Source organism: Sceloporus undulatus, chromosome 5 (assembly GCF_019175285.1).
Source record: "Sceloporus undulatus isolate JIND9_A2432 ecotype Alabama chromosome 5, SceUnd_v1.1, whole genome shotgun sequence".
Classification (NCBI taxonomy): Eukaryota; Metazoa; Chordata; class Lepidosauria; order Squamata; family Phrynosomatidae; genus Sceloporus; species Sceloporus undulatus.
The window spans coordinates 43,202,766-43,274,854 of NC_056526.1; the positions used below are offsets into that span (position 1 = coordinate 43,202,766).

General features: G+C 40.5%; 2 protein-coding genes and 2 non-coding genes across 8 annotated transcripts in view; 1 reads left to right on the plus strand and 3 right to left on the minus strand.

Annotated features, from left to right (window-relative positions):
- SLC25A3 (solute carrier family 25 member 3) overlaps window positions 1–559 on the minus strand; it is a 13,770-nt gene extending 13,211 nt beyond the window's left edge. The window contains exon 1 of one of the 2 annotated variants that reach the window (XM_042470171.1): window positions 271–559. In XM_042470171.1, the coding sequence (XP_042326105.1) occupies window positions 271–439 (169 nt within the window). In that variant the 5' untranslated portion in view covers window positions 440–559. The remainder of the gene's footprint in view (window positions 1–270) is intronic. The other variant, XM_042470170.1, reaches the window with a different exon arrangement.
- Window positions 560–10,905: 10,346 nt separating this feature from the next.
- On the minus strand, window positions 10,906–35,425 carry TMPO (thymopoietin). 4 transcript variants are annotated; one of them, XM_042468385.1, is made up of 9 exons: window positions 35,086–35,425; window positions 24,617–24,743; window positions 23,536–23,694; window positions 21,533–21,633; window positions 15,709–15,828; window positions 15,507–15,602; window positions 14,958–15,068; window positions 14,053–14,147; window positions 10,906–11,766 (listed from the first exon to the last, which is right to left on the minus strand). In XM_042468385.1, exons 1-9 carry the CDS (start codon window positions 35,335–35,337, stop codon window positions 11,472–11,474), a joined length of 1,356 nt encoding a protein of 451 aa, XP_042324319.1. In that variant the 5' UTR covers window positions 35,338–35,425; the 3' UTR covers window positions 10,906–11,471. The 4 variants fall into 4 exon arrangements, with proteins under 4 accessions (XP_042324319.1, XP_042324318.1, XP_042324320.1 ...); XM_042468384.1 differs by having other exon boundaries at window positions 14,958–15,071; XM_042468386.1 differs by lacking the exon at window positions 14,958–15,068.
- Window positions 35,426–49,994: 14,569 nt separating this feature from the next.
- Window positions 49,995–50,066, minus strand: TRNAW-CCA. The gene has a single exon. It is a non-coding gene; the product is annotated as a tRNA-Trp (tRNA).
- A 1,039-nt stretch (window positions 50,067–51,105) lies between these two features.
- Window positions 51,106–51,177, plus strand: TRNAD-GUC. Its single transcript has one exon. It is a non-coding gene; the product is annotated as a tRNA-Asp (tRNA).
- Window positions 51,178–72,089: the final 20,912 nt, after the last annotated feature.

The following is a 72,089-nucleotide window of genomic DNA, read 5'->3' on the forward strand; positions in this document are numbered from 1 at the left end:
TCACTAACCAGGCGAAGGTCAAGCTCCTTCTGGAGGCCCTAAAAGGACTCCCAGGTCGTCGGGGGCCATGAGCTCACACTTTGGAAGCGGCTGAGGGAGGGCTTCCTTGCTTTTGCTCAGGGTCAATGAAGGGAGGCGGGGAGCGGGATTTGGCCGGGGTTAAGCCTGGGGCAGCCTGGGTGACCTTCCTCGTCCTCCAAGCGGGGCCTAGCCACCGACCCCGCCTGAGTCGGAGTATCTGGGGTCTCTTCCTCCTTCCTTGATACTCACCCTCCGCGGAAGCCGCTGCCAGGCTCTTCCGGGTGCAAGAAACCTCCGCAAGCTCCGCCGGGCGCTGCTTCCTCAGGCTGAGGCCTTCCTCTTGCTGCTGCTGCTGCAGCTGCAGGTGAGGCGCGTGGAATGGGTTCAGACGCACCAGCGGCGCCACGGAAGAGAACATGGCGGCGGCGGCGGCGGGAAGCTTGGGCTGCAGGACTCGCCTTTCCCTAAAATGGCGGAACAGGCCTCTCCGCTCCTCCGCAGGCGCCTCCCTGCTCTCAAAGGCCGGGTTTCACCCTTCCTCAATGACTTTGTCCTTCTCTGACGCAAAGGGGCGGGGCGAACGGCCGCAAAGGCGCGCCCTGATTGGGCGGCGAGGGGGACCACGCGCTCGGCGTCGCTTTGACTGACGTCCCTCCCCAGCCAATCACGTCCTCCCGTTTCAAAGTGACGGTGTTGACGCAATCATCGCCTCAATCAGGGTGAAAGGCTACTACTACTAGTAGGCCTCGCCTCAGGTTTTAGGCCTTGGCGAAAGAGAGAGGACAAGGTGGCTTCGCCTTGGCCTGGCTGAGGCTGGCACAGGCCGGGTTAAACTCCAAAGGGCGGACAGTATTCCAAGTGAAGCCTGACCAAAGCAGAACAGAGTGGCACCGTTACTTCCCTTGATCTAGACACTACGACTGATACAGCCTAGAATCATATTGGCCTTTTTAGCTGCCGCATCACACTGTTGACTCGTGTTCAACTTGTGATCTACTAGGACTGCTAGATCCTTTGTCGTTTGACAAGGTCAGGTTAACCAGAGGTCCTAACCGCCAAGGGGGAGAAGGCACCAGGAAATAGAGGGTGTTCAAGAAAAATGGAGGACCACACCAAATAAAGGCTAAAAACACTCAGAGAAATGTACATTTGCGCTGCTTCCTCATGCTCCAATGGAAGACATTTTGAAATTCTTCCTGAACAGAAGGATGAAATGTAGGGTATGTCCTGGGAAAGGAGGATGTCCTGTCACCCTGTACAAGGTCTTTAGCCTTCTCTGCCTATGGCGGGTTACAGACCACCGCTTTGCGGCGGTCTGCTGCCGCCGCCGGTTGCTCCACAGGGGAGCCAGAGCCTCCACACGGCGCGGCTCCCGTGCGGACCCATAAAGAAGCTCCAAAATGGAGCTTCTTTTTGAGTCGCGTTTGTGACGTAGCGAGGCGCCAGGGGTGCACTCACTACGTCACAACACCCGCGACGCGTATGGACGCTCAGCATCCGATACGTCAAGATGGCAGCGCCCGTATGAACAGGGCGCTGCCATCTTGTACGTATTGAATATGTACTAGGGTTAGGGGTGTGTGGAAGCACCGCCCCTTCCTAACCCTAGTACGTGTTCTATATGTACTAAATGGTGGTCTGTAACCCGCCAAAGAGTGTTGGTGCCTTACAGAAACTACCAATCCCAAACTTCTGTAGGATAGAGCCCTGGCAGTAAAAGTGGAGTCCGCCTGCATTATTTCTACAGTGTAGTTATCGCCTACATCTAGAGTTTCACGTAAAATTTCCATTGCTTTTGAAGCTCACTACCTTCACCATCAGACACAGATAAGATCAGGCAGTGAGCTTCCAAAGATGGCTTAATGTATTTTGTGTTTTTGCAGTCAAGAAATAAGGCAACTAGGAATGGAAAGGGCTGCCATGAAAGAACTAGACAAGATTCTAAAGTATAAAGATGTACTACTAAACATTAAAGTTAGACTCGTCCAAACCACTGTATTCCCCATCATCATGTACAGATGTAAGAAGTGGACAGTGAAGAAAGCTGACAGGAGGAAAAGCAACACAGGGGCTGGACAGATGGGCAGAAAGGGGCAGCGAGATGCCACCTTTCTGCTCCAGCTGGAGACCGCGGCAACCAAACACTGCGGCTTCTGAGAGGCCTAAAAAGAACCCACTCCCTGGCGGTTTGTTTTTAGGCTGTGTGCAGGGTTCCACTGATGTCTTCACGCTGCATGGTGTGGTGCCGTTTGAGCGCTGTGCCGCACAGACGTCATCATGGCACGCCCTGTATGGACAGGCATGTGACATGATTGTGGCCAGGGTACGTGGTAGGGTTGCTGAGCGCATAAATGCTCAGCCCCTGCACACCCCTAGTTCGGACCCAGGCCGGCACAAAGCACCTGTATGTATCGGCCCTCATTCAAGATGTGCTGCTGGAGAAGACTGCTGAGGGTGGGGATGGCCAAAAGGACAAACAAATGGGTCCTAGAGCAGATGAAACCAGAAATCTCCTCGGAAGCCAAGATGACAAAACTGAGGCTGTCGTACTTTGGTCACATCAAGGGAAGGCACAACTCATTACAAAAGACAAAAATGCTAGGCCAGAGAAAGAGAGGCAGAACACATGCCAGATGGGTAGACTCAATTAGGGAAGCCACAGGCCTGAATTTACAGAACCTGAGCAGAGCAGTTGAGGACAGGGCGTCTTGGAGATGTCTCATCCACAGAGTTGCCATCAGTCGTGGTCGACTCAAGGGCAGCTGACAACAAATTAAGGCTAGGGGAGAGCCAGAGTAATTTACATGCTGGACTAAGACCTGTGTTTGAATGCCACTTCAGCCATGGGGACCCATTGGCTGACCGTATGAAGATCACACTTTCTCTGCTGATGAGAAAGGCAATGATGAACATCCTCTGCATAAATCTTGTCAAGAAAACCCTATGCTAGTGTGCCATAATATACATTCCAATTCCCAAGAAAGGGGACACCAGGGATTGTAGTAACCATCTATTGCAGTGAGCTCCCATGCAAGCAAAGTGATGCTCAAGATTCTACATGAAAGATTTTTACCATACATGGAGCGAGAAACGCCAGGCGTCCAAGCTGAGTTCAAAAAATAAAAAATAAGAGGGTCATATTGCAAACACATGTTGGATAAAGCATCACAATCTGTGCTTTATAAACTTCTGCAAAGCATTTGTCTATGTAGAACACGAGAAATGCTTTCTCTAAAAGAAATGAGAGTATACATTATCTATATAACTGATTCAATAAAGGACACCACAGTTCTGAGATTCCAAGACCTGAAAAGGGCAGTTGATGACCAGGGTTCTTGGAGGTCCGTCATTCATAGTGTTGCCATAGGTTGAAGTTAACTAAATCATTATGTAGAACGAAAAAAATTAGCATGTTTTCGTAGATTTAAGTCTACTTCCTCGGATGCATTCAAGGAAGTAGACTTAAGTATACAAAAACTAATGCTGCCAACTTCTTTAGTTAGTCTCAAAGGTACTACAAGATCTCTCTACGTACTGATTCTAACAGACTTGTGCAGTGTTTTGTCACCAGATATGGCTGGCCAGTAGAAGTGTTAAAAGAATAATCTACTCCCCATTCCTTTTCTGTATACTGAAAGCTCTCAACTTTATAACACTCAAGAGAAAACCTATGTTTATTCCCCCAAATTTTGTATGTAATAGATTACAAAAGTTTTTTTTAAAACTCTTCATTTTAATCTTTCAAGGAAAAAATCCTGGTTGCTTCCAGGCAGAGGAGTCCTAATGCTAAGAACAGACACTGTCCACCTATTCCAATTTCCTTAATTGTATGGGCTTCCACAGGAATTTTTTGGGAGAGCAAAGCTACATAGTATAAACCAATTGTAATCTGTACACATACCATGTCCCACTACAACACTCGTGTATTGTTTTTGCATGCATGCACATGGTTTGTTCTTTAGCACCACATTATGTGACGTTTAGGTGATACAGCACAAAAACCCTGGCTATACTAATGTAGAATACTATATTCTAGCTCACACATGTGAACACTAACAAAATTTATTTTTTGAGAGAGGGACAAAGTGGGGAGGAAAGCATAAGCAAACACGTTAGAACAGCCCTAACGAAGTACTGATTACTTTGACATCACCACCTTCATCATAACATGCATATGACATGTAAAGAAATGTCTCTAGAAACACTTGTCTTGTGATCACTGACAATAGCAGTGGAGTCTTCAGGAAGTTTCTTTGGCAGGATAAGAGAAACGGTCATACAGTGCTTTACGCATCTTTCAGCATACACTGAAAGCCGCACAGGTAGGGGTGGCACGTCCCATAGGGATGAATGGGGTGCGTGCCTGTGGTGCACGCACGCTGCCGTGCCATCACATGCACTAGCCCCATTCATTTAAATGGGGCTTGAGCATAGGTGGTATTTGCTTGATGCGGGGGAGTCCAGAACGGATCACCCGTGTAAAGCAAGGGCGCACTGTACTTGCTCAGGATTTGGAATTCTAGACACCTGAACTGTTTAAGTTATCAACTATTCTTGTAAGTACATTTTAACCTAAAACATTGTTTTCATTAGTTAAGTTTTAACGACACAGTATATTGTTTTGGAACTGCTCATTTTGTCTCTTGGAAAATAACTCCTTATAGTGTAAAAAACAGGACTACAACTTTTGGTCCATGTAGTAGCCAGCCTGTGAAGACTGGTACATCTAGTCTTGAGAAATCATAGTAAACTTAATACAGTATGTTGCTTCTGAACGAAGCCAATTGTCTGGACAATGGGAATAATACCGTCTATATTCTTCCCTCACAGATACCATTCTACAAGGCCTAACAACATGGTTTTTCTTTTCCTTTAAAAATAAACATTGGGAAATGAGATTCTGGGTCACTGGAGTGGGGAGCAAATGGTGCCTCCTGGAGATGCCCATGCTTAAGAGATGATGATGATGATTTGGTGTATAAAGAAAGCAAACAGAAAATACAAAACATACACTAGCAATGAGAGGGTTACAAACTGAAGCTATCTGGATTTGCTGTAAAATTACAGGCGAGTCAGGGTGATTGCACAATAAAATCCTTGTCTTTAAATGCCTACTAGTTCAGCACAGTCTTATCAGCTAATCAAAGTCTGAACAGAAAAAATGGAGTCGGGTGGTGGTTGAATGTGTGCTGCAGAGCCTGATTTCATATCAGATATTGCTCACAGCCTCAGTGTCACATCTACAGCATAGGTATACAGTCATCCCTCCATTTGTGTGGACTGCGAATCACATCCCTCACTTACTTGCAAGGGAGAAATAGGGTACTTAAAATGGGGCATGCACCACCATTCAAGCCAATAGGACTTGAATATCCGCAGATTTCCATTTTCACAGAAGGGTCCAGAATAGATCCCCCACGAAAACGGAGGGGTGACTATATTTATCATTACCTGAGGTGTACCTGGTATTGTGCAGTCTTTACCTACTGTCCAAAAGATTGTTTTTTTCCCTCTTGTTTTTTCCACTCCTTCCCTTCTCCCTGCAATCTTACGAGCAGCAGTACCTAAAATCACACTGCCTTGCCTTTTTCCTTCTCCTTTTTTAACCTCAGGAATTTTAGCAACAGGTTTAGTCCTCTTGGGTTTTCCTGACCCAGAAAGCTGTCTCCTTTTCTCAATTCTTTAAAAAAAATATTTACCACTGTCCAGATCTCTTCACTGAGAAACAACATACTAAACTTAATATGAGCTGTTCCAAAGTAATATTTGTTACTGCAGGGTTTTATTTTTTTTCCCTTTCCTATCCATCCATCCATTCTTATAGAAAGCCCCCTATCCTATAATAGAATTTTGGGCAACAATTGAATACCTGGTCAAATTTTAAAATGTATTTTTATTATGTCTCTATTCAGTAATATCCAAAGATATAGCCATGCTAATCTGTTTCAGGACAACAAGATATAAAGGCATCCTGTGGCACCATTGAAACCTATGATAGAAATTTCTATCATAAGGTTTTATGAACTAGAGATCACTTCATCAAATATTATTCAAATATCTTAATAGCTTTAAAGCATTATATTTATGTCTGTTGATGTCCAAATGAATTGAAATTTCAACTTAAAATTGAGCACTCGAGTTTGGATAATCAAAAACTCTCTGTAAAATTCTGAAATGTCTGGCAGAGTTTTGATCAATCATTACAGCTCCATCTTTTTTTGCTTTCTAGTGACATCAAACTGCTTGAAATTTCAACTTGAAATTTGCCACTGTCAAACTTTGAGGAGTCCAGCACAATGTCCCAATGAGTAAAGCTGCCATAGAAAGACATACATGGAGATAATAAAAGAATAACTGGATGTAAATTATATGCTATGTATCTGAAAGGCAGTTGTCGGAAACCTTGGGTTTAAATTTGAAAGGGATTATAGAAGTTTTAGTTCATCTTCTAGAATCTATATTCTACAGTCAAAAATCCTAATCCCTGTTTAAAGGACACTACAGTGCCATAAATAGACCAGTGTGCTTTTCTCCTTACAACCAATAGGTAGAAACTTAATGCAAATTTTGTATTGAGGTACTTTACATCTACTTCACACTCTTAATGACCTATCTTACTGCTGAAGTGGGATTACTGCTCATATATATGAACAATTTTAAACATTGAAATAATGTCACAGGTATTAAAACTATTTATTTGTACACTATTTTAAAACACACTTACTTTAGATAACTTACATGAACAATGTATTACCTTTAATGACTTGAAGGCACATACATATACATTCTACAACAGCTATTTGTTATGAATGGTATCCAATTTTTTTCAAATGACTCAGGGGTTACTTCTGTGAGTAAAGTTCCCCCCCCCAAAAAAAAACAACCCCACAATTGTCATTCAAAACCCTGTCACTCAACTTTTTCCCTTTATGTCAATTGAACAATCCACACTGGCATCTTTGCAACAATTATAATACAGTAACACTTGTATATATGGTAAAGAACTACCAGATAAACACAGAAAACGTATCTTTAGGCTTGAAACAGATCGTCCTGATTTATTTTTCAACACACTCTGGCTGCTGCCACACCGTGGAAATAAAGCAGTTTGACAGCACTTTACCATATATACTTGACTATAAGTCGACTTCATGTATAAGTCGAGGGCAACTTTTGAGGCTAAAATTATGGATTTTGCTATGACCCATGGATAAGTCGAGGGTAAAACTTAGGGGCATATAGCAAAGGATCTAAAGGATGAAGCAGAGCAAAACAATGTCAAAGAACATATAAAATTCCAGAAGATATAACTCTTTGTGCTTACTCTTAAGACTGGATGGATGAAAGAGTGGGGGGGGGCAGTGCTTCACATGTTATACTCTTGCTTTTCACTAGATTTTTTTTCTTTTAAATAAGAGTTAAGATACAATACTGACCCCATGGATAAGTCAAATCAGTTTTTTCGGATCAATTTTTTGACCTAAATTTCTAGACTTATACATGAGTATATACAGTAATTGACATGACTCAGTGCTGTGGAAACTGAGATTGGTAGTTTTGAGATATTTAGCCTTCCTTATCAGAGAACTCTGGTGCTCCACCAAACTATAAATCACAGGTCATGCCAGTTAAAGTGGTGTCAAACTGCTTTATTTCTTCAGTGTGGCAGCAGCCCCTGTGAGTTGTTTCTATCTGTGCAAATATTAAATGTCCAGTACAATGAACATATATTTCCAGTCCCTATAAAGTTGAAATGGACTATATTTAATATGTTTAGCCTCTTGTCTTCTAGTCTATCTCCAAGTGCTGAAATTGCTGAAACATAACAGCACCTTCTCTTCCATATCCAACTAGCACTATTTTTCTCTTACACTGCTGCTATAAAAAGTATGCCTGCTCTTTTCTGAATTCCACATTAACAAGAGGAAATAGCATATGGCCAGGGCAGAGCTTCTCAAGGTAGGGCCGCTCTCCTTTTCCTGGCAACAGTCAATGTAGTTCCTTCTATAGTTCATAAAGTAAACTAAGCTGAAGTGCCTAACTACATTTACTTTCATACTGACAGTAACTTCAATGGCTGCTGGAGCTAGACAGGGCATCTGACAAAGAAAGATGGCTGATGGGTGAAGGAAAGTTAACGAAAGTAAGAGAAATACAAATTGAGAAAGTCAGCAATTTGGTTTATGGGTCTACAGTTGGGATATTATCCAGCCTGAAGCCTCTTAACCAGCTTCCCTTTTATAGGACAGAAATTTGCTTTAAGGCACTGAAATGTAAGTCTCACAATTGATAGATAAGCAGTTAACATCACAGGATTACATTATACATTCTGCTTCTTTAAAGAATGTCAGATGGGCACCATACACATGAAAATAAAAAAGAAATAGATCACACTTCCAGCGTTTAACATGCTAAACTGAGCTGTGTACAAATGCAATTATGTGAAATTGTGTAACATCTTACGATCTCCATGTAAGCTTTTGTATAAAACATCTTAATTGCTAGTTCAGTGAGTGCTTGCCTAAGGGTCACATAAAATTATTTTATGTCAAGTGAAACTAAAAAAACAAATGGCAATTATTATTCTAAATTCAATGCTGAACTAGAAATTGACATCCTCCAGCTCTGTTCAGTATTGCTGAGAACTGCAGGCCAACATCTGGAGGGCCACACATTACCCATTTCTGCTAGAAGTTCATATCATTTCCAGATTCAGCTACAGTGTGTGCACCTTAACATGGAGACAACCTTTTATTTTATTTTAGTATTTAAACCTTCAACAAGGGAGACTATAGAAAGCTTCCAATCAGAATTTCCAAACTGAGTAAGGCTACGTCAGAATTTCCCTGCGTGTGAAAATATAAAAGAACCACTGTTGCTTTAGCAGCTTAACTTGTGCAAAAAAACATTTTAGTGCCATCTAGTGCCACTATTCTGTCTTGATTCACTGGCAATGCTAACAGACAGGTTGGGCATGGTAATTTAGACTACAGTACTCTGAAGTTTGTTGGATAGATTCAAATTCTGTTAGCATGTATTTACACTGTACTATCCCAAGACACTAAAGCCACTTTGGGTCCCATATTTAGAAAAGAGCAGGTCAAAAAGTCCAGTAATAAGCATGCTAATATATATAAAAATTATGTATAGTCTTGTCCAGTTAGGCTACTTAAATCCTACTTAAGTAAATTGAATTTTAGAAGCTTAGTTCTATATCAGAATGCATTCTTACAAACTGAATATACTGTATATACTCGACTATAAGTTGAAAAGGATATGTCAAAAAATTGGCCCTGAAATCCTGGATCAACTTATATACAGGTCAATACAATAATACTGCTTAGAAAGGTCTTGAAAGAAGCTTTGCCCCGACACCCCACTCTCAAAGCTCGGCAATAATTTCAAAAAGAGCTGCTGAGGCAGGGAGTGTGGGCGTGAAAGAGGTGATTTAACCTTCTCAATCTGATGTTAAAACTTTCTTTCGCTCCTCCCTTTCTGGAGCTCTCCTCCCTACCGAACCCCATTTCCCTTCCCTTCTCAATCCCATGTTAAAATATTCTCCTCCAGCACCAGGGGAAGTGGTGTTAAGTGTCTGGGAGAGGTCAGACAAGGAAGGGGGGAAGTGGTGTTTTCCCTTTTAGGTCTTTTGTTACATACCCCTAGGTTTTACTGTTGACTTATCCCCAGGTCACATCAAAATCTATGATTTTGGCCCCCAAACCTGCCTTTGCCTTATACATGAGGTTGACTTGTACACAAGTATATACAGTAACTAGGAGGTACCAGGGATGTAGCTAGGATTTTAGGAAGGGGGGGGGGGTCCAGACTACGTACCACCATTACAATGGGGCTTGGGTGCGGCGGCACAGCAGCACACTCCATTCATTTTTCTAATGGAAAGGGGGGAGGTCCGGACCCTAAGAATCCCCCCCTTGGCTACGTTCCTGGAGGTACCAGTATCCTTGCTGTAGCTCCTGACATTCCTCACCATTAGCTATGCTAGAGAGGGCTGCTGGGACTTGCAGACTGAAATCTGAAGGACAACATAATTTCTACCTGTGCTTTAAAATTTTAGATGTTGTTGCACTAGCAGACTTAGCAAGCATCTCAATAGTCACACTTCAGACTATGCTGCAAGTGTGCCTAACTTTACATAGCATCCAGTTATTATAGAGTTATAAGGCAGAATAATTTAAAAATATAATTATTGGTATTAATATCAGCTTTTGATGAGACTAGAATTTAAGGTTAAAAATAAGTTTATTGCAATTTTGTATAGAATATGCAGTGATATCAAGATCCTATATGTGCCGCAAAATAATACATTCATTTAATATGTGTAATAATCCACATTTAGTAAAAAAAATGAATTGAGGTTATTTGATTGGAAACTGTAACTGAGACAAATTATGGCAGATTAAAATGGCTACGTCCACAGCAGCACTTTTAAACCTCAGTGCCTCACATGAAATATAATAAATGCCCCTTTAATACCATAAGGAAATGTTTTAGAATATGAACACTGATGATGCTTCAAACAAAATACAACTGAAGAAAAAAAGAAATTTAAACATAACATTAAATTTATCTAAGTAAAAATAGAAGTTTTTTATGAGAACATAACCCTTTAATAATAAGAGCAGAAATGTAAGCTTCCAATTTATTATGATTTAACATTTTAATTATTCAGTAAAAAAGTAATTGAACTTGGTTGATGTAAGTTTAATTTCACACAATCTATTAATAAATAGTTTTGCCAAGGACAGCTATTGCCAGTTTCGGAGTTACAGACTTAAGCACTAAAATAGATACCTATGATTAAAAATAGAGGTTAAGCTTAAATGGAGTTAACTACATTAAAATTAAAACAGATAAGGAAAGGTATACAATAAGTTTACAATTTTATTTATTGTTACAGCATCCTACAGAAAAAAATGCTGGGTTTCCCATTAAAACTACAATACACTAAATATAGCTGCACAGTTTCAGTAAAATGCATACAAATGCATTTCCCTTTATTATCTTAGCTCTTCCCACCCCTAGGAACAATAGGCAAAGTAGAGAAAATTTCAGTACAGCATCTTTTCAGTATGAAGTAAAAACATTGAAACACATCTTCACATTTTACTATCACTTTGCCCCTTTTGAGAGCTTCCAGGTTGCAAAAACAAATATACAATCTCAAATGAATATAATGATGTCCACATTAAAAAAATAAATCCTACAAGAAGTTCCAAAGAAGTCTAAAAATATTACTTATGGCAGAAAGTGATCTCCTAATTCTGAAAAACATTAGTGATGCCACTTACTGTCTTATTTTACTTTTCATATTCTTGTGTTGTTATTATCTGTATGCAGTCTCTGAACAGATGAAGAATGAAGATATTTCTAAGTTAGAAACAAGAGACCACATTGTAGATGCCATATCAAAAAACAAACAAAAAAGCCACTCAATCTGTCTTTTGCTGTGGATTGTTAAGGAACTGGGAGAATGGGTTTCCTTGATTGGTTTCCATAGACTGATAGACGAAAAACAAGAAGACTGCAACAACAACGAAGAGCAGGATTTTTATCCACAAAGGAATGAAGCGTTTTTTAATTGTTGGATTCTCTCGTTTGACATCCGATGAAACTGACGAAACGCATTTGGGGATGTATTTTGATGAATATGTTTCATCCAGACGGAAATCACCATGCTCTATAGGTCGACCAGCAGCTCCTTTGATTGGTCTGCGGCAGCTAGCACTGTTAATTAAGAAGTAATATTTAATTTAAGGCTGATGTAATTTCATTTTAAAAAACTGTAGTGTAACTTTCATTTTAGCATTGATTTATTAGGAAACTATTACAGGATATTAAGCTGCAATTCTAAAACTACAGTAGTATTTACTTTCCTTGAATAAGTTTAACAAAGGTCAACACACTCTCCTTAAGGGGACAGCTTACATAAACCGTATATAGTCTGGGTAACTTTATATATATAAATGATAAAGACAGATCTCTTCCGGCGGGCCTTTCCAGACTAACCTCCAGCTGAATTAACCAAATTGATCCATTCACTCTTTCACCGCCTCTCCTGATGGTTTCTTGGAATGATTCGCCCTGTGTCGATTCTTAGTTATAAAATTTGTAACTAAGGACACTGTACTGGGGATATTGTATTGTATCTTGATGTTTATGTGTAATTTTAGCAGAAGGAGGGAGGGTTAAGGAGATTAGGGAAATTTTATTATTGTCTGTATATCTGTTTTAGTGAACTGTTGTTACCCGCCTAGATCCCAGAAAGGAGAGGCGGGATATAAATAAATATATTATTATTATTCATACCAAAAGCTTCATCTTTTTTAGATTTCCACTTCTTTTGGATTTATGGCATAGAGCTAAAACCCACCTCGACTCACATCTATGTCTACATCAGCTTTTGTTTGGGTATCAGTTAATCAGAACATCCAGAAATGAATACTATTTATCACTCACAGCTATTCTGGCTGTCAGCTATTACCTCATGTAGCAGTAGACCAGATTTGTGAAGAAAAAATTTGCAAAATTTGAGTCCCTAAAGCTTTATTGAAGGTAACAAGGAAATACCTGTACCTGTCTTGTTGCCTTAGAAGAGCCAGTTTTGTGTAGTAGTTTGGGTGATGGATTAAGAGTCTGAAAACCAAATTTCGATCCCCATCCCCTTGGAAACCCACTGGGTGACCTAGGGCACGTCATACCTCAGCCTCAGAGGAAGGCAATGGCAAAACCCCTCTGAACAAATCTTGCCAAGAAAACCCCGTGATAGGATCACCATGTGCAGCCAACTTCAGTGATTCTTATAAGTAGGTTGCAGACTATGGCGGGTTACAGACCGCCATAAAGTACGCGCTCCGTGCGTACTAGGGTTAGGAAGGGTCTTACCTTCTTCACGGCCCTTCTTCCTAGTACGTGCAGAGTGTGTCCTTAATGGCAGCGCCCATCCACATGGGCGACGCCATTTTGACGTCAGCGTCCAGACGTGTCGCGGCAGAAGTGACGCTGCGAGGGCGCGCTTCGCCCCTCATGGCGCCACGTCCGCGTTTTGAAAAGGAGCGCCATTTCGCAAATGGCGGCGGGAAAACGGCCGCTTGAGGGCGGTCTGTAACCCGCCTATAAAACATCAAGAGAATTTGGATATGCTTTACAATATGACATTCCCAACTCTAGGCTGCTACCATCTTGATAGGTTGACTCTCAATTTATTTTCATCCCCCCAAATTGAACTCATTATATATATCCTTGTCAGGAATTGTGCACAATGGTTCCTTAGCAATACTGTTTAAAAAAAAAAAACACTAAGTAAAGCAATGGAACTGGGGATCCTTCATCTTTTATTAAAAGTATAATAGCTTCTTTGGTAAGGTAAAAGGCTCTATGAAAGATTAGAACTTTTACTGTGAACTGTATTACTAAACTTGTCTGATCCCAACCATACTGTAAATCAGTTAACCTTAGTGCTATCTGTAGCATTCTCTTTTGCCTTATTTAGTTCAATACATTTGCTCAAGCAGATAATTATAGCAACTGAGCTAAGGAAATCAGTGCTATAAAGGTTTTTCAGTGAGATGTTTCTCAGCAATTACCCAATTCTGTAGTAAGGGAGCCTTAACAGTGATCAACCAGATCTCTATGAGAAGTCCACAAGCAGGATATAACTGCAACAGCAATCACCTGCCCATATTCTCCAGCAATAAGCATAGAGGATTACTGCCCCAATTGTGAGATCAATATAATTAATGACCATTATACTTCTTGCATTTAGACTCCGTGATCACCTAATATAATCTACTTCTAAAAATATAATTTAAATAGAAAACCAAGCTTTCCACATGAAGAGTACAGAAAAAGGAGAGATGTGTATTTGCCTCATAACAAATTCTTGACAGCCCTATAACACTGTTTTTTCACAACACTAATCACAACAGTGCCAAGTGCAAAAAGTGATGTTATAAAGCCATGAGATTGAACAGACTAAATTACTGCATGTTCCAAAGTATAAAGTATAATTACCTGATTCCTGTAGGTGTGGATGCTTCATATGGGAACATTTCTTTAAGAATATCCCTTTCTACTCTTTTTTCTTCTGTAGAGGTTTTCTCTGTCACCTATAAGAAGTCAGAATATAAGCATGATAATCTTTATAAACTACATGAGAAAACTGTATATATATATATGAGAGAGAGAGAGAGAGAGAGATTGGGCAACTGCGTCCATGTGTGATTTGAAAATGAATCTGGCACACCAGTGAAATTTAAGATTTTTTTCACTGAGTTTAGCTGTTGGGTAAAGTTTGGTTACACTGATCTGTTTGTTTATTTAATGAATATAGGTATCTTCACTACCATCCCTTTGTTCCTTTAACATGAAGTACAATGTTATGTAACAGACATTATCCTGAATATATGGGAAAAAAATTAAAAGCACTATCACAACATCTATTCTATCTGAATTGAATGTATGACTATTAAATATGAAATGCATACTATGTAATTTTATATTGATCTTCTACTTCCTCTTAGTGTGCAGTTTGAATGTTGCCACTACAGCACATTCACATTTGCAATGAGAATTCAAGTTCTTCTATTTGTGATCCAGGCAACAGTTGTCACACACAGCAGAAAAGTTTTTTAAGATACAGAAAAGAGCTACTATTCAATCGGTTCCAAAATCTACATCTGACATAGTAAGAGTTAAGTGCTAACTTCTTAAATACTTCAGTTATCCCCAAATCCTTTTTGTTTAGTACATGCAAAATCAACATCCAGAAACATAATGTGATCTGGAGTTAGGAAACAATTCTATCAGAAATTTGTTAGTATGCCACATCCAAGTTGAAAGCAATATGTAAGTAAAGTTTTATGAAGAATACACCCTCCTCCCCTTTCTGTACAACAGTCTAATGTGAATGCATTTACTTCAGCTGTCATCAATGGTTTCTTTGATGGTCTTCTGGGAAATTCTGAGTAGTCACTGACTGACAGTATAGGATCTGGATGCTTGACAATTCCAGGTACCCTACTGACAACCTGCTGAAATTCAAATTGTTCAGACTCAGAATTAATTAAAAAAAAGAGTAAAATCTTAATCAAGCCATGTATTTTATATATGAGAATCCAACCCTCTGAAATTTGAGTATAATGATTTTAAAACAAAAGTGATAAATTATAAACGGAGAGAAGACAACTATTGACCATTTACAGGCATTCCCCACTCTTAATGAAAAACATTTTCTGACATTTACAAGAGTTTAAAAGATGAAAAGAATAGTTTTCAGATGATCTAGCTTAATATTGTGTCTGGTGCTTTTTGCTTTCACCTAATAGACAATAAGCACAGCTTTAAAAAAGAAGGGGGGGGGGAGAGCCCATTTTTCCTTTTCTTAGGACATAAGGTTTATTCATAGGCTTTATTTTTCCAGGAGGAAGATTACAAAATACCACATTTTGCAAATTCACTGTATTTACTAGGGTCTTGTTGCTTGAAGCCATTACAGTATCAGCTATGGGAGTACTCTCTGATATTACTGCATCATGTACAGGCAACGGTACTGTAGTTTCAACCTGTTTGTTTAAAAACAAAAACATAAAAAAATAAGTGTACATTTATTACTAAGGGCCTGAGAATGAGAAAAATAAAAGTCTAGATTGCAAATTAGCCTTGCATCACCCTTTTTCTTGGTGTTCTTCTGGATACTCTTGCAGATTCCCTAGAAACTGCCTGCAGAAATCCACCTTTGGAAGATCCACTTCTCCAGAATGTCTCAGTCACTCCATCCTGAGAATAATTCTATTTAAGCATCAAACAAATTAGCACATATATGAATACTGTATACCTACACCAGATGATCCCCTACATAAGGCTACAGTATATTGCATGCAAACCACAGGGAAGCCTTTAAATACCACACATGGCTACTTCACTTCTTAAAACACTACATCAACACTACATCAGAACTAGCCAAGTAAAAGACAACTCCTCTATTCAACACTTAAATAATTTACCTATTGCTGTTAATGTTATCATTTTTGACATCTAATAATAATCTCAAATGTGAATTGCAACCTTAATTACATTGATGCTATACATCTGTAGAACTACTTTAAGTTTCCTTGTCTCTTTAGAACAGCTGATTAAAATACCAAATGCTTACAGACAGTAACAGAGTCTAGATATTACTGGCATGCTACTTCACAATAAGTACCGTATATACTCATGTATAAGCCAAGAGAAGGTTTTGGGGCCAAAATAATGGATTTTGATAGGACCTATAGATAAATTAGAGATACACTTAGGGGCATGTAACAAAGGAGATAAAAGGACAAAGCGAGGGCATCAGTGAAGCAACAGTCACCACAGACCTACACACTCTTTCCTTGCAGGAGCAGCACCTCTTATCAAAGCAGAGGGATACACACACACACACACACACAAACCTACAAGCAAACTTTCCTTGCTAGAGAGCAGCTCTTTTCAAAGCAGAGGGAAACATACACAAACAAATTTGCACTTTTTCCTTGCCAGAGCAGCAGCTTTTTTTGATCCCCCTGGCAAAGCAGAGGAATAGACAAACAAACATGCACACTCTCTATTTCAGGGGTAGGCAACCTTTTTGAGCCAGGGGCCGGGTTGCTGTCCCTCAGACAACTGGGGGGCTGAAGCCAAAAAATAAATAATTAAATATTTTTAAAAAATTAAATAAATAAATAAACCGGGACAAATATAGGACAAAATTTTCAAATAGAGGGCACTTTTTAAATAAAAAATAGAGGACACGCGAAAAAATTTGCTGATTTTTAAGAAAATATTAAGATAAATGCATGTTTCTGAGGCTTCTATTAACAATTGCCCCACCATGCCCCTTGCGCGAGACGCCAAAGGCCCTGGCGGCAATCGCCGGCAGGACCGGGCTCGGGCCGGTCCCAAGGCCTCGCCGGGCCGCAAGTTGCCTACCCCTGCTCTATTTGCTTGAGCAGCAGCTGCAGGAGTAAGGAGAATGGGGCATTGAGTGGCACTTCTTTTAGGACCTTTCCAAGAAGTATTACCATATTGACCCATATATAAGTAGACCCATGATTCTGGGGGTCAATTTTTGGCATAAATTTTTCAACTTACAGGTGAATATATATGGTACTTTTTATTGATGTCATTCACGAATATCTAAAATGTCAAGTACCTATATGCAGTTGGCTCTCCACATTTGCGGGGGTTACGGGTGCAGGATCTCCACAAAAGTGGGGAAAACACAAATATCCGCAGCACCCATCCTTTCTCAGCAGGACCCTCTTGAGGACAACAAGAGGAGATGAAGGCTACTGCTGTAGTCCCAGGTAATTCCCTTGCTGTGCTTGCCTCTTTCTTTGGTCCTCCCTCACTGCCTCTTTATCTATGACCACTATCCTTCTCTGTTTCTTCTTTTGCCACACCCCCTCCATCTGTTTCTCTTCCTGCCTGTCCTCCCTCTCTTTTTCTCTCATGGCCAGGGAACATGTGGAGGGAAAGAGCCCACTTTCTCTTTCTCTAGTTCGCTTTCATCCCTTTTGCCTCTCTGGACAAACTTGTGAATAATCAAACCTGTGAAAGTAAGAGCTGGGAATGAGGAGGGCTAACTGTACATACATACGTATTTGCTTTTCTTCCCTCCATCCTTTTTCTAAGATACTGAACAGAAGCTATTCTTTTTTTCTTTCTAAGCCTAAATTATCTTTTTAGGGTTCACAGTCTGATGACAAAACATGCTTTTTCAGAACAAAGAGAAAGTATTTCAGATATAGTGATGTCTTAAATTCTTTCTCAAAGCAAACCAGGAAGGATTTATAACCAAATTCTGCAAAACCAAAGAGATCCAATATGGAGGTGGACACATATTTGGATTTAGCACTGAAATTCATGATTAGCAAGTTGTTATTCACGTACAACACAATGCCAAGGATGTTTACTCATTAAATCTATCCAAGTGCACTAAGACCTATTTCATGTATTTAGGATTGCAGCCATAATTCCACGAAAAGCTGTTTGAGTGCAATGAAAAATAAAAAGGCTATAAAAGGGTAGAAGAACTTCTTTGCAAATGTTAAATATTTCTGATTAATAGCTTAATAGAACCATATTCTATTTTTAAAAATTGTAACAGATGCCAGGAAATAATGCAGTAGGCAAGCAAGAGGCAGATGTTTATTACAGAGTGAGGGTATTACTCATTATGAAACCCAAGGTCTGAAAATTCCAAGAAGAGGTGGGAGTCCAAACAGAACTGATACTGGTAGAGATCAATTCCACTCCCAGGATTGCAGTGTTATTATAAAATTTGGAAAGCTGCTATACAGTTCAGAATAGATTTGTTACGCAAAAGAGAGCTAAGCAGAAATTGTAGACTTTATTTGTAATTCAGAACAGCTTCAAGACAAATAATTTATATGGACAAATAACATATAAAATGCATTTCTTTAAAAACTATTGAGATTAACATTTTTCTGAGTATTTATAAAGTCCATAAGATGAATTTTAAAAATTAAGTATTACTTTGATTCTGAAGCTTACTTTTAGTCTATCATACTAAATACTTTAGGGGAAAAAGCCTTACATTTGACCAATAGTAGGATTCCTGTGTTTCAATTTCAAAAGCTTTAATAAAAATGACAGTTCTAATTTCAAAAGGATCTCACCTTAAGGCTCCTTAAGACACAGACATGAATGTGTAAAGATCCAGGCCTACACAAAATCAGTACACTGGCAGTTCAATCCTGAAAGTTTGTAATTAGAGGATCAAGCAGATGGCAGCTTGGAGCAGCCTCTAGCAGCTCCAGCCACAGGCACTCCCTGTATGGCACAGGACTGCGGCAACCAGACAGTGCAGTTCTGACACCAGCCGCATCAGCGGTCCCGAACAGGTTGCCAGCAAGAAGCATTTTCTTTGCACTCCTTTTGCCAGTGCCCCTGGGTTGCCATAGGCGGCTGTGGTGCAGCTTCGACCCCATACGTGGGTGTGCGTCATCTGTCTGCCAGCCCCCAGATCAGCCTGAAGACAGCACTTTAGTCTTGTGTGTTTTGAGCCAAGGCCTCCTCAATGAGATTTACCTCAAGATGTGTAGAAGGTCCCCTAAAGCATGTGACATTACTTCAAAGATCCCAAAATAATAAACAAGTCTACAGGTAAATCTAAAAATTCTCAATTTACTTTTCACTTCTTTCAAATTAAGTAATAAGCATGGCAAATATGCACCTCCAAGATTACTTTCTAGGAATATTTCATGAAATACTCATTTGCTTCTTATAACACAGGTTCTTGAAAGCTTAACCAAAACTATTTCCAAATGCTGGAATGTGTATCCTTTCCTTACTCTTGGACCCAGCCCTGAGAATGGAGGCACAGATTTCTGTAGTAGCCAGGAGTGCTTGTGCACACACACAAAGCTAGTGAGCCACATGTGCCCAATCCTGGAGATATGTGGTTTTAGGGACCATACAATCCCTTGCTTAAAACAGTTCTATTGACTACTGTTTCTTGGCACAATTCAAAGTGCTAGTTATGACCTATAAAGACCTCAAGGGCTTAAGTCTAGGTTATCTGACAGATCCTTTCTCCATATATAACCCTGCCCAGCCCCTATGATCATCAGCTGAGGCCCTTCCCTCTGTCCCACCATCTTCACAGAAACAATCAGTTGAGATGTGGGATCTGGTCTCACTGGCTGTCCCTATGATCTGGAATTCCCTTCCTAGGGAAGCTAGAATGGTCCTATGCTTGCAACTTCATTAACATAACCTTTTGTAAAACTTTTTTATTCTGACAGGTTTTTAAGAACTGGAGGTTTTTAAAGAAAGTGCTTTTTGAAGGGTGATATATTGTTTTTACTGTTTTAACTGTACTGTTTCATAAAATTGCTTTTATCATTTTAAATTGCATGTTTTAAAACAAAATTGGTAATTTAATTGCATCTCATGCTGATTTTTTGGATGGTTCTACTCTTTCAGTCCCAGCTTTTACAAAAAGGCAGGGTATAAAGTTAATAACAAGCATGATAGTAATGAAGATGCAAGCAGTCATGCCTATTTTTTTCTGTTAAGGAATCTATAGCACGTTACAGACTGCCTAAAAGCGGTGGTTTGCCGCCGCCGCCGATTGCTGGGTCCAGGAACCACAGCGGCCAAACCGCGCGGTTCCCGGGCGCAGCAAAAAAGCGCCAAAATGGCACTTCTTTTTGCACCCTGGAAGTGGCGATAGTCACGCACTCACAGCATCACTTTTGCCGTGTGACGTCCAGATGCTATGCGTCCGTGACATCAAAATGGCGGCCCCCATGTGGACAGGTGCCGCCATTTTGTACGGACTCAGTCCGTACTAGGGTTGAGAGGTGTCAGGAAGTGACGCCCCGTCATAATCCTAATACGCCCCTTCCTAACCCTATTACACACTTTAGGCGCATGTGTAACGCGTCTATGTAATTTTCATTTACTGCATGCATCTCTATGCTAGGCAGTATCCCAATCAAAGATGGTATTCCTCTAACTAGATATAAATTCACAGTGCTCTCAATACATACTGGCAATGCTGAAACATAGGGATGAACCAAAACAGGTAGGAAAGGAATTTCACACATAGTTTTCCCTTCAGTAAATTGTCCTGCTTCTTTAGGTTGTTGGGAAATCCCCCCCCCCCCCCAGAGTCCTGTACCTTTACTTGAAAACATATGCAGGCCCACTTTGTTGTCTTTATCTATTTTCCCTTAAAATAGCCCTTTATTTGTTGCACAGCCACATTGTGCTATATGACAATACATCTGAGAGTAAGTGAAACTGGTTCAGGGAGAGGGCACTGTTATTAGGGTATACGCACTCAAGCCGCGGGGTGTGCACGGGGGCGGCGCGTCCCATTCAATTGAATGGGCACGCGCGCCCGTTGCACATGAGCCATTGTTTATAATGGGGCTTGAGCATAGGCGGAATTTGCCTTACGCGGCGGGATCCGGAACGGATCCCCGTGTAAGGCAATGGCCCACTGTATTCTGAAAAAGTTTTGATTGCCTTCTGTAACAGTCATTACCACTGTTTGGAAGAAAGACTAGCAAAGCAAAGAATAAGCAAAGCTGAAAGCCAATACTGAAAGAGTGAGTATGGAAAAAAAATGAGTATGTCACCAAAATAGCACAATGAAAAATATTAGATTGGCATGAGTATAATTATTCTTACCTTTCAAAAAAATGGGCTTAATGTCAAGTATGTTATGGAAACAATCAATAGCCATGGTTTTATTTCGCAAAATACAGTTAAGATTTTGCTGAATAGTAAGGAAAAATGCTTCTTTCCATTTTCTATGCAATGTTGAATACACTGAATTACAAAGAATACAACTTAGTAGCAGGTGATAAATAATTATTATTGTCTTCTACAGGACCCTCAAATAAATATATGCCAGCATTTCAAGAAGGAAATCTTTCATAATATATACCACTTGTTGGTTAGAAAACAACAAAAACTTTATTTCTAATGGTACCTGGTTATGCTCAGCAGTTCTTCTCTGTTTCAGTGTTACTGAAGCCTTTGTTTTACCCTTCAGTGGTTCTCGCTTCTCAAGTTTGAATTCTGTTTTAGGATCTGTAATTAAGTTAATCCATTATTCTTTTACAGCTCAAAATTTCAGTAGTACAAAAAAAAAGCTACTACACCTATATATTTGTTTCAAGGGTTCAACTTAAAAAACACTAGTTAAAAATATACTAAAGGCTGATGTATGACTGCTAAGTGGATGACAATCAATGAAGTTTAAATTGCCAGATAAAACCTGATTCTGAGTAGGATCCAAAACTGGACTTCCAGTGATGGAAGAACAAAATCCAGAACCAAGAGGGCAGGGTGATTTCTGTTATTTCATACACCTATATGAGAAATGCCGTTTAATCTATTGGTTGTATAATACAGTATAAAATAAAGAGAGGTGTTTTTTGGGGGGAGGAGGAATGCTAGAGAGAATGCTGATTAAATGGGATGTTGGAGATGTGCATAAGGCTGGTCAAGGACAGTTAAACAGTTGGTAGTTAACTTATTATGGGGTGGTTTCAGTTAGGAGTTGGTATGGTTGGCCTGGGTGACAGGGCGCACAAGATTCAGCATTAAGAGTCAAGACACATTTAGGAATAAATGAGTGGTGTTTTAAGGATGAGAGTGTGTGTGCTATTTTTAGTGTAATAAATATTTAACGTGCTGTGTTGCTTAACTTCTGCAAATAAAGAATTGTTTTTATTTTCATACACTTTTGGCTTGAAGGAACACTGACTGAAAACCTGGATTCATACAAACTGCCTGCACTAGCAGCATAGAGTATAAAGGGGTTTATCCAGTGGGAATACAAGTTGCATAAATCCTCATAGGAACCTTAAGGGCAATTAGATAGTTCCCACCATAGGTGTCACAAAGGGGGACAGGAGCAAGTCCTTTCACTGGTGCAGAGGTGGGGATTAGGAAAAGCTCTCACTCTGGATCATTGCAGTAAGCAGTGGAAGTCTTCACATTTGGTAGATAGAAAACTCATATTTGGCCACAGTGGTGGGATTTCCTCAGGGGAAACCTGATAGTTGGTGGCAGTGTGATGGGATAAAGCTCAGATAACCTCACAATATTTCCTTCTAGCTGTAACCACTACGCACCGCAAAAACGTACTCTGCAGCATTGCAGAGGTAAGAGGAAGGGAAAATGCTGTAGCATGAAGCTGATGCTATAATACCAGCACCAGTACTACACTGGATTTAGGATTTTTTAAAAAAAAAAAGACCTCTGAACTCATATATCCACCTTTTTGTAGTTTAACTCCTGAAAATCTGACATATCTTCAATATAAGCTTTAAAATACTATCCATTTGATGTTTGTTTTTATCATAAACACACAACACTGTACTAAGCCATTAATAACTTATACTGTACATATATAAAAGCAATTAAGGAAAAAAATAATTGCAAGACAAGATTTCATTTTATGCTGCACCTGCACTGAATGTTAAACATTATAACCAGAAATAAAATAATTTTTCAAACTCTGTGTTCAGTTTTCCCCCCCTAAGGCTGTACCCACATTGCAGAAATAGTCCAGTTTGACCCCATTTTAACTTCGATAGTATGGAGCCATAGCAGTTAAAGTGGGGTCAAACCAGATTATTTCTGCAGTGTGGATGCAGCCTAAAATGGAGTGCTAAGGGTCATTATTTTGTTGTGCTGTTTATCCAGCCTGCATATATGCCATGCTAAGAAGATTAGTTCAAGCATTGTTTGAGATGACAGGTAAACAACTCAGTTCATACTTAAGATGTATGTGGTTGCATGGGTACTCCCTAGAGCAGAAAGAAAGTTAGACCTCCTTAGGTTACAGAATCTAACTCTCTTCAATCTATGCTGATCTTCCTTCTGACCTAAGTGTTATCTTACGTTTGTTAATGTCTTAAAAGTAATGACTTAAAAGGTCCCTAGTTGTCCAAACTTTTAATCCTTCTTGTATTATGTTTGTACCTTCTTCATTGTCACTGTATTGATCAGAGTCTTCATTTCCATTCTGCTTGCTGTTTTCTGCAGTGGAAGAAACTGTTGGAGTGGGTACAAAAGAACTTATATCTTGGCCTGGTTCTTTTAACTTCAGTAACTTCTTCTCATAGAGTTTCCTTGTAGTAGCTGCAGTAAAACAAGATGAATACATTAGACAAGAACTTCAAATTCCAATACACAGTGCTGGTAAAAATTCCACTGTACTACTCTATTTAGCCAATCACCAAGATTAGCAGAAAGCGGACTGCAAACATCTTAAGCTTCATTTTGAGGCTTATGTGCTTCAGTAGTTTTCAAGTTAAGAAATTCCCTACCTGGGAAGACATGATTTCTGACTAAAGCTAACTAGAATAAAAATTCCCAAATGTTTGTGAATCTCCCTTTAAAAACAACAACATCTTAACTGGGGGAGATGTTGTAGGATGGGGAACCAACTATAATAGTTGGAGAAGCTTCACACTGATCAGCATCACAAGTGCAGGAAACTTTCAGAGGGTAGCCAAACTAGAAACTAGTAAGAAAGGAAATACTCAAATAATAAAAAGAAAGCATTATTAAAACAGATGAATATATACATGTGGTCATATAAACTTATAACACAAGTGGTGGCTGTGGAGAGCAAAGGGCAGCAGAACCCGTTTTAACCCTAAGAACACTGTTTCAATTTACATCCAAAAAAAGTACTGTACATCCAAATAGAACTTTTTCTAATCACCAGCATGACTAATGTCAAATACTATAGGCTGGTTTCTCATTACTGAATCATATGGAAAGTCTTTTATATACCCGGATTGATTCAAGAAAGTGTCTTTTTGTCTGCATCCTATTAATTGGAGATAATTCCTTGCATCACTTTGTATAATTTAAGGTGAACAGTATTTGCCCATACTTTCTATAAACAAGAAGTAATGCACTTATGCAACTTGCCAGAAGTCAGGTTAATAATGGGCAATGTTTTAATCTTTTTCCTTCCATCTCTCTCTCTCTCTCTCTCTTCACTTTTTTTTATATACACATATTCATGCAATATTTCACAATATCAACCTACCAACAATAGGACCTGGATTCACACCATATTTCATAAGCTGATCTTTGAGTTCTTCATTACTGAGTTCAGTTACATCTATATCATCCTGCTCTTCTGGTCTTGGTTTGTCTGTTTTCTTTGTTACTTTCTGTGAAGGGACAAAATAACCCAAAATTTACCATTATTGTAGAATTATGTTGCTAAATCTGTAAATAAAAATTATTTCCAATATTTCATTAGCAAGTCAATAGCTGCTCCCAGGCAGTAGAACTCCCTTCTGTGGGATGTTTAGTTAGCTCCCAGACGCTCTTTCTGGCCACATACGAAGACATGTTTATGAAGGCAGGCCTTTCAATATTATTTATGGGGTCTGCACTAGTTAACAATACACAAAATTGTTTTTTTTTAAAAAATGACATTTATTTAAAATATTTGTAGACGACTTTTAAAGACAAAACCTTGCTATCCAGCTGATCCACCTTTGAAGATGGCCAAAGGTGAAGACTCCAGTTGTAAGCTTGCACAGTTGACAGGTTGGTACAGGTGAACAATTTCCTATAAGTTACCCATGGCCAAAAATTGTTTAAAGCGGTAAACTTTAAACTGTTTAAAGCTGTAAACAGACTTCAAAATGGGGTCCAAAATTAGTCATTAGCCCACTTGCTGGAGCAGATGCATCACACATCTGTCTGTTGTTCTCTCCCTCACAAGCCACAGCAATGGCAGTTAGTTAGAAGGATGGTGAAGATGGAGTGTAGAGATGTAATTGCTGGACCCAGGGTGCCTGCATGTTCCATCATTTCTCCCAGACTTCCTCACACCTCTTATTTTCCCAGATATGTTAAAGTAGAGGCTCTGAAGGGGACATTAGATCTTTATACGGTGAGGACTAGACCATGCCCACATCACACTGGTTTTCCACTAACACTACTATTTCCCCATGTATCCTAAATTGTTGTTATGCCTTGAGAGTCTTCCCAGTGGCTGCTCCTCTATTCCAAAATATTCTTCCATAGGAGGCTAGGCTGTCCCCCCCAACTTTCCTTCCATCCGCAGGAAACTATGTTTTTGCTCAAGTAACCTTTTAATATATAATCATTCTCAGTGAGGCTTCTTATTGGGGTGCATGCAATATTTATGTTTTTAACTTTTGTATTTCAAACATAATTTTATATTGTTTAAAACTTAACTGATAAGTTTTTAACCTACTTTATGAGAGCTGCCTTGGCTCCCATACTGAGAAAGGCAGCATATGAAATAAATAAGTAAATAAATAAATTCTAAGTTCATTCACTTTGGTTAGTGCCTCTCTCCCTGAGGCATTTTTAAAGGTTTCTTACTGACATCCTGGCAGAGGGCCCACATGATGGTCCAGCTTCCTCATGCAAGGGGATTCCCAGTTGTTGGTTGGGGTCACAGACAAAAAACAGCCCTTTTACTTTCCCCTCCCCTATCCCCCTTCCTTAGTAGCTCCACTGGGCTTCTAGACACATTGCCCTCCTACTTGACAGGACCAAAAGAAACTGCTCACTACAGCAGCCTGAGAAAAAGTAGATCAATAACTAAGGCAAAATGCTTTCCTTTGTTATGATTTAAAACATTTCTGTACTAGCAAAGCATTATCTATATCACTATTTATGCTACCCCAAAATTTAGGTCTGTGAGAAGATTCTTCCTCTGTGTCCCAGCAGTGGGACCAATACACTGTGAGAAGATGGGGAAAGGGCTTTTTCTCCTTTGGCACCCCAGTTCTGTAATGCCCTTCCTTTGGAAGTCCAACTGCTGCCGATGCTGGTTTAATTCTAATGCCAAATTATATGATTTTTATTAAAGCACTTGCAACCTGATTCAATCCAAATCTGTGCATGTGAATGGTTTAACTTTGAAAGAGCTAGTAAATCATTTAACCTTTTGTCTGACTTATTTTACAACAATTTCTACAGTTCTAACTTTAAATTGTCCAAACTGGTTGTATGCCACCATGAGACAGAAATATTTCTTAAATAAATAAACTGGGTGTTTCAAAGCTATTATTTTTAACAGTGCCTTTTTCTTTCCACTCAACAAGGGGTAGTTTATTCTTCCCAAAGATGACATTGTTCCATATAACTGAGTCCCACACAGACATCTCTCTCAAAACTAAACATAGCCCATAGTTCACTGGCACATTCTAACTCATCTCACCAATCATCTGAGACCTTCACTCAGCCATTTCCACCACTCTCAGCCACACAAGATTCTTATGTTCCTGAAACAACCCTGTCCATAAATGATGCAAAATAATGTAGCCTTTTGCTTTCTCCAAGAAAAATCAACTACAGATTTCCCCCCTTGTCTTCATGGAACAGTTAATTGTTTTGAATCTTGAACCCACCTTCAGCAAAACAAGTTAGTGTCCCACAGCTCCATTCCAATATGGAAAGGGGAAACTTGTGAGCGAAGCCAGTTTCAAGTAAATAACGGAATCGAGAATAGCAGAGGGAAGTGAGTTTTGAAACTGCTCTCTGATGTCTACTAAATAATCAGGAAACTAAGTTCATCTCACAACATTCTGTCAAAAAATGGCAATCAAGGTGGCTACCAACAACAAAATACAGTTTAAAAACAAAATGTGAAACATAAAAACACAACAATAATTCAAACACAACAATAAAAGGAACCAATGGCATCTAACCAATTCAAACTCCATTCAGACCAGATTGCAGGCCAAGCCCTGCCTAAATATCATGGTAGTCTCCAAGAAGTCTCTCACTCACATGCCCAGCAACAATCCCATTTATAACAGTGGATGAAAAGAGAAAGGCCTCCAACAGTGACCAAAACCCCCAAAATATTCATGAGTGAAAATGCAATCAAATGAGCAGCATGCTTCCAAGTAGTAGTATGTGGCCTTATAAATCACAAACAGCCCTGTAAATTTTGACTGGAAACACATCAGTAATCAGCAAAGCTGTTGCCATGAGGAGTAGCATCTGATTATTCCTCTCGAAATACTGAACTTTACAACTACACTGTTGAAAAATATTTTGCCTCTTTTTTGCCCATTTGTCCAATCTCTAAATTCATGCTGAATCCTGATTTTGTCTTCTAAAGCGTCAGGAACTCCTTTCAGTGTGATGCCTTATGCAAAGCAATTTACAAAGATGTTGAACAAATACTGGGCTCTGTTTCTATAGTATGATAAGCACTAGTGAGCACTGTTTCAGTACTAGCTACAAATCCACCTAAGAATAGCATTGTTAACCCATACTTTACCAGCTTGTCCACAGAAGTACCTGATGGATTCTGAAAGCCTTTCTAAAATCAAAATATAGTATCTCCACAGCATTTCCCTAATCCACCATGCTTCTAACTATTTTAAAGAGGCAAGACTTACTTTTGAGAAGCCTATCCTGTCTCTTAGTCATGGCAGCATTCTTTTTTAAGTGCTCACAGATTGATTTTAATTACCTGCTCTAGTAACTTTCCTAGTATCGCATCAAACTGACCTACTAGTAGTAGCTACCCAGATCATCCTGAAGATGGGGACATCTGCTTGTTTTCAGCTTCCCAAGACCTTACCCATTCTCCATAACCTTTCAAATATTTGTTTGCAACCTAGAATTTGCCGAAATCAGCTTTCCTAAAGTCCATAGCATACTGGAATGTCCAATTAGCCCCAGCTTTCTCTTTCTACAGTATTATAATTCAATAAAAGGTGCAATTGTTTCCAACCAAGACCCTACTCCTTCCACCTCAATGACTAGTATTTTCTTGATGAGGATCAGACTCAGGACACTTCATCCCCTTGTTGTTTCTTACACCTACTCTAGGCGACGAAAATCTCAGCAAGACAAGTGTGGAACTTGGTAAACTACATTCTTGGCTGAGTTTGACTTCCAACATACACCTGGCTAGTTGAAGTCTCTGAGGATTACTATATCTCTCATTCTTTTAATATATCACAGAACTAGACTTAGATCTAATCTGAACTAGGAGGACCTGAAGGTCTGTAGCAGACCCTTACGGTGATGTCTTTGTTTCTTCTCACCTTTAATTTTTACCTAAGTGCTCTTGAGCTTGCAGGAAAAATGCCCAGCAATGCTGGCATCTGCCAATGATATAAACGTTCCTCAGAAACAACAAGCACTTAGAATGTCTGTCAGTGTGGGAAATTTGCTTCCTGCATCGAAGCATATGCCATAAGCCTTACTTCTGTTACGTGAATACTTTTCTGGGAGTAGCTTCTACCAAGAAGAAAGAAGAATTTTCTGATATAACAGCAAATTAATAACAGTGGAAGGAGAAAACAAGGATGCTTGCCTCCTTTCCTGCTTACTGTACTTATGACTATTTAAGACGCCCAATCTTTATCATCTCCTGTTAAGCTCCTGGCCTCAAATGCCTTGTCGCAATTAACACAATTCTTACAGAGAAAAAGTTATTTTTATTATCTCCTGTTGTACACACTGCCACGTGTTCTAACAACCCAATCCTGAATCTGGTTCTTAACCCCCCCCCAAAAAAAAAGTTCAGCTATCATCAGTACAAGCTACTCCCAGAAAAGTATTCACGTAACAGAAGTAATGACATTGAGATCTTGGAAAATGCAGACTTCAGTTTAGCTGTTGCAGAGAAAATAAAACTACTTTTGGTGAGTTGTGATTCTCTTTTCAAGACAATGTCATTTTAGTGTGGAATTTTGGTGAAGTATCTATTCCTTTTCTTATGCAGAACTCCATTGGCTGGCTGTACAAAGATACTCTGCAGAACCTGTTGTGAACACACCCATGTCTTCAAATACAGGAGATTTTGCACAAGAAGTAAGTTATAAGAACTAATTTTGATTTCAATGTGTGAAAAGATCATTTAAATGTTATTGCTATTTAAATAAAACCCCTCCCGTTTCTAATTCATTTTAACTTGAATCTCTTAATAAGAGATATTTGGCTTGATAATTAGAGGACAAGTTAATGCATTATAGACTTTGAACTTGTCTCACGCAAATGCTTAACCTTCAATTCACACTCCTTTCTTTGAATAGGCAGCACTACACCTTGTCTAGTTTACCTTTTTCACATGTTACAGAGGGATGGCAGCATCTCTCATATGGTATTGTTTCACAGTTCTTCAGTTTTTCTACCCTCAGAATCAGGAAGAAAGCTGACTGTAGTGGCACTATATTTCCTAGTAACTTAAAAATGGGTGCTTCCAAGCCTATTCTCCCTTGAATAAAAAACAGTATGAAAATGTACTGGTTTATTCCAAGAGCAAACTAAGAATGGTAACCCCACTTTGAACAAATCTTGCCAAGAAAATCGTTATATGTTTGCCACCATAAACTGAGTCACTATAAATTGAAAACAAGGCACACAGCAAACTAAGCAGCAGAGAGTATCTACTACTGGTCACCTTCTATAACTGCAAGCACCTCTGAACACAATATAGACACAAATGGCACTTATGATTGTTCATGTCTTCCTCTTGATTACTGGAGGATCCAGGGAGTAGGGAGTACTCTCGGTATGTGATCTGGCTATTTACTCTGCAAAGCACTCTGAAGATCTGGACTAGGATAAAAATTCTTGTTTGCACACTGAAGAAAATCCAGCAAATGCTTTGCTCAGCCAAGGACCAGAGAGACCCTCTCACAGCCGCAGGAATTTACCACATACCATGCAGCAGCGGACAAGTCTACATAGGGACCACCAAACACAGTGTGCAAACAAGAATCAAGGAACACGAGAGACACTGAAGACTGGGCCAGCCAGAAAAATCAGTAGTAGCAGAACATGCCACAAGCCATCCTGGGCATAAAATACTATTGGAAAACACTGAAATTCTGGACCATACCAACCACTACCATGTCAGGATGCACAGGGAAGCCACTGAAATCCACAAACATCTGGATAACTTCGACTGGAAAGAAGAAACCCTTAAAGAGAACAAAATTTGGCTCCCAGTCCTGAGGAATAGCAAAACAAGGACTCAGCAAATACAAATGGGAAACCACTCAGAGTCAGGGGCTTTCTCAGCAGATAATGATCACCAATTAGCAGACACTAATCCTCTTTTGCATTAGCCTCCCAACCTGAGGCCTGCCATCAGCACAGAACAATACACATGCAAATCACTCCAGCATTCCCAGGCTCATACAGTATATATAGACCCACTTTTTCCAGGCAAGCATTCTCTAAAGATGCCAGCCGCAGATGCTGGCAAAACGTCAGGAAGACACTCTTCTAGAACATGGCCACATAGCCTGAAAAACCCACAAAAAACTTCTTATAGAAAAGTTTTCAAGAATATTACAGGAATATAATGAGAACTAAAGTTGCTAAATAATTTATCTAAACTTTATCTAAAATTAACACTGCACTTGTATTTAAACTGATCTAATCCAATATAGAATAAAAATTACAAAATGAAGCCTAGGGAACATGCCTGGGAAATAAGCTAGAACTGCTTGCATGCACTGGCCAGTAGGGGGCACCAAAGACAGCAGACTGCCACTAAATCTTTCCTTCTAGTTAGAGCAGGACATTTCTTGAAGGGACAATCAGCTTCCAGGAGCCTCAATGAATTGATACAACAGGATGAAGGGGGCACTTGCAAAGCCTTTGGAGGAAGAAGAAGACATAAGATGCCACCACAATGACACCACGTTTGACTAAAAATTCATCCTATTTTTTAACTGTAGACTAAAAGCCTACACGCATAGACTATTTCAACCTATTATTAGATGACAACCAGCAACCAGGTTACCAGGCCACCAATATTGTGAATGCATCCCACCAAGATTTGGAAGGACAGCACATCTTCCATTTAATGCTTCTTAAGTTAAACTAAATGCTATGCAGACACCATGTATATGCATGTAACTTTTTTTATTTGACTCATATCTAATTGCTATTATAGACATAAACACTGCATTTTGTTGAAGGAAAGAAACAAAACAGGGTCATTCATGATCATGCTAGGAATGTCTGAACCTCTCAGCTGCACAGAATTTTAGAAGAAGGAAAACAGATCCTCTAAAACAGTCCTATGAAGACTCTGTATCCAGTGCTGCCCAGGAGACACACAATTTTAGTACAATTAAGGGTCAAGTCTGAAGGAAAAATGAGAAAGAGAACTAGTCAATTCCCTACATTATAATATATACAGCACTGCCTAGAAAATGCTTGTCTTTGGGTGTGGTGATAAAAAAGCACAAAAAGTGCCAAGTTCCTCAATCATTTCACATTTTTCAAAAGTGACTTGAACATTTTATTAGATAAAAAAATCAAATTACTGTCTTGCATGAGGCAAAACACAGCGTGCTAGAAAGATCCATTCTATCCCCAGTATATGTATGTTCTCTATTTCATTCACGTGTTGTTGTTGTTGTTGTTGGGTCCCTTCAAGTTGTTACCAACCTATAGCGACCCTAATGCAAATCTATCATGGGGTTTTCTTGGCAAGATTTGTTCAGACGTTTGCCATTGCCTTCCCATGAGGCTGAGAGAGTGTAACTTGCCCAAGGTCACTCAGTGGGTTTCATGGCCAATCTGGGAATTGAACCCTGGCTTCCAGAATCCACCACTCAAACCACTTAGTCTTGCTGAATTCAAAGGCCATCTGGGTAAGCACAGATATGACTGCATATGAATTACAACCGTGTCTGAAGGAGGGTGACCAAAATGGTGGAAGGTCTGGAAACCATGCCCTATGAGCAGCAGCTTGGGGAGATGGGCATGTTTAGCCTGGGGAAGAAAAGGTGGTGACCGGATAGCCATCCGTAAATATTTGAAAGGATGTCATACTGGGGATGAAACAATCTTGTTTTGGATTCAAACTTCAGGAAAAGATTCCACCTAAACATTAGGAAGAACTTCCTGACAGCAAGAACTGACAGTGGATCATGGTGCCTGTGAGTGTGGTGGAGTCTCCTTCTTTGGGGGGGGGGGGGGGGTTAAACAGAGGCTGGATGGCCATCTATCAGGGGTGCTTTAACTGTGTCTTCCTGCATGGCAGTAAGTAGGACTGGATGGCCTTTGAGATCTCTTCCAACTCTATGATTCTACCATCTCCTATCAAATATTCAGTTCAACAAATTTTGAACTGTCAAAACCTTACAGAACACTTGTTAAAATGTTTTCTTAATTAGGTATAAATCAAATAAAAATACTAAATTGGATCTCCATTGATTTAGAGCAGTGAAAAAATATCTATCTCAGAATACCTGGAAAAGTTACATCAAGGTTTGAATCTGTATTTAATTCAATACAAGTGTATTAAGCAACCTTCAGAGTGTAAATGCTGAAGATTCCCCATGGAAACTTGAAAGGCAAAGAAATATCCTTTAACACATAAGTTCTTGGTGGTCTATACAGTACTTAATATTAACTTCCTAATGCTATCTTCCTGACTAAAAGCCTTATGTCAAGTAGACTAGATCAAAACTGAGCTTTAGCCATTCTACTTCCAATTGTAAAAAGCCTAGCTCCTTCACAATGGACTCCACCTCTCAAGTTTTTTGCCCTTTTCCTTTTCCTCCTTCCATGCAGAAAATCCAAACCCTTATCTTTTCTAAACACTATACATACAGTGTACACAGCATATTAATCAAGTTACCAAGGCCCATTATAAACAATAATACAGTATATGCAGGGAGTATGCCTTAAAATCTCAGAAGTGTAAAATAAACTTTATGTGGAGTGCAATTCTAAACATGCCTTTTTGTGACTCCTATGGCTGTTGTTAATGATAGTTTATCATGTTTACTATATATCACCCTATCCACTGGATAAGCAAAGGCTTTGATTTATATATTTAATATCTGTTATTATTATTGTTAAATAATACTCAGAAATACTTTACATCCCAAGATATATCAAAGCTGCTGTTTTTAGATAACATAAACATGAGGTTTCATTATAAATCCTGAGTAGGAGAGCCCAGGATAATGCATAGTGTATGTATCCCTCCAATGGTACAATATAACTGTTGAAATACCTGTGGACAACAATTTTGTATTCTTTCTGTGTATCTGAAGAAGCGGACTGAACTCTATGGAAGCTCATGAAAGATGCTGCTATATTCCTTTTCCTCACCTTAGGTTCCTTTTTCTAGTGAAAGAGATTAGATAGCTATTTCCTTGACAATTTCTACAAACATGGTTAAGTCTCAGATACTAGGAATTCTCTTATTCCAAACTGACCAATTGCCAGAATGAGGGGAGGAAAGCAGTCAGGGGACATAACTTTGGACTTCTGCTTTGAACGCCCAAATGATGTAATGCATGTATTTGTGGAGAGTTCCTCTGCAGTATCTCAGTTTTATCAAGGACTTTTTGTTATAGGTTTCACTAAGAAGTAGCACACCCTAACTAACCTTTTACTACAGGAACGGAAGTTTCATTATCTGTGAAAACTTTTGACAAAAGGCCCAAGGAGTAAATTAATACTCCATATGAATGTACCTCATCAACTACACTGTTCAGTCTTCCAAAGGTGCATCTAAACGGTAGAAATATAGCCATTTGACACTACTTTAAGTGTTGTCGCACCATCATATTAGAACCTGGGATTTGTAGTTTTACAAGATCTTTAGCCTTCTATGAGACGCTGTGCTCATAGAAACCCCTCAAAACGACAAACCCCAGGAATCTGTCGGATGGAGCCATGGCAGTTAAAGTGGTGTCAATCTGCTTTATTTCGACTGAAGAGATGCACCCAAAGTTTTCCAAAACTAAACTCTCAATGAAATTTAGTTTGTGACAAAATCAGGACAAAAGATGCAGCTAACGTGTTCTGGGAGGGGAAGAACTTTGCAGCTATTTAGAAGTTTTTCCTTTAAAACTGTGGTCCAATTTGACACAAGAGAGAGAGGAGTGTTACTTTATAGCAAGAATAACCTGTACTTTTCCACCCTTCTAGTTAGTTCAAAGTGACAACAATTTACCCACAAAAACAGTGCCCTACACAAAGGAAAACTGAAGGCTGTGTTGCTCTACTTAAATATTCAAATGCTTCAAATGGCTTTGAACTCTCTGGCTTGAAACGTTTTTGTAATTGAGTGCCTTCAAGCCATTTTTAAGGCACATCTTAAGTGGGCTCTTTGGCAAGTTCCTTCAGAGTTTGCCCCTGCCTTCCTCTGAGACGGAGAGTGTCTTATACAAGAAACCACTTCAGCCTCTGCCCACAGACTGTATTGTCAGAGGAGCTTAAAGGGGGCTTTGTTGTTGTGTGCCTTTAAGGGACTTATAGTGACCCTAAGCCGGTGAACCCATCAGGGGGGGTTCTTGGCAAGAGTTCATCAGAGGAGGTTTGCCCCTGCCTTCACCTCCACAACAAACTCCAACTCCCAGAATTCCATAGCAAAGAGCCAGAAGAAAGTCAAAGCGGTGCCAAAGCGGGTTATCTCTCCAGTGCGGACGCAGCCTTCCAGCCACAAAACATGGCGCCGCCCCCTTCATTGAGAAGAAGCGGGAAAAGCGAGAAAGGCCGCGAAGGGGAGCTGCCTCTTACCCGCCCGACGGTGGCTCCTCCTCCTCCTCTGCTCCTGGGGGCTGCGAGCGGTGTGCGCTCCCGCTCCTCGTCGCTGGAGAAGTCTAGCTGGGCGGCAGCGGGGGCGTTTCGGGCGGTGAGGTGCTGGAGGTAGAGCTGCACATAGACGTCCTTGCGCTGCTCGCCGCCGGGCAAGCTGACATTGTTGGCGATGAGCTCGCTCTTCAGCTTCTCTTTGGTCAGCACCGAGGGGTCGGAGAGGAACTCGGGCATCGCTCGCCGGCGCGGAGGACGAGGGAGCCGCCGACGACGAAGAGCCCGGGGCGGGCGAAGGGAAAGAGACTGGAGCTGCTAGCAGTTACTCAAACAACGCTCCCAACTCCCTCCCACCACAGAACACAACGGACGCTCTTTTTTCGCCCGCCCGCCAATAACGGGCGCCGCGATTGGTCGGGAGGGAGGACGAGCTGAGAGGTGATTGGCTGCGGCGGCTGAAAGAGGGGGTCTTGGCGCGCGCGCGGCCACGCCCTCCCCCGCTTGGGCCTACGTCACAATCGGCCCTCTCTCTTTCTCTCTTGTTATCAGTCACGCAGTTTAAAAATTCGACTCAGGCGGGAGAGGAGGCGGTTGGTGGCGCTGCTGCCGTTGCAGCCACTGAGGCGCTTCCTCCTCTCCTCCTCAGAGCCTTCTTTCGTAGCCCTCTCTGCTTATAATGTTTAGGTCCCAATAAAGCACAACACTGCAGAAATAATCCCCTTTGAGACCGCTTTAACTGCCCCAGCAGTGGCTCGATGCTAAGGAGCTCTGGGAACTGTAGTTTTGCGAGAGACATTTAATAGCCGCTTCTGACAGACAGTGCTCTGGTACCACAACAAACTACAGTTCCCATGATTCCAAGACATGAGGTCCAAAAGTACAGAAATAGGTCCAAAACACACTGCAGAAAGAATCCAGTCTGAGACCGCTCTTAAGTATAAATATCGTAAATAAATAAAGAAACAACTGCCTTGATTCATTGCTGGGGAATCCTGGGAAGTGTAGTTTTGTGAGACGTTTTTAGCCTTCTCCGTCAGAGCTCTGGTTCCGCAATAAACTATGATTCCCAGGATTCCCTGGCACTGAGCCAGGGCAGTTAAAGCAATCTCAAACCACATTATTTCTGCACTGTGTTTTGGACCGTAATCCCCTTTGAGACTGCTTTAACTGCCCTGGCTCAGTGCTAGGGAATCCTGGGAACTGTAATTTGTTGTGGCGCCAGAACTCTTCAACAGAGGAGGCTAAAAGTCTTACAAAACTACGGTTCCCAGAATTCCCTAGCACTAAGCCCCAGGGCAGTTAAAGTGGTCTCAAACTGGATTGTTTCTGCATTGTGTTTTGGTTGTGGTGGTGATAGGGAATATAATACAGTATAACACAATGTAATGTAATATTTAATACACTGTTATTAAATCCCTCACTGCCAAAAACGGTAACATAAAAGTGTTGTAGCACCTTAGGGAGACACACACACATTATTAATATGTATAATAATAATAACATTTATTTATAAAGCACTGTTAAGTTTGCACAGCGCTTTACATAGTGATGGTCAAATAAAATAAGAGGGGGGAAAAGAATACAAATCTGTCAAAGCAGCATACAATCTAAAACAACAACATTACATGATTAAAATATAACTAGTATACAACAATAACAAAGTAAACAGCAGATTGGCAGCATGAAGCTGGTCTACGAAAGCTCATGCTGCCAATTTCTTTCTTTCAGTTGGTCTCGTGCTACAAAAACCCAGCTATCAGAAATAATCCACTTTTGAAACCGCCTTAATGGCCTTGGTTCAGTACTAATTCTGGAAACTAGTTTTGTGAGACATTTAGTCTTCGGCTCTGGTGCCACAACAAACTACAGTTCCCAGAATTCCACACCATGGAGCCATGGCCATTAAAGTGGGGTCAAACTGGGCTATTTCAGCAGTGTGGATGCAGAACACAGGAAAGAGAGGTGCAGTATACAAAAAGCAGTTCTAAGCATGCTGCATAGTCACTGTGGAAACAATTCGGTTTGGGACCACTTTAACGGCCATAGCTCCATGCTATGGACTTCTGGCAATGGTTGTTTGTTGTGGAACCAGAGTGGTTATTATTACATAACAAGAAGGAGAGCTCTGGTGCCACAACAAACGACTATTTCCAGAATTCCATAGCACTGAGCCAGGGCAATTAAAGCAGTCTCAAAACGGACTATTTCTGCAGTGAGGATGCCACTTCAAGAAAGACAGGTGCACACTATACGAAAAGCCATTCTAAGAGAGAAAACATAACTAGTGTCCAGAACACACTGCAGAAATAATCCAGTTTGAGACTGCTTTAAATACCCTGGCTCAATGCTAGGGAATTTCTGGGAACTATAGTTTTGTGAGACATTTAGCTTTCTCGGTCAGAGAGCTGTGGTGCCACAACAAATTACAATTCCCAGGATTCCCTAGCACTGAGCCAAAGCAGTTAAAGCGGTCTCAAACTGGATTATTTCTGCAGTATATCTTGGACCCAGATACATACATAAAATTACAGAGTCAGAGAAGTAATTGTGTTGAAGTACCCGCTGTGAGGGGGAAAAAAGCATTTCCATATTACTGCACCACACTCTTATAGTGCTGCTATTCCACTTTTACATCTCTGGCTGTCTCCTGTTGCATTCTGGGGTTTGTAGTTCAGTAGGCCTAAGAGCTCTCTGGCTGAGAATTCTAAATTAACTTAACTGCAAATCCCAGAATGCAACAGGAGGCAGCCAGAGCAGTTAAAGTGGAATAGCAACACTATAAGAGGGTAGTACGTACGTGGCAGGGCGTAATAGAGTGGTTTGCTTTCAAGAGCTATAGTTTTCATCTTTGGTTAGACATTTCTAGCTGGTGTGTTGACTCAAAGTGCCTAAACCACGCTCCCGTAAAGTAACTTGTCTAACAAGTTCCCCTCCAGGCCCCAATTAACACGAGGTAGACTCCTTAAAAGTATGCATTCACTGGGTGGGTGCTTCATTTTTATTACATGACAAGAAGAGATTGACTTTTGTAATATGTTACATACAAGGATCCTTTTAAACGTTGAATGGATGGATGGGTGATTATTATTATGCTATATCTCATTTCAATACACATTGAACAGCCAACGAGATTAAAAGATGATGTTTGAAACCTTATTCTTCGTATGGAAGAATGTTTCAGCATTTAAACTATATGTACATATCAATTCCACAACTCAAAATAACCCCTGAGATTTCAGCTATGGTATACCAAAACCCTTAGATTTGTTTTGGAACACCCCAGAGTCACACCCTTTAAACTTATTCATTATTATAAACTCAGTTTTTAAAATCATTCAGTCATGATATATCACTCCCCCTTTTAGCTGCCTTTGCTTTCACTATCTATGGTGGAAAATATAAGTTGTTTGTCTGCTTCATTTCCTGAAGCTAACACATTAATAGCCCTCTTCGCCCAACGGTAACATAAAAGTGTTGTGGCACCTTAGGGAGACACACACATATTATTAATATGTATAATAATAATAATAATAATAATAATAATAATAATAACAACATTTATTTATAAAGCACTGTTAAGTTTGCACAGCGCTTTACATAACCTTAAGCCACCACTACTCTCCCATTTAAGAAATTGTCCATGGTCTTCTGCAAGTAATTGACTATAAGGAAATTATACACACTGAAGGGCTGCTTTGTAAATGAAATAAGGTGTAGAGACCAAAGGCCCAAGATTCACAGAAGCCTTAGCAATTTGTTGGCCCGACCTCTTGTTGCCACAGCCAGCAAGGTCATATGGAGCCAGCTATTCGGTCAGATTCACCTCCCTTAGGGCAGTGGAGTGATTCCCAAACTTTGGTCCTCCTTTAGATTTCCTTTAAAGTCCAAAGACCACTTCAAATTAGATGTAATAAGGCACTGCTCCCTGTTTTCCACACCCTATTCATTGCTCCCTCTTGGAAAGAACTGAGTAGTTTTCTTTCATACTCTCTGCTGTCTTAAAGGGGACTTTGGAGCCAAGGGTGAGACTCACAGAGTTTTATATCCCCTTCTGGTTAATATCATTATCTTACCAACATAAGGCCACTCCTCTCTGCCAACTATTGCCAGAGGTCAGTATAGTAATAATATCTCTACAGTTTCTCAAGGCTTCAGAAAAGTCATGCAGATATTTCAAAACGAGGCTTGAAATACCTTGGTATCAGCAGTAACTCCAGAGTCTTATTATCAATGCTATGGTAATGAGGCTTCCAGATTACTGTAAATCAACTTCCTATGGCCACATTTACTCCTTCTCTACTTGGTTTCATTTAAGACAGAGATAACACTGAACCCTGGTGGTGCAGTGATTAAATGCTGGTACTGAAGCCACAAAATTGTAAATTCAGTCCTAGAGGAGGGCTCCAAGGTCCACTCAGCCTTCCTTCCCTTCATAGGTTGGTAAAATGAATACCTAGCTTGTTGGGGGCAATTGACTTAAACATTCTAAGCCGCTTAGGGAGTGCTACTTCACTGATAAGCAGTATAGAAATATATTTACTATTACTACTGTCTATTTTCTTCTTACTTCTTCTTCTCTGCATCCAGGTAATTCTCTCCTTTTCATTAAATGGCAAACTTTCGAAATGTTGGTTGAGGGATGGTATAAAATTCCAAAAGCAGTCAGAATTTCTTTTTGATAACTCCCAGCCTTGCAGCTACAATAAAACACTGTCTAGATACTGAATGGGAATTAAATGGGCCAGGGGTAGGCAACCTTTTTGAGCCAGGGGCTGGGTTGCTGTCCTTCAGACAACTGGGGGTCCAAAGCCAAAATAAAATAATTAAATAATTTTTTAAAATTTAAATAAATAAATAAACCGGGACAAATGTAGGACAAAATTTTCAAATGGTGGACACTTTTTTTAAAAAAGTGGAGGGCACGTGAAAAAATTTGCTGATTTTTTTTAAAAATGTTAATATAAATGCATGTTTCTGAGGCTTTTATAGACAATTGCCCCTGTGCGCGAGAGGCCAAAGGCCCCAGCGGCAATCGGCGGCAGGACCGGGCTGGGGCCGGTCCCAAAGCCTTGCCGGACCGCATCCGGCCCGCGGGCCGCAGGTTGCCTACCCCTGAAATGGGCTGTGCCCTTTGGCATTGCCCTTCAGCCACTGCCTAAAGACCACTGCCTTGGGCTTCTGCTCTTGATAAACCTGCTGGCCATGCCTCTGCAAAGCAGCTGTTGCTGCTGCATACTCTGAGTAAGGTGGCTGCATACACAGGTAAGACTGCTGTTGTTCTGCTTACCAACAACAACGATATAGTTGATTTAAGAGTGAGCCAAGACAGATAAAATATTTTAACTGTTTCAGTGATTTCATCATCCACTTTTAAATTATATAATCTGTAGCCATTGTTTTTTCTTAATATTCATTTGTAACCCTGGTTTTGCACCTTCTTCCTTCATTTTCATCAGTAGTTATTAGAAGTCTTGGCTATTTTTTGTTAGTACTGGTAATATGATGTCCTCTGACTATATTAAGTTATTAATGTTCCCTCCCCCAGTTTTTATACCTTCTTCCTCTAAATCTAATCTCACTTTCTGCATACAGTACAAATTAAACAGATAGAGTGATAAAATGTAGTCTTCCTTGCCAATTAGAAACCACTCTATTTTTACCAGAAAGACTAGAACTTTCCTTCTGCTACTTCTAATTATGTAGTCTATTTAATTTTTATACTGACCATCTGGTGTACGTATATAGCTGTCTGAAGAATGTGGTTACAATTAATAGATAGTTAGGCACACAAAATTCAGAAAGTTGCTTCCTGCTTCATTACTTGCTCCAAGGACAAATTGTCTGACTATGGGCCGAAACAAATGGCCGTCTGATGCCACCCTTTGGAGCACAGGATCAAGGCTGTGGCACCCACAAACTGCAGCCTCAGTCCGGTGTTTTTCCAGCCCAAAAAGAAGTGGCAAAATGCCACTCTTTTTTGGGGTGGAAAAAAGGTGTCCTTTCTGCCATCACGGTGATGGCTTTTCAGTGTTTTTGCGGCATAGCGCATGTAAACACTGCACCACAGAAACGTTGTGATGTTACCTGCTGCATGGTCACTGGGGCAGTGTGATGCCACCCCAAATCCAGCATTTTTTGCTGGTCTGTTTTGGCTCTATGTTTGGTTTTGCTCTGTTTCCTACTTTGGTGTTTCAATCACCTGAGACTATCAACATGTCCTGTTTTTGTGTGTGATCAATTTCCTCCTGGACTCCAGCACAGAATTTGTCCCTTTCTTCCACCTGGATTACAGTTATATCAGTGGCTTTTTCATGAAGGCTTATTAATATTATTCAGACTTTGCATTATACTCCCTGACTACTTTTGCTGTATCTCTCCTCAGTATTAATGATATCCCATTTCTTAGATTTTTATTTTTCTGATTAAAACTCTGTGTAATTATCATATTGAAAATGTATTTTTCCTTTAGCTCACTCACCTCAAGTATTGCAATGTTTGTATGTTCCATTTCTTGTTTTACTGCACATTGTGTCCCATGATTCTTGCTTCTCATTCCATGTTCCTATTATACATGTGGCGCAGCTTCAGACTTTCCTTTCACATCTGAGCATGTCAGCAGCTGAATGTTCTTTCATCTTGAATACAACTGTGTCATTAGTCACACTCACACTGTATTCAGAATTGTTCTTTGCTGTTCTCCAGTAGCTAACTGTGTGTCTTCTGACCTGAGGGGCTTACCTTCCCATGCTATCCATTGCTTCCTTTCAGTTTTTCTCATCATAGGGCTTTCAAGTTAAAATACATTTCAAAGTAGTTACCTAAAGTGCCACTGAAGTTATCTCTGAGAAATACTCTGCCCATTTCAGGGCCACCCCCCCAACACTAATGCTGCCATCCAGTAACTTCTGTCACCATGTTAAGTTTTTTGGCACATTTATTAGTCTGGCTCCTCAGCAAATGCCTGTGAGACTTAGTAGACTCTACCAGTAGTGATCCTACCATCATTTTAGCTTCTTGCTTTGTGGAAAATCCCACCAACATGGAAAGATGAGACTATGTTAGGAAAATGCAGATGGGGTTCAAATATGGATGTTTCCTGAACTTCAAAGACTACCACATCATAGAAAAGTTTAGACTCAAATTCAAGTTGTCTTAAGAAGGATCAGGAGTTTTGCCATGGGAAAGCATTTGAGAAAGCCTATACAGTATTTTGAGGTGGTACAGTTTTTGAAAGGTAACCTTCATGCGTTTCAGGATCATGTATAAATTCTTCAACAGGCTAGCTGTGATGAAATCTAACGTACAGTATATGACATGTATAATTTGGTTTTATTTTGTTTTTGCTATTTCCTATTTATATCTGCTCTGGGGAAACTTTGGCTCTTAGATATACCTGAAGTTTGGCTATACAGTTCCCACAATACCATTGGTCATGGTGGCTGGGACTTTTGGGAACCAAAGTGCAAAACTTCTGAAAGGCCAAGGGGCTTCTCATTCCTGATTTATAAGATAACATTACAAAACCTCTCCTGATCTTTCAATAGAATTCAAGAATATGTGAAGCTGCATCTCACAGCATGGCAAGAACATCAAGCAAGTGGTCATATTATGGTGACAATCTTACACATATTTATGTGGATCACCAGAAGTCAGAAAGAACTAGAAGGCACACAATGACAAACGACAAAGCCAACTGAAATCACTGGGATTAACTACTGAATAAATGTACCTTAGATTTATATGATAGAACTTTGTTTAACTGTTTCAACTGTTGAAAGGAACATGAACAGGTACCTAAAAATGTGAAATATGTTGAAAGTAGAAGCCAAAAGCATTTTCTGTGGAAATAACCACTCCAGAATTTTTAAAGCTGTTGGAATGTGAAACGGGGAGATGAAAACTTTTTTTAAAATATGAAGCAACAGTTAATTTCTTGAGTTTAGGAGTATAATATTTCTCTAATAGCATTCTAAGCAAAACAAAATTGTTATTGAATATTGCATTGTGTAATCTTAGGTTTAAAAATAAGAAATTCCATTCCAAATTAGCATCACCAAACATTTAGGCAGGGGGTTATTTACCAGTCAGCAAGATTAGTTCATTAACTCTGTGCTACTCTGTTCAGTGCTTTTTAAAACAAACAAATGTAACTATGTGTTACTTCTAAGAACTTAATCTGATTTTGTCATAATTGCTGCATACTCTGAGTATGGTTCTCATTTAGCATCCTAATGTGAGTCAAAAATATATTGAAGGATCTGAACAAGTCATTGGTGTATTTTTTATGTATGGCTTTGGTGTTAGTTTATATAAAACTATAATTGCTGGGTACATGAAGATGGTTAAGAATGTGTAATCTGAAGTTACATTCATAACTGATTCATATTTGCTATCCCTACATATTCAGCAGTATAGGGAATATGTGGGGATTGTGAAAAACTTGCTCCTTCCAGTCTTGACTTACCAGGCAGTAGTCACTGTGAGTGATGGGTATCTTTTCTCCAGTTGATTGGGATGCAGCAGACTGATATTTCTGTCCCCCTCCTTTTAATGATCTCTAGTGCTAGGAGGAATTGCAATATGGCCCCTGCTTCTGACTGTCACATTGGAAAGAGCTGGTGAAAAGCGGTGGAAACATCAGTTTACTGCTTCCAGTTGGTGGAAGAACAGACTCCCACTGTTTTCAGCAGCTGCTGCCTGGCAATTCAACAGGGATTAATTGGAAGTTGGGCCAGGATATGCTACTAAGGGCTAGTACAGATCAGCACAACACGCCAGCGTCCCGGTGGCGGGGGGGGGGGGGGGGGGGGGGGGGGGGGGGGGGGGGGCGTGGCGTACAGATGATGCATGCCTTGATGTTGCCCCGAAGCCTGCGTCACATTGTTCACTTAACCAGATTATGGGCAGCATAGTGGTGCTCTGATAGCACAGCGTTCATACACCACATGCCACAGGAGTGCCAAAAAGATGCCATCACCATGGAAAAGCCACCCTTTTCCAGCACAAAAAGGAGAAGCATTTTCCCACCTCTTTTGCACTGGAAAAAAGCCAGAGTAGGGCAACAATGTGCAGCTGCCAAGTGCCCATCCATCTCTTTCAGGGGTGGTGTCATGCTGCCCCATAGGGCTGGTCTGCCTTGGCCCTTAGTTAAGTATACTCATACTTATCTGGAATCTCAACCAATAGTTTTAATGAGTTTGTAATTTAACATTTTGGATTGTCTATAGAGTTTTATGTACCTCAGAAAATGGACTAAAAGATTCAGGCCACACTGGGGGCATGGCATTTACATGCCTCCAAGAAGAACCAGGACAAAAATACTGCTCCTTTTCCTGGCCCAGGTCAAAAGTACGGCAATGGCCTGGATCGGGGCCTGGCATGTGCAGTTGCCATGGCCCCGGCACAATTGGCCCGGGACCACACTTTTTGTCCCATCTGCTTGACTCCCAAGATAACATTCTGAAGCAGTTTGCCATTGACTCCTTTTGCATTGTACTCACAAGTTAGCAAAATAATCACTGCTGTGGTCTCTGAGAGATACTCTACCATTGTCATTATTGTGGCTAACCAGAGTCCCCCTTAGTGAGTTAATGTGTTTAGTACATTTAATCTGGCTGCTCAACAGAACCCAGGAGATCCTACCAGTAGCAATGCTATCATCAGCTTTGATTTTTGCTTCCTGGGAGCACAAGATCCCACTACCATGGAAAGGTAGTACCATGGTGGGGAAAGATAACTTACTGGAAAATAAGATAACACTTGGTAAAATGAAGACAATAGAAAAAGAGTAAGACCACGTTACAGATGGATTGATTCAATCAAGGAATTTGCAAGATCTGAGCAGGGCTGCTAATGACCTGGACTCTTGGAGATCTCTCAGTTACAAAGTGGCCATAAGTCAAAGCCAACTTGATGGCAAATAAAAAGCACAATGTAACATACATTGCTTGTCCTGTTGCTTAATCTTAGGTAGTTTAACTGTTTATCAGACCACTGCAGATGTCACCAAGATTTCAGCTATCCTAAAGGAGCCACTATCACCACTTTCACCCCTTGCCCTTGCATTCCAGTCTTGATGGCAGAAACTGAATTCATTCACTATCCTGGTCAGACAGTGGTCTAGTGTTTCATATGCTTTAAAAGATTGGATGGAAAGGAGCCTGATGATGACTCAATGGAAGAACACCAGAAATCTCCCCCCAATTATACATTCCAGAAAGATGTACTGTATCTGAACTGATAGTTCAAAAAATTATGGACTAACTAAAGGGAAATTGATTAATACAATTAGGGAACAAGTTGACCAAAAAATTGTCAAGATAGAAAATATGTTGATTTCATAATAATCAAATTTACTATTGCTGTGTTCATGAAGTTTTTGTCTACCTTCTAATTGCATGGGGTTACTTGTTTCCGACTGTAAATGGCTTTGAGCAAAGCAGACATTAAAATACTCCATGTTTACATCTGTCCAAGGAGCTTATCGCTTGGCTATTAAAACTGGCTTACCTCTATCTGGTTTAAAGCTTAATGTGTGCAGCATCCTGATCTTATCAGAAGGGTTTTGCTGCCTAATTTGCTGCCTGAATACAGCCCGAGTCCATCCCCGCTTCCAGGAGCGCTCCGTCGGCCATTTTCTTAAGTCAGAAAACTCCAGGATCCAAAAAGAGCCATGCAGAGCACTCCTGGGAGCGGGGAGGGACCCGGGCTGTATTCGGGCAGCAAATTAGGCAGCAAACACCTGATAAGAACCAGGATGCCACCCAAATTAAGCTTTAAACCAGATAGAAATAAGACAGTTTTAATAGCCAAGCGATAAGCTCCATATCACTTTATTTATTTGTCTTGGTGGGATCCCTCCCCCTTCACATTTAAAAATAAATAAATATTGTTGTTTTGTGCCTTCAAGTTATTTCTGTCTTTTGGTGACCCTAAAAGAAAACTATCATCATGGGACTTTCTTGACAAGATTTATTCAGAAGGGGTTTACCATTGCCTTCCTTTGAGGCTGAGAGATTTGTTTCTATCTTGCCCAAAGTCATCCAGAGGGTTTCCATGGTTGACCAAGGATTAAATGCCTGGTCTCCTAGAGTTATCATCCATATCACTTAGATCACTACACAACACTGTCTCTTAAAATAATACATACATGATTGTTCTTCAAATTATTGCATTTGTAACAACTTAATTGGAACATGTGATCATCCAGCAAGACTTGAATGTAGCTCACTTTGTTCTTGCTTTTCATAGAATGGCTTGATTCTAGATAGATAGTAGTGTGTGCCACTGGCTAGGCCTGCTGGAAGTTGCAGTCTAATAACATCTGGAGGACGTTACTTAAAAGACTAAAAGAGTGCTCTTCTATACTGACATTCCCCAAACTAGTATGCCACTACTAGCAGTGTACAAACAAATATATATTAGAAATAAATATAAATTCCTTCTCCATGGCTGCTTTCTCTACCAGGAGAGGTCAGCTCAGCTCCCTCCTTGTTCTCTTTCTGCTGAAGACATTTTTATTTAGGCAGGCATTTGGTGGATGAATTTTACTTGTGCTGGTTTTAACTTATGTTTTAATATTACAAATGTTTAATAATGTTTTAACTTTAGTAAATTAACTCTTTTACTTCTGTCTTTTAAAATTATGTTGTCTTTTTAAATTATTGTAACCCTCCTTGAATCCCACTGGGGGAGAAAGGTGGGATATTAATATTTGAAATAAATAAATAAATAAATCTGCTTGATATGTTTAGACATATAATAGTTTCAAATAGTATTATGTAGACTTACTGTATTTCATATAACTTCCTTTAGTTATATTAAATATTTAGATTAAATATTTTAGAAAGGAATGCACATTTATGATTCAATTATTAGGCAAAGTTTAAATAGTTTTAAGGCATCATTACATTAGCACATCAATGCTCAATAGGGTTTACTAACTGCTCTTCTAGTAAAACACCACAAACTATGATAACATTGTATAGCAAGAATACTGAGAGATGATTACTGTTTTCCAGACTGGTAACCCTAATACTATGCGGCAGTAAAAACAACCAAGCATCTGTTGGCTTTTTGGGACAAAGAAATTTATTATGAAACACACTTCCATCAATTATAGTCCACATCTGGTGCATGAAATGGTAACCTGTGTTACAGTTTGGGGGGTTGTTGTCAACAGTACCATCAGAGGAAACAAAATGCAGAAAGTTAAGTTAATTACCTTATTAACAATGTTTTCTTTTCCACAAAACAGATGTTGCATGATATTTTGCAAAAGTAAGTCAATAACACATATACTATCAATAAAAAACCAGGATCTGTGTCCCCAATCAAGCCACTGGATATATAGCCAAATCTCTTGGCAAGCTGTAGTTCTGTGTTTGGCTTTGCAGATCTTTTGTTCCTAACTGACCACTTTAAGGACAGTGACAGGCAGCATGTCTTAAAAGATTTCCCCTGCTGGTTGTGAAAACTGTTGTGTTAGGTATATTTGTGTTAATTTCTTCATTTGTACAGGGACTTCCCGTTTGTCTTGTACAGAATGCCAGCACATCTGCAAAATGATGGAATATATCACAGTATAATATGATGAGAGTCTATGAACTCCCGATATTGTGTGTGATATTTATCTATATCTACATCTTTATTTATTTTTATAAATGTGGATATGCAAAGTAAGCAGTAACATCTAATAAATAAAATTATCCTATCTTTTATCAGAAAAAAGTTCAATAATTTATAGGAAACAAGCAAATACTGATACCTGGGTTTTGTACTATGTGAACCATGATCGAGGGAAGTAATAGTATCACTCTATTCTGCTATGCTTAGACTTCACCTGGAATATTTTGTCCAATTCTTTCATCTAGGATTGTACCTTGTTCTTCTTAACGTCAGAGGGAAAAACATCCAATAGGCACAGCTCAGGAACATAGCAGCATAGGAAGCTGCCTTATGCCAAGTCAGACCATGGATTGTTATCTAAGATAGTACAGTTCTTCTTAATGTAAAAAAAAATTATGATAGACACAGTTTAGTAATATAGCAGCATAGAAAGCTGCCTTATGGTTCTTTGCTAACTCCATCTGGAGATCCCTGATCTTAGTGGCTACTTCCCTTTCAAGGCTCTGGGATGTCTTGGCTTCCAAAATCAGATAACCTTAACTGATTGTGTGTTGGCAGTGATATGGTGACTGCTCTTTCCAACATGGTAATGCAGTGATGGGAAAACCTACACACTTGACTTTCTTTTAAGGCCACTAAGTCACTGGTGGTGGTGAGATAAAAACATAATAATCATATTTTTGTGCAGATATTCATTTCTTGACATGAAGGCCTCTATCAAACTTAATTGGTCATCTTTCATCTATATTCATACCCATTTTTTTAAAAAAAGAAACAATCTCATCAGTTATCTATCCCTGAGGCCAAACTATCATCGCAAGCCAATATTTGTACCAGAACCTGAAGTCAAGTTATTTAAAGAAGGGCACTTTGGACAAAGGGACTGTGGCAAGCAATGCAGAGCGGATGGGCTTTTCAGTATTTCCCCTGCTTTGATTCCTAATTACCTGCTCTCAATTCCTTTCTACCTGAAAGCTTGAACATGGGTGTTTCAGTTGCGCCAGATGCTTCCATCTATGCCTTGGGCTAATGCTAAATTCTGAAATATTTTCTATCAGTATTTCTGTGTAAAAATTAACATCAGAAATAGGGACACACAAGATTGCTACAGTTCCTTTCATGTGACTAGAAAAATGCGTAGTGTGATTTTTCTAGTCCCAGAGGGACAGGTGGCCAGATATCATAACTGCAAAGGAGGACAAGGCACCATAAAATGTAGGCCATTCAAGAAAAAAATGTAGGACATTAGAAAATAAAAGCTAAAAACACTCATATAAATTCATGCTTCTTAGTCATGCTCAACATGGAGGAGACTTTGGAATTCCTCCTGGACAGGTTGAAATGTAGGATGTATCCTGGAAAAGGAGGACATCTGGTCACCTTGCAGAGGGACTTATTGCAAGCTTCTCTAAGTCCTTACTTAAAGTGTTAAGTTGGTCATACAAATAGACGACTTGCATGGACCTTTTTTATAAGGATAGTTGGGTGCACTAACATTTGCACTGGCTCTTAGGGCTAACTGATGTAACCTCAGCTGAAACACATGCCTGTGTTTTTGGCCCACACTTGCTGCCATTTGTTGGCGCACTCCCAGAAACAGTTTGGAAGATACGGCAGCCTGGGCAGCTGCACTGCTAAAAGTGGTAGCACAAGGTGTAAGTAAATAGGGCAACTCGCTTTATCAATGTGTTCACCTCTGGTGGGATATATATATGGATAGCGATATGCAGGTACTTTTTGCCAGATTGCAGTTTTCAGATAAATTAATATGTCATCACATATAATCAGGGTGACCAGATGTCCTTCTTTTCCAGGACCTGCCCTCCATTTCAGCCTTCTGTCCAGGAGGAATTCCAAAACATCCTCCCATTTGGAGCACGACTAAAAAGCATGGATTTATATTTACATTATTAGTGATTTTTAGCTTTTATTTGGTAACGCCCTACATTTTTCTTGAATGCCCTATATTTTACAGTGCCTTGTCCTCCTTTGTGGCGAAGAAGACATCTGGCCACCCTGCGTATAACAAGCAGAACAGTATCATCCAAAATCCACGATACCTTTATTGGGCCAACCAAAATGCACATTATACATGTTGCAAGCTTTTGAAGCTCCACTGGCTTCTTCATCATCAGGCAAAGGGATTAAAAATAATAAAGGAGAAGGAAAGAAAGAAAGAAAGAAAGAAAGAAAGGTGATGTTAATCATAGCTGTGCATTTGGTCAAGATTTTGTGGTTGTTCAGATGGTATGAAAAAAAAATCTAATTGACCCCGACGTGATTCGAACACGCAGCCTTCTGATCTGGAGTCAGACGCGCTACCGTTGCGCCACGAGGTCCTGGGAATTTCTGCTGAACAGAGCTATAGAACCCTGAGAGGCGCGCAGCTGACGGACAACAAGCTCAATAGGAGGGAGAAAAGCGCGGGAAAAGCACAGTTCAAAAAACAGACCTCTCTACTCGGGCCTCACACAGTTTCATTGCCCTTTTCTTCCAGGGGTTATAGATACAAGGAAAGCCTCTCTTTGCTGAGGGGGAGGTTGTTGTGGGGCCATCCTTCCTCGCTGTTCCTAATTGCCTTCCTTCCCGCCTTTCTTGCTTTTCAAACTCCTCTGGCATTTTGCTCCTCAGAAAAGCCCTCCTCAGCCTCCACACCTCTTCCTCCGAAACATCCTGTCAGAAGCCCCCATAAGCACAGCAGGAGCTCTCTTGACGATGGTCCAAAACACACTGCTGAAATAATCCAGTTTGAGACCGCTTTATTGCCCTGGCTCAAGCTAGGGAATCCTGGGAACCTGTCGTTATTGTTAGCACCAAGCTCCTTCTCTATAAACAGAGAAGGCTCAAGGTCTCTCACAACAACTACACTTCCCAAACTGGATTATTTCTGCAGTGTGTTTTGCCCCCCCTCCTTCTTTGACCTAAAGTGAGGGGCTGCAGTGCCACTGTATTAGCAAATAATAATACGTAATAAAAATTGCTATTTTATTATTATTATTTATTTTTAAAAGCTTAATAATAATAAAATAGCAATTTGTTTATTTTTTGCTAATATTTTTATTAACATAAAAGCAGCACATAAAAACAATAACTTAAAAACTACGCATACAGTACTTCTCTTTAGCATCTATCTTTCTAAATACTTGGTGTAATTAATAATAATAATAAAAATTGTATTATTATTATTATTATTATTATGAAGCTTTGAGTATAGACTATAGATTCTCTCTTTGTTCTTCTTCCAGACTTTGGCCATTATTTCCACTCAGGAATCTCTGTCACATTTCCATTGACTTGATCTCTATTCAGCTTCTTACCCAATACTTATATTTGGCTTTGAAATACATAGCCTCTACTGAAGAGGGTTTCCCAAGCAGTTCCTCGTTAGTATAGTGGTAAGTATCCCCGCCTGTCACGCGGGAGACCGGGGTTCGATTCCCCGACGGGGAGAAGCTGACCATTTTATTTTTAACCCCCTCAGGAAATTTACCTCAGTATTTCAATTTGAATTTTATTTTTTCCCCAAACAGAATAACACATACTTTACACGGTTATAGAAAGAGAAAATGAGTTGTGCCATTTCCACCAAACGAGACATTGAATTTTGGCCTCTTTATTTGACAGAGAGGCCAAACCACTGTTACTATGCTGGCATCATTATAATCATGTCTGCCTACTTTCTTGTCTTTTGGCTATCAGTAACAATAGCAGCTTTTCATTTCCTTCATACATTTTCTTATTCACTTTATTTCTCCCCCCCCCCCCCCTCTTCTCAAGCCGCCTTGGGTTCCAATTTAGGAGAAAGGCGGGATAAAAATAAAATAAAAATAAATAAGGGACGGGTACAAAATGTTTAAATACAAAACACAAATAAAAACAAACAAAACAACAACACATAAAGCCAGCAGTTACAATACACTCATTCAATGCATTATTAGGATTTGATATTTACTTTTTAAAAAATGAAATTGCTGGTATGTTAAATAGAAGCATGTGTGGTTTTTATGTTATTGTTTTTATGTGCTATGTTTATTTTAATAAAAATATTAGCATGATAATAATAATAATAAATTGCTGTATTATTATTATTAAGCTATATTTAATAAAGCTTAATAATAATAATAAAATAGCAATGTACTATTAAAATAAAAATATTAGCAAAAATAATATTACAAAAAATAAAAGGTATGCACAGGCATACCTCAGTTAACAAAGCCTCTTACAAAGTCTCTTTGTGCCTGCCCAGACCCCCTTTTCCTCCTTATCCTCTGACTAGCTAGATTTTTTTAGCAGCATCAGCATTGGGAGATGGGGATGGAAGGATGGAGGAACACAAACTTTTGATGCTGGGTTGCAGAAGCACATCTGTAGTAAACAGTACAATATAGCCTGAGTTGGGAAAGAATGGGATTCTGTTCTAGCTGATCCCACTGTAGCTGTATCTGCCTGTCTACAACAAGCCAACAGGCAAGGTAAACAGCAACTGCCTTTCAAATCTTTTACTGAAAAGAGGGGAAAGGGAAAAGCAGCTAAACCTCAACAGAGGTTTGGTCACCAAAATGGAAATACTGTAATAAGAAAAGTGGAGGGTTGTGGCAGCGGCGGTGGGAAGTCATCCCTAGATGGATTTTCTAAGATGCTTTCAAGTAGTCTCAGGAAGGTTCAAAATGTTTTTGTTTACTTATGTGAGGCTCACCTGACCTGGTTGTAGGAACAGGTCAAGATTTGTAGGAACCAATCCCTATTCTTTCGATGTTATTTCTACCACCGGTACCAAAGTTTCTGTGAAAGAAGTAGTGCTCTATCTACTTTATTAACCGTTATACCCGTATTGCTGTTTGTAAAATCTGGCAACCATGGCTCAGGGGAAATCCACTTTTGCTGTCCTTGCTTGCATATGTGTGAATGTGTGCTTGCCTGTCTATGTCCATGATTGTGTAAATTTACAGCGCTTTATAAATAAAGGATAATAATAATAATAATAATAATAATAATAATAATAATAATAGTTGTTGTTGTTGTTGTTGTTGTTGTTAATTGTTTTCGCGTCGATCTCAACCATGGCGACCCTATGGATGAGACATTTCCAGGCCCCCCTGTCCTCTACTGCTCTGCCCAGCTCCTGCAAACTCATATTTGTGGTCTCTTTAATAAAGTCTATCCATCTATCATGTGGCCTTCCTCTCTTTCCACTTCCCTCCACCTTTCTGAACATTACACCTATATTGCCCCTGGATCTGCCCACTATTGGCTGCGGATATCCTCCATCCCAACAACCACAATGTTCAACAGCCACAACTGTTTAATGCCCTCCTCAAACAAAACGAATAAGGAATCTCAATGTGTAAAGTAGGAAGAGAAATCCCTAAACCTAACAATTCTCGTCTTGATCTTTACACTCAATATTTGCTCCTATAGATATTTTCAAACCTTGCTGTGATTTAAAATCTTGCTGGGAGAATTACAAATGTAAGCCAATAATAGTGGCCAATTTTACTGGCTGAATACACAAGGTGACATGCAGCAGAGAAAGATCCAGAGTTAAGGTGGCATTATTGTAACGTGTGTTATTTTGGTGTGTATCCCACACTCTAACTTTTTAAACATTGTAATTGCAGGGTTCAGCTTCCAGCTCTGCCATGAATCCCACTGAGTGATCTTGGGAAAGTCACATGCTCTCAGCCTCAGGTGATGGCAATGGAAAACCTCCCCTGAACAAATCTTGCCAAGAAAACCACATGATATTTTCGCTTTAGGGTCGCCATAAATCGGAAATGACTTGAAGGCACACAGCACACAGTTGCAGTCATAAAGTCTGGATAGCTAAACATTTTGGAAACAAGAGAAGTGGATATTACATAGTTTTCCAAACACCATGGGTCAGGAATGGGCAATGCATACAATTTGTCCCAGGCAAATGGAAAGCCAGGAATCGGCAGGGGTCAATGTTCACGTCCCGTCACTCCTGCAGAGTGATGTATCAGTTTGTCTAAGATTATTTTTCATCATCGAAATTAGAGAAGTGAGTCAAGTCAGCAACACTGTTGGGGGAACTAAGGTCAGCCACCTGCTCCTTGCATGCCAAAAAAGGAGCTAAAAGAGAAGGCCATTTCCTGGCTAACTAAACCTGAGACACATCTGTCCTGGGCTGATGCCTTCAATCACACTCTAGCAGAAAATATACCTAGAGGTAGCCTTGTTGGCCATACAGCAAAGTACAATAACACCCCAAATCCACAAAAGAGGGATACTTTAATTGGATCAACCAAAATGCACAAGACACATGATGCAAACTTTCAAAGTAGTTATGAATAGTGTGCCTTGCATCAGAAGACGGCTTGTGAGTCGTGACAGAAGTCACCCCTGCGTGCTAAGGACGACAAATAATTTCGTTTTTATTCTTGCAGTGCATTGGATTTTATAGGAAAACGACATCAGTCGTCAGCAGTGTTGGCGCCCTCTAGTGGTGCTCTGCGATTCTTTCACAGATACAGTACTCAATGGCGCTTTAGTTCAGAGTAAACAAGCTCATAGGACAGCTTGTATTAGCGCCATCTGGTGGTACTCTTGGATTCCTTCACCGCAACCCAAGAGGAGAAAAAAACATGAAAAAGGCTATTGCTGCCTCTGCAGCAAACCAAGCTCTTTATTAGCATTGATTAAGAGCCTTTTCACACTGTTAAGTTATATGAGGCTATAGCTGCCTCCTATGGATTCCTGGGATTTGTACTCTGAGGAGCCACTAAAGCTGCTTGAGAATAATTCACAATATTCCTCTCTAAATTGCTAATCCCAGGATTCCACAGGAAGATGATGATGATGATGATGATTTACTTTGTGTGTCTTCAAGCTGTTTCTGACTTAGAAAGTTCAGAAACTCAGTGGGGACAGCTGTCATACCACACAACGCTGTGTGCCTCTTACCTGTCCGCCATTGTGTTTGCTCTGAAAGTCCCTGCTGTGGCCTGTGATGTCAGAAGGGGGTCCCTGGCTATGTGGATGTAGCCAGGTGCCCCATTTCCACCCTTACAGGCCATGGCAGGGGCCTTCAGAGCAGACGTAATGGTGGTGGAAGGTAAGGGGCACACAGTGGATCCCCAGTGGGGCAGTGGGCGGACATGTGGACACCCACCTGTTGCTGCACTGGCCTGGGGACTGACCTAGGTGGAAACCATAGGCAAGATACCACTGAGTTGGCTTGTGGTATCCTGCCTGTCTGTTTAGGTGTTATTGTGTGATAACCCACTACACGCAAATTTGGGCAATGGGATGTCAGTCTGAGTGCAATCATGGGGTTTCATGTTACTGCGTGATAGACTGCCCCACGCAAATTCGGGCAATGGCATGCTATTTTCGGGCACTGGGAAGCCATTTCGAGCACAATGCGCATTCACGTAATTGCGCTAAACTAACGACTTTAAGTGAATGTGTTCTGGCCCCACTTTCTTTTCATTCAAATTTAAGAGAAATTCCTGCCGTTTGATAAACTCCTATGAAAGCTTAGGCTGCACATTTCTTTCTCTCAGTCTCTGAAGTACTACAGTATCCTTTTGCTCACTTATCCAAGCTATCATGGCTGTGTCTTTGAATTCTACCTATGACCAAGCGGAAGAATCAAGGATGGGCTCATGCAGACAGCAATACACTCAGTTCTCAGTGGCTTTACATTATATTCTGCCTGCAGCTGACAAGTGCCAATGATTTTCAGGTTCAAAGGCTAAGTTCACCCTCTCACGTACCATCCTCCCTACTACTGCTGCTTGTACCCCACCAATGTCTTCCATATAAGCAAATTTCTGCAATTCAGGTCTATGGGTAAAGGAAGGCCGAAAATCTAATATAGATTTACAGGGAAACACAATGGGGCATGTCTCTGAGCTAACCCCCCCCCCTCAGTATTGTATTATCATCACTTATCTTGAGAATGTCACCATTATATAGATAAAATCTGGGCATTTGCCTCTGGGTAGATTATTAAAACAACAACAACAACAACACACACAGCCCCTTCTCCACTTGCCCATTGTAGTGTTTTAGTGGTTCTATACATAAGCGCAGATTGTTCTGAGAGTATGGCAATGTTAGGAAGTCTCTCGCTAAGGGGAATTTTAATTAGCTCAAATATAGCCGAGAGGAGGCCCTAACAAAATCAATTGCCAGAACAGGGTCCCAACAGTGTATACCAGAGGTCGCCAGCAAGCCCCAAGAGAAAGAGACACTGATACCAACTAGGTCCAATTAAAAGGGTAACATTTATTAAAGCACAGGGAAAACCACACAGAAAAAAGGGAAACATACACGCACACACATTCAATGCTACAGCAGGGGATGGGTGAGTTAGGGAGATAGGTTTGAGAAAGAGAGGCATCACTAGGGAATACTACCTTAGAAGTCTTCTCCGGGAAGTCTGATGAAGCTTGGATGGATAGTGGATCACGGCTGTGGAGCGCAGAGGAAAGAGGGCCGCAGGAGCTAAGATCAGAGTTCAAACTGGCGTGGACCAGCTTGCAACCTGGTGATAGCCCAAGGAGGGTCCAAAAACCCGGGGTTCTTATAGTGCAAAACGTAGCTGGAGGCTAGGGAGACTTGTTAGACAAAGGTGTTGATTGCTTGGGCTTTGTTAAGCTAAGAGCAAGTAATGCGTTGCACAATGCATTTAGGTCTGGACACAATTCAGAGGGGCATTCGACTTGATTACTGAGTTGTTAAGCTGATCACTGGCTCATCAGGTGTGAAGCCAAGTCTTACTTGGGCAAGCAGTGGCGGTTCTGGTTTGGCGACTCCCAAACTTCCTGCGGAGACTTTGCAATTCTATCTTTTCTAGGGACTCTGCCTTTGCAAGGTGAGCTGCCTATGTGGTCTCCTCGCCTTTCACTTAATGGAGGGCTCTCTATGAGGTCAGTCAGGGGTCATAGCACATACCACATGTACCCAAAATTTTATTAAAACCAAACTTGGTAACAGTAAAAAACAACAACACTATAGTACCTGTTTGAAAAATGAATAAATGACATATAAACATTTGCTATTTTTCAGAATGTGACTGAAGAAATTTCTGAACAGTACTCCCTCAAAGCAAATGATGATGACGATGATGGGAAAATGAGGCCTGTGTTTTCAACCCCGTGTGAAACTTTTAAAAATAGCAGCAAGTGATAGGGTAGGAGGAATCTTGGTAGTTCAACACAATACTTTCTATAGTTTCAAATGATAATAAAGTCACTGTTTCAGATGCATAGGAACACCTGGCTCACCTGAGTGATCACTTCTGACAGAGTGTTATAAAGTGAAACCTGCTTTGGGAGAAAACGACAAAGTCTTGTTCAAAAGATTACAACACAGCAGCATGAAACTGAAAGCTCTTATCCTGCCCTTTGTTGCCAAATGAGCTAGATCTAAAAACTGATTTATATGCAGCTATTTACTTATCCATTAAAATATATCTATACCACCCTTTTATCATGAGATCTCAGGACAGCAAACAGGTAAAACAACATAAATAATTTAACCAATTCCAGATTAAAATCAACAAAGAGAGAGAGTTAAAAAAGGGAATCTAGCAGTCCCTTTAAGAATGACTGATTAAAATGTTAGCATAAACATCTGTGGATATCAACCCACTTCCTCAGATATAATAACTGACTAAATGGGTTGATTTTCACAAAAGATCATGTTGAAATAAAATAAATCAGTTAGTTTTAAAGAGGCTATAGATTGTTTCCTTCCCCCTTTCCCCCTCTCATTTCCTATGCATTTGTCCTCAAATGTGAGTTATAATTTTCTTCCTTCAGTGCCTTTTCTTCAGTGTGACCAGACGTCCTCCTTTTCCAGGACATGCCCTATGTTTCAACCTTCTGTCCAGGTCGGAATTTCATAATGTCTTCTATTTTGAGCATGACTAGAAGCATGAATTTATCTTTATTGGAGTATTTGTAGTTTTTATTTTGTCATGTCCTACATTTTCCTCGGATGCCCTTGTTCTTCTTTGCACTTAGGAAACCTGGTCACCCTGCTTTTCTGCTGAACGATGCCAGTCAACAGAAATTTTGTTGAGGTTGAGGGTTGGGAGCAAAGGTTCATATTATAAAGTTCCCATATGACCAGATTATCCAGATTAAATCCAGGTTCAATCTGCGCATTGTACCTTGCACCTGTTAGGATCATTAACTAGCCCAATTTCTAAGATTTAATTTTTAAAAAGCAAGCCTTTCTGGGAGCAGATCTAAGTGCAGAAAGGAGAACCCCTCTAGTCTGGGGGGGGGGGGGAGAGCTTGCTTTTGCTGGAAACTGCAGAGCTGTTGTTTTTTTTCCAGAGCTATAAGCACACAGGGCAAAGCCATGGCAATCATTACAAGGTTTCCAGAAAAATGTAGGCTCTATTATATTTTCCCCAGGCTTCTTGAGAGCTGAACTGGATGCTCCCAGATGGAAAGGAGATGAGATAAAGCCAGCTAGAGGATATATAGGTGCATAGATAAATGTTCACCGAGGAAGAGTAGACCTTTTATTGTGAGTTTTAGATTTATTGTAGTAATTTCATATAATAAATGAAGTTCTTTAGGGAAGGGCTAATACCACATTTGGTTTTTTTTGTATATGATACGATTTTTGAACTCTTTTTTTTTTGACACATGAACCCCTAAATTAAATGGGCATTTAAAGTAAACATGTGTCATATACAGTCACTCCTCCTTTCTCGCAGACTTGAATATTCACAGAGGGGTGACCTCCATTATTTTCAATGGGGCACGCCCCCACGGCGCATGCTCTGCATGCGCCTGTGGGCACATACCACATTCAAGCCTATGGGACTTGAATATACGTGAGTCTCTGTTTTTGTGGGGAGTTCTGGAACAGATCCCCCATGAAAACAGAGGGCTGACTGTACAGTGGTACCCCGGGATACGAATGCGCCGCCTTACGAAATTTCCGGGTTACGAAAAAAATCCATTTAAAAAAACTGTTCCGGGTTACGAAGGTTTTTTCGGGTTACGAAAATTTTTTTGGTGCTTTTCGGCGCTATTTCACACGAAATCGCGGCTTTTCCCCATTAGCGCCTATGGCTTTTTCGGCTTACGAAGTATTCCGGGTTATGAAAGCGGCGGCGGAACGAATTAATTTCGTAACCTGGGGTACCACTGTATTTGTATTTATCAGCTGGTATTAGTGGCAAAACAGGTGTGCCACACTGGATTGTTACTTGCTTTGAACTTGTCTGTGTGTATTCTTACACAAAGGCAAACAGACTTTTCAGGACTTGCAGTGCACTTTTCTCAAGAAATCTAAACTGCTGTATCTACTGAAGCCTAACTTGAAGTTCAAAATAACTACAGTATATTGGCTAGAACCCAGAAACTTGGCCACTGTTATGCCTTTGAATCTCTAGCATCTCTGACTAAACGATGATATTAATGTCGTGTTCCATGGAAAACCTTATTAATGAGAGACTGGCTCTAGACAGGACAACAAAGGGTAATAGCTTCTATTTTTCATAGGGCCTTTCAGCATGACACTGAGCTCTAGCTTGTCACATATATTAAAATGTCGATAACATTTACAACAGAATAGGTGTCTAAAGAGGATTTAGAGATTCACTAGAACACAACATTGTCTGAAGGCAATAAAAATGAATCTTGTATTAGGTTTGGAAACCTCCAAGCATCTGACTATGTAATAAATCATGATTGGCAAAGATTTTTTTTTCAAATAAGAGAGTGGTAGCTTTAAGACATCTGAAATCTCAAGGGGTTTTAATTGGAGGGTGGGTGGGTAGTGTCCATTTTCTCAACTCAATTAGAGGTTTTAGTTAGAACTCAGGAGGGTTTGATCTGGGAGCCTCATTTGCTGTTAGTGTTTATGGGGAAATGAGATGGAAAGAAAAATGTGCATTTGGAGCAAGTTTAGAGTGTTTTTCCTCATAAGACTTCACAGACAAATAATGTGGGGCAGAGCCTTGGAGCTTAGCATTTTAGAAACAAGGCACTCAGGGTGTATCTACACTGTGGAAATAATGGAGTTTGACATCACTTTAAATGCTGTAGCCACATCCTATAGAATCCTGGGATTTATAGTATTACAGGTTGTATAGCCTTCTCTGTCAAAGAGGGCTGGTGGCTCATAACTCTACATTCTTATTATTTTATTATGCTTTATTTATATAGCACTGTAGATTTACACAGTGCAATCTAAGAAATAATAGCATAATACATAACAATACAGGAAAGGGTACAATAAAGTAAAGCAGGCAACAAATTAAAAACATCAAGTAACTAATAATAATAATAAATAATAATAAACTACAAATCCCAGAATTCTTTAGGACAATACCATGGCAGTTAAAGTGGTGTCAAACTGCATTATGTCTACAGTGCAGACACACCTTCAGTGAGCAGAGCAGTCCTGTGTACTATTTATGTCAATGGGATGAGACCTCCTTTAAGACTATCCACACTGTAGAAATAATGCAGGTTGACATTGCTTTAAGTGCCACAACTCAATGCTATGGAAATCTGGGAATTGTAGTTTGTTGTGGCACCAGAGGCCTGTGACAGAGAAGGCTAAATGTCTCACAAAACCACAGTTCCCAGAATTCCATAGCATTGAGCCATGGCAGTTAAAGCTGTGTCAACCTGAATTATTTCTGCAGTGCAGATTCACTCTTGGTTAGGTTTATTCCCAGCCTCAGAAGGTACTCAGTCACTAACACTTTGCTCTACTTTCAAACTTACCTGTATGAGGGTTAGGGTCCCAAGTGTCTCCATACACCAGTTTTAATATTTTAGGTAGTGTGTTTTATCTTCTTTCCTGTTTCTAACAACCAGTTTAGTCAGAATCAACTGCTATGAAACAAACAGTAGCCTTTGTATTCCAGAAACATTGGAAATAAATTATCTTATGTGAGTTAACTTCAAGCTCACTGTGATTACATTATAACAGATGTGCACAACTTGGCTGTAGGTAGGGGCCAAAAAAAAAATAGGTTCAAATTCTTTGGGCTGCCAATGAGTTTTAATTAAATAATAATATCAATTAGAATGAATAACTATTAATTAATAACGTTTAATTAGAATTAATATTCATTCCATCCTCATCTTTCTCTGCCCAGCCCTCTCCTCAGGAGAAGAGTGGGAGTGGCACAGGAGCTTTACCTGTTCTCCTCCTCCTCTGCCTGGATTTCTCCTCAGGAGAAGGCTGAGTGATGGAGGAGCCTCGAGGGGTGAATATTTGCATCTCTTCCTCCTTTGCTGCCTGGCCTTGTCATGAGAAAGCTGGGCAAAGGAACAGTATTGTCACTGGGATGGGGGTGACCCCAAAAGGAAGGTGACACCCAGTCAGCCACCCTGCACCTAAGGCCTTGCCATTCAACAACAGACAACACACAGATTAACATGTAAATCACTTCTCTCCTCACACAGTATATACAGTCAGCCCTCCCCATAGGTGGGTTTGCCTTCTGCAGCTTTGAGCTTACATGGGAGGCAAGACCCAGCAAAAGTAATGGGGTGCATACCTGAGTCACGTGCCCCATGCACCGCTATGAGCACATGCCTCATTATTTTCTATGGGGCTTGAGCATACACTCTTTTCCCCATACACGGGGCCCCCCAGAATGGATCCCCACAAATGGGCAGGGCAGACTATATGCCCCACTCACTTCTATGCCAGCATTCTCTGAAGATGCCAAGCACAGGTGCTGGCAAAACATCAGGAATAAACTCTTCCAGAACATGGCTACATAGCCTGAAACACACACACACAAACTATGGATGCCAGCTGTGAAAACCTTTGACTTATAAATCAGTTAGTCTTAAATGGACTGCTAGATTCCTTTCCCCCACCCTCCACTTTTTCTTCTGTTGCAACAAAGACTATCTGGATCACTTCTCTGAGGACTGACCAGCACCTTCCATTGCCCCACCCTTGATCTTCTCCCTCCCTCCCTCCCCTCCTTTTGTTTTACTCAAGGAAATTCCAAGGGGAAAGGGAGGGGGGTGGGTGGAGATAAGCTTGCCTTGAGGCAGGTTGCCTGTATCTGTTACTCCATTTCCTTTTCTCACAGTGCAGCCCTTCCCTTTCCTAGCACCTCAGTGAGGGAGTGGAGAGTAAGTGGAGAGTAAGGAGCCACCATTGCATCCCCTTCTGTTTTGCTCCCTTTTAGTCCATCAATGGGTCTAAGCATGCACCTTGCTATACCACATGCTCCTCAACCCTGTTTTTAGTGATTCTGTGGGTGTATCTGCTCCTATGGAATGTCTCCACTGGCACAGAGTCTGCTCAACAAGCATTAAAGTTATAATAAGGCTTTAAAAATTGTAAGTGTTACATAAGGCATGTGTATAAAGACAGAAATACTAATCAAAGAGCCATAACAGGCTATAGCTCCCTACTGAGTGGCCATTTCTTTTTTGACAACTTCACATTCACCTTTGCAAAATGTGTGAAAAAGTCTTTAGATACCTTGGAGAGCAATATATTCAATTAGCCACTGTGTTTACTTTGCAAATATGGACAGGTACAGAATGTAAGTTTGATGGATAGACTTCTGACCATGCCACATGAAAAGATTATATTCAGTGTGGAAATAAATATTTATTTGAGCATCAGCTATTGTTAAAATCATTTGTGGATGAATGAAAGCATTGTTCCCAACACAGAAGACAGATGTGTTTGCTAGGAGGACAATGACGGTTCCCTTACAGGATCACAAAACTCTTATTGGTTTTTCCCTTGGCATAGCAAAGGAGACCAAAACATGTCAGTCACTAAGAGAGAACCTGGCTCTGAGCCTAGCTAGTTTTTGTTCTGCTTCCAGCAGGCAGGGACAATATGGCAGGTGTCTTTTGATTTGGTTTGATTTTTAATTTTTTCCCCTTCAGATAAAAAGGCCTTTTTGACAGAAGTGATGGGAGCAAAAAGTATTCTGAAATGCTCCAGTGCACCATTTGGGGATTTTGCAATATTTGCACTAAAATGCCGCCAGCCCCCCTGCCACCTCATTGCTTTCTCCTCAAGAACCAGCTATGAACATGGAACTGCTGCTTTTTCAGTGTAAAGGCAATACAGTATTTAAATAAAAATGCTTTCTGTGGAAATACTTAAAACCAGTAGGGGGAGCGAGTATCATGGCTAAGCATTTTGTTCCATACAAAATGTCTGCCTGCTTTACTTCAAGCAGGTCAGATGAAAGTGTTTGAAGAGAAAGAGTGCCGCTTTTAAAAATCTCATTTCTAGGACCTATCTACACCTATATCTATCTGTCTATCGGATTTTAGTGCGGTGGCTGTTTCATTAGCTCTAGAAATAATCCTCAGTCCTGATGGCTGATGGTCTAGATAATTTGTTTTTAAGTGTGAACAATAGGATTTGCTCTATCCTAACTGAGAATAAATATATTAAGGCCTGTCCAGAGTTCTCCATCCCTGGATCTCCCCCACAGAGTGCATTTGCAATAAGTTGAAGTGAATGTAACTGTTTTTCTTCCCTTCACAAGGGAGCTTCTTTCGAAATTGGCATTGTCACAGCGTTGCCCTCTTGCCAACTCGCTCTTTTCAACACCTGGCAGCTTTTCTTTGGAGCAAAGGAAGCAGCTGTGCTGCTAATATTATGCGAGGAATTAATGCATGCGAAAGAAGCCAGGAAGATTGGATTGGAGATACACGTTTCTTATAACTAGGCTCTTTTGAGGAAACTATGGCACAGGGACAGCCAAGCTATCAAATCCCTGAGGTTTTTGATGTTTTAATTGTATTCTTAGTTCTAATTCTTTGATAAAAAGAAGGAATGCCAATAATTATCTGCATTGCTTGCCTTATAATCTTTCCACCTGTTCAGAGAAATGCTTAGGAAGGAATTCCGACTGCTTCTTTGAATTTTTCATGTGAGAAATAGCTATCGAGTGCTACACACAGTCTTTGTACTCTTTGCCTCCTTTTTGTTCCCCAGTGATTGACACTTTTCAACTGAAGATATCAAAAAGTATAAAAGTTGTATTATTGGAGATAAATAAAGTCTAGCATGTATCTGTGAACCAAACTGTACTACTCAATTGATAATGCCAAGGGAACCAGCACCAAGTACTTATGTGTCAGGTTCCAAAGACCCCACATACTTCTGAGGTGTTGCTTTTATAGAGCCCTGAAGGCAAACTATGCCTCCCAGAAGATAAAAAAGGAGGAAAGGAGGGAGAGAAAAAACAATGTTGGCAGTATCGTTAAGACTGTTTTTAATTTTAGAATGAGTGTCATGGATATAAACCCACTTCTTCAGAGGCAGTACTGAGTGCTATGAGAGTCTCAAGTATAAATCGTATTTATACAGTTGTAGGCATGAGATAAAATGTAATGGGATCAAGAAATATACAACTCATGTCTCTTTTCCTACATTTTCCAAGGGCTGGTTGAGGTGATATAGTTCTTTCAGATAACTAAAGTGGTCAGTTAGTATTGATGTGTGAAATTAATAAATCTGCTTAGCAAAAATCATTTTTCCTGGGTTCAAAACTCTCTCTGCCTCGATCCCTTTTGCTATATGTGCAGTAGTGAGGACTCTTGTATTACTAAATGCAGTGTGCCATGAAACCATTGTCTTTATTCATAGCTCTGCAAATAGATTGGAATTTGTAAATACATCCAATACAGTGATTTCTCTTTCTAGTCTTCCTCTGTAATTTCCTTTTTCAAGGTCCACAACTGTATATCCCTTAATGTATTCTAGGAAGGTTGAAATGTTCTGCTTTTCACTTTTGGGAGCTTCCCGGATTTGCAAATTGGCCAGTTGAAGGCAGATTTTAGCTGGATTTTTGCCTGGATGCAGTCGGGAGGCAGCAACGGTGGCAAAATCCATGTGATAATACCTGACTGCATCCTGAATCGAATGTAACTTGGAAGAGGTAAATTGGGTTTATCAGTAATGCAATAATCTCCTAAGGATAAAAGAGAAATGTGGAAGGAGGAGAAAGAAACTGGGACATTTTAAAAGCAGTTGAAAAAGTGGGATTAATCAGGACTGTCCCTATCAAATCTGGATAGTTGGAAACTATGGAACTCTGCTTCTTTTTCTGATATGAACATGTATACTTCTAGAACCAGCTTTTATTTACAATCGCTCTGTCTATGGGATTTTACATGGGTCCCAAACTCTGTCATCTTCCATTTGTAATTCTCCTACATTTTTGTACAATACTGTATTTTTTCTTACCAGAGAAACCCCATTAATGAGGAAAAGAAAAAAAATAACTGCAAAATGTGTTTTGAATGATAGCACTAGGAGTCCTCCATGTAGAAGCACCCCTTATGTTCTGCTCTCCATTCTGTTCTCTTTGGTTCTACCTGATTATTCCTGCCAAAGTCTTAGGATTCTTCCATACAGAAGGCTCCCACTGGTCACAATGAAACAGCATTGTGTAGTTATTCTGTCTTTTCTCCTTAATGGATTTTCTATCTTTCTTGCTCTGGGAAGAAGAAAGACAGAAGTAGTAATAGGAAAACACAGGATCCTGAAGACAATGATGTCTGGGTGTCCTTTGAACTTCTATGAACAAGACAATGGAATTGATTACACAGTAAAATCCTTGGTGGGAGCAATGAGCTCCTAGTCCCAGCCCTAAATACATGTCTTTGTGATGTTCTGCTTCCTAGAGTAGACTGTAATTTAAAGTACGATTGGTGTTTCAGTCACAAAAGGCTGTGCTGGATCTGCAACAAAGCTTGCATCAGGGCTTGCACAATGGCCTTGAGCAAAGACACTTAAAAAAAGGAACTGCAAGGGCTTTATCACATAGGGAAAATTGAAAGGTTAATCAAAGGTTAATCTGAGGTCATCCAAGGTATTTCACGTAATTTCGCAAAATAATTTCAAACAACGTTGCACGCAAACGAAAGGCAATCCAAACGCAATCATGAGACATCCCAGGAATAGCTAAATTTGGAAAACTATTGAATTTATAAATCCTGCTCTGCGAATTCGCAGTCCGTTCGTATTTGCATTAGTATAAAATGCTACTCCAGTTCGGCCATGGGATTCAACCCCTGTTAGAAACAACCTACAATTTCCATGATCCTTTGTTGTGATTTTCTTTCCTGTACTCCTTGGTTGCCAAGAGGAAAGCAGCTGTTTTTGGAGGGAATGGGAAAAGAGGCGAAGGGGTGGGGTTTAAAGATGAGGAGCCTGTGCATGCCTCCTGCCTCATCCTTATTCCTGTCCACCTCTTACTCGCGGCGGCGGGGGGGGGGGGGGTTTTTGTCCTGGTGTCCTTGGGTCCGGGAGTGTAAAATCTTCCAGATGCAATCCTCTCCTCCATGTGCATGCACAAACATGCTAATTCGCAATGAACAAGCTGATGGGTACATACTCATTTGATGAATTGCATTCTCACTATTTTCTCTTTCTGATGGATGCTTTGTTCGTCTTATGCGTGTGATGAGCTACTACAGTGGTACCCCGGGATACGAATTGATCGCGTTACGAAATTTCCGGGATACGAAAAAAATAGATAGGAAAAAAACTGTTCCGGGTTACGATGTTTTTTTCGGGTTACAAAAGTTTTTTTTTTTTTTAAATTCAAACCGCAAAGCGCGGCTAGCGGCTTTCCAGCGCTAGCCGCTAGCCTTTTCGGGTTGCGAAATTACTCGGGTTACGAACGGAGCCGTGGAACGATTTAATTTGTAACCCCGAGGGACTACTGTACGTAATTTTGTGCATTTTTGCATTGGCCCCACTTTCTTCTTCTTTTGGGATGGTGATACATTCCTCCGTGTGAAAAAGTCCCAAGTGAAGTGCAATAGATAGGGCACTCATTTTGCTACAATATTTGCAAAGCAGAAACATGTATATTCCTATAGTTTTGATCCCATCTCTACCTGAAGATGCTCATGGAAAACATTGTAACTTTTGGGATACATCAGTAGAGACCATGTGCTTTACATACAGATGGCTCTAGGTTCTGTCACCATATCTGCCTGATAGGGCTAGAAAAGGCTCTCATCTGGAAACATCAGCTGAGAATTCAAAGATATAGCTGTGTTAGTCTGTAGAATCAGTATGTAGAGATATCTTGTAGCACCTTTGAGACTAACTGAAAGAAAGAAGTTGGCAGCATGAGGTTTTGTAGACTTCAGACTACTTTCTTAGATGCGTTTAGCTGAGAATGTACATCATGTTAGTGGAGAGTAAGAGCCAGAACAGATTGGCAAGTTAAGCCGCCTTCTGGGATGCTTGGGAGTACAGTGTTTACATGTTGCAAGCTTCCAAGCTGCTTGGAAGCCATCCAGCTGTTTACACTGTGTCATCTTCATGATGCTCCGGTGGCACGGTGTTTACATGCTGTATGCTGCCAGAGCATCAAGAGGCCAGCTTCCGGTCACAGCACGGATGCAAAGCCAGATTTTTGCTACCTGAAAAAGAAGCAGCTCTTTGCTGCTCCTTTTTCAGGCAGCTTCAAGGGTGATTAGGGCTGCAGTATGCAGTTGCCATGGCCCCAAGCCACCCCTTCCACTGGTCTATTTCAGCTCTAAATCTTCACAGGAACTGATAGAGGTTTCACCTCTGCCCACATCATGCAACAACAGCTTGCCGGTGGGGGATGGGGGGCGGGTATGTTTGGCAACAGCCCTGTCTCATCGATTGTCTATAGGGGTACTTGGGATTGTTCTGGCTGGAGGGAAGAATGAGCCCCCCCAGCACAAGGATGCTGCTCCCTGCCTTAGGACATAATGATCATGGGATCACCCCTGTAGCCAGACAATGCCCAGAGAGTTGGGAACATGCCTGGCAACCCCCCCCCCCAGCTGTTGCTATGCGAGGGTCTTCAGTTGCAGTACATGTAGGAGAAGCCTGTTTTGAATAATGAGCTGGGCAGACTTGGCATAACACCATGTCCTATGTACTGACTAAGATGATTATACAGGAGGAGGAGAAGGAGGAGAAGGAAATGTACTTGGATGTGGTAACTTCTGAGTTGTGTGCAGGAAACGTAACATGTTGCTGAGGATAAGGAAGGGATTGCATGACAACACATATTTCCTAACAAAAAAAGCTGTTATTGAACTTTCCTAATAAGGTAGACGTGGTTTATGATATTTGGTATCAGAGTTAAAGGTTTCCCCTCCCTTTCTCAGTTCCTAGAGATGGAGTCCTGTTTGTTTTAGCAAAACCAAGGGTAGAGATTATCAGATTTATTATGACACCACTTTAACTACCATAGCTCAATGCTATGGAATTCTGGGATTTGTAGTTTTCTGAATTTTTAGCCTTCTCTGTCAGTCAGCTCTGGTGTCACAACAAATTTTGGTGTCCTACCAGGATTCTATAGGATGGAGCCATGATGGTTAAAGAGATGTCAAACTGCATTATTTCTGGAGTGTAGATGAAGCCTAAGCCACAAAGGTTTATGCTACAATGAATTTACCAGTTATTAAGGTGACACAAAGCAGTTTTGTCCTACTTCAATGATAAGTAAAGCTGATAGTGTACTTAATGAAGAATCCCTCAATGACTAACACCAACAGCTGAAGCAGAGATTGAAAGTAGTGCATTATAACAGAGAACACTACAGTACTTGTAACAGGCTGTTGGGATGGCTGAGTAAGAAAGGCATAATGACCAAAATTTTATATATTAGTGTAATGAGTGCTAACATCATTACAATCCCCATATACTGAGTAATATTTTCTTGCTACTTTTTCTTTTTTATTTATGAGCCACCTTGGGTCCCACTCTGGGAGAAAGGCAGCATATTAATTAATATTTGGTAGCATTTTAGTCACCATGATGTATTTCTTAATTTTTAGTGGATTTCAAAACACCCACAACAAATGAACTAAAGAGCAATAAACAATGCAAAAGATACATTTTAAAACAAAATCATGCAATCAGATGGTAATCAACTTCTTTTCTTTTCTTTTGGGGTGGCAAGGGTGAGGCTTTGTGATGAATTATATAAACATAAATTGCAAGTTCTGTGTTGAAGGTATGCTAGGACAGTTTAATCATGTTGTATACCTCAAGAATATGCAGGAATCACACAGAACTTTCTCTTTTTCATGACTCTTTCATGAGAATCAAGCCTTAGTCATCAAAGGGGTGGCATGGATTACCCTGCATCTCAATGCAGCATTTCTTCAGCATTATGCCCAGTGAAAATTTACCAAGTTGTAAACAACTAGAGTGGGAAACAGGTTACCTTTAGAGCAGGAAGAAAGATCATGTCTCACAGAGAAAATAAGGCAGGTATGAAAAAATTAACCAGTCATAAACTAATTAGAAAGCAGCTTATTCTCATAAACTGCTTTCTAATGCTGATTAATTTCTTCATTGATATAACACACAGTTAAATGTACTGAACAAAGCTTTGTGATATGGATATGGTAACTGATTGGTTAATTTCCTGTTCTGCCAGAAAGGTAACTGCACGTTGGGGCTGAGTTTTCATTTAATTAAAAAAGATTCTTCACAGAAGGTGGAAAATGTTTATTATTACATTTTTCACCTACCTATCCAATAAAAGAAATAGTTCTGAAAGCAGCTAGCAGATGTCATTAAAAACAATTTAAATGGTAAAACCATTAAAAGTTCCATAATAATAAAAGGCCATATTGAAAAGATGTATCTTCACAGCATTGTTAAAAGTATGTGACAGAAGCAATGAGGGGAGCAAGGTTGTCAGATGTCAGATAACCAGCTGAAGTCTTAAGGAATGACTGTGCTTTTCCCGATGGGTAGACAAATCACAAGTAGAACAGCTCTGAAAGAGCAGAATGGTTGATTATTGTGAGTTATGTGGCTTTCAAGCTTGAACTCTTGTCAACACCTGTTCCAAGGCCCCTGTTCCATCAGGACAGTCTGGCTCAGTGCAAAGGGGTTTGAAAGTGTGTTGCACTTGTGCAGTGTCAATGAACTAAAAAGACCAGGACAGAAGGGAGGAAACTGAGGACAGAAATGGGGTGTACATGCACTTGCGTGCATCATGCCATTTGGAGCAAGGTAGGGGAATGCAGCACCACTGTCATGGCTCATAAGCTTTCTTGTACAAGTTCTAGTAGCAAGGGCAGATACAGGAGGACAGAGCCTAAGTGGAAAAGGATTCCTGATGGCGATCCTTTCACAAACTTCATCGGGAGCATTGTTGTGTTGTTAACTGATATCAAGTCAACTTGGACATATGGGGACCCCATGAATAAGAGACCTTCAGGTTACCCTATCATCAACAGCACTGTTCAGGTCTTGCAAACTCAGGGCCATGGTTTTCTTGATTGAGTCTATCCATCTGGAATAGGGTCTTCCTCGTTTCCTGCTGCCTTCTACCTTGTTGTTGTTGCTGTGTGCCTTCAAGTCTTTTCCAACTTATGGTAACCCTAAGGTGACCCTATTATGGGGTTTTCTTGGGAAGTTTCTTCTGAGGGGTTCGCTGTTGTCATCATCTAAGGCTGAGAGAGTGTGGATTGCCCAAGGTCACCCACTGGGTTTTCATGGTGGGCCAAGCAGTTGTAGCAATGAGTCCTTCTAGGGGGAATTTTAATTAGCTCAGTTATTTAATGGGTTATGCTACAAACAACCCTTTTGGAATTGTTTTCCATTTTTATACATAGGTTGCTGGAATGGAGGAATGCAGATGAATTGTATTTTATTAAAGGAAAAAAAATACAAACATTTACACCCATGCAAGCACACACACATTCACATATGTGAGCTACGGAATGATAGGACAGGCTTCCCTTAAGGGCATAATTACCTTCAGTGCTCTGAAGATGCGATCTCATGATGAATGTAGAATTCATCTGCTTCTTGGAAGGCAGCATGAATTAGAACCAATACAGGGCCATGTTAGGTTGCCACTGAAACTTCAAGCTAGCTCTCTGAACAAAGAAATCTTGGATCTTTTTATAGGCTAAAACTAGTTTCAGGCAAAGATTGTCTATCATACATTAAAGGTCAAATCTGCATGGTAAAGAATCAATAAGATAGGGTTCAGAGATGTGGAATAGAGTTGTAAGTTAGCCCTCTCTGGCTTGGGTGCAAGAAACATCCTGCTGTAAATCAGCTCTCTCTTCCTGTCTTCTGGAAGTGTGTATTCTTCCCTGTTGCAGCTCCCAACCTATCTGATTGATCTCTATCTCCAAGCTCACTTTTGGGTCCATGGCAGCTTGACTATGTGACTAGGATTGCCAAAAATCAGGACCTCCAAACCGGGACAAATGTAGGACAAAATTATGAAATGTACGACACTTTTAAAAAAGGAGCCTCCATTTTAAAAAAATGTGTCTTACATTTCATAATTAAATCGCTGGAGGCCCCGCACGCTCCTTCCTGGCCTCTGCAGAGGTCTCGGTCTCCTCGGAGGTCGGGAAAGAGGGCACTGGGCCGCTGGTGATCACCAGGGCCTCCCCTCCTTCTCAGTCTCCGCGGAGGCCGGGAAAGAGGGCGCAGGAGGGTGGTGCGGCAGGGAGAGTGGCATGGCCATGCGCAGGAGGCGCCGCCTCCCCCTTCACCTCCTCCGCCCCAGGCCTCACTGCCCCCCTCTTCCTCCATGTGGCCATGTGAGGTGGAGGAGGAGGAGGGCAGCGAGGCCCCACGGGTTGCGGCGCAACCCCACTGCAACCAAGGTTGTCCTGGTTTTTGGTGGCACCCGTGACGGGAGTGGGCAGGTGCCGCCAAAACCGGGAAAATCCCGGTTGCAGCCGGGTTATGGCAACCCTATATGTGACTAGGTCAGATAAGCCTCATGGCTGTTTGCAGTCAGAGTACATTCAGGGCCATGGTAAGGGAACACACACACAAGGAATATAATTTTCCATAGCATTTCTCGTAACACAGTTTTTTCTTTTCTAGGGAGTCTGGGCATCGACAAGGGAAGTGTGACCCTGTTGTTGCTTTTGGAGCTCTCAGTGACCTTCAATAACACCGACCATGGTATCCTTCTGGAACGCTTGGGAGAACTGGGAATTGGGGACACTGCATTGCAGTGGTTCCGTTCTTATCTCTCAGGTTGATTCCAGATGGTGATGCTGGGAGACAGTTGCTCCTCTAAAAGGGAGCTAAAATCTGGTGTCCCTCAGGGTGCCATTCTGTTTCCTACACTATTTAATATATTTATGAAGCAGCTGGGTGAGATCACCTGGAGACATGGGGCGGGGTATTATCAGTATGCTGATGACACCCAGATATTTTCTCCATGTCTCGGACGGCATCTTTCCTCTGAATGAATGTCTTAAAGTGATAATGGACTGGATGAGAAAAAACAAACTTAAACTGAATCCTGACAAGACAGAGGTGACTCTTAATCTCGGTATGGAAATATGTCAACCGGTCCTGGATGGGGTCAAACTTCCCCTAAAGGACTGTTTTTGCAGCTTGGGCATGCTCCTGGA

Bases quoted from the DNA above. Each gene is read 5' to 3' on its own strand.
- TMPO (XM_042468384.1), bottom strand. From the start codon at position 35,337: ATGCCCGAGTTCCTCTCCGACCCCTCGGTGCTGACCAAAGAGAAGCTG. The intron at 21,634-23,535 runs GTACAAACATAA...ACTTAATTACAG, and splicing joins ATACAGTGACAATGAAGAAG to ATCCTAAAACAGAATTCAAA. The intron at 15,829-21,532 runs GTACCATTAGAA...ATGCTTAAATAG, and splicing joins GAACTGCTGAGCATAACCAG to AATTATTCTCAGGATGGAGT.